Source organism: Hevea brasiliensis, chromosome 9 (genome assembly GCF_030052815.1).
Source record: "Hevea brasiliensis isolate MT/VB/25A 57/8 chromosome 9, ASM3005281v1, whole genome shotgun sequence".
Lineage (NCBI taxonomy): Eukaryota > Viridiplantae > Streptophyta > Magnoliopsida > Malpighiales > Euphorbiaceae > Hevea > Hevea brasiliensis.
In genome coordinates this window covers 93,420,500-93,471,676 of record NC_079501.1, presented here as the reverse complement: position 1 = coordinate 93,471,676, position 51,177 = coordinate 93,420,500, and the positions used below count along the sequence as shown (strand labels likewise).

At 33.1% G+C, this 51,177-nt stretch overlaps 1 protein-coding gene across 16 annotated transcripts; it reads right to left on the bottom strand.

Annotated features, from left to right (window-relative positions):
• Positions 1-20,331: 20,331 nt before the first annotated feature.
• On the bottom strand, positions 20,332-25,844 carry LOC110652148 (uncharacterized). 16 transcript variants are annotated; one of them, XR_009151434.1, is made up of 5 exons: positions 25,118-25,696; positions 24,845-24,969; positions 24,396-24,495; positions 21,237-21,374; positions 20,332-20,712 (listed from the first exon to the last, which is right to left on the bottom strand). XR_009151434.1 is itself a non-coding variant. In XM_058153999.1 (4 exons), exons 2-4 carry the CDS (start codon positions 25,151-25,153, stop codon positions 21,286-21,288), a joined length of 225 nt encoding a protein of 74 aa, XP_058009982.1. In that variant the 5' UTR covers positions 25,154-25,263; positions 25,775-25,844; the 3' UTR covers positions 20,721-21,285. The 16 variants fall into 16 exon arrangements, 5 of the variants coding, with proteins under 5 accessions (XP_058009982.1, XP_058009983.1, XP_021663366.1 ...); XR_009151435.1 differs by lacking the exon at positions 21,237-21,374 and having other exon boundaries at positions 25,118-25,263; positions 25,415-25,693; XR_009151433.1 differs by lacking the exon at positions 21,237-21,374 and having other exon boundaries at positions 24,827-24,969; positions 25,118-25,693.
• Between the last annotated feature and the right edge of the window lie 25,333 nt (positions 25,845-51,177).

Below are 51,177 nucleotides of genomic sequence, written 5' to 3'. Positions count from 1 at the left end.
ATTATAGTTTTATTAGGTCATGCATTATGTCATGCATGATGATGTCATCAATTGTTTTAACTTTCATTTTTTTTATGCATTTTTAATCTAACTTAATCCATAATTATCCAATGAAAATTTCAAATTTTTAGTTATTAAATTTATTGCATCATGCATGATGTCATGCATGATGTAATAAACCTTTTCACTTTTTTTCAACTTTTTCTTTTCCCCCTTTTTTTTTCTTTTTCATTTATTTTTCTTTGGTTCTTTTAATTTAATTCCCGAATTTGAAATTTTCTTTTCTCCAATTTTATTTGACAGTTAGGTCAGGAGTCAGCTCCAGGGGTCAATTGACCAAATTGCCCCTCGCCTGTTCGATCCGGTTTGCAATTAATTCAATATTTCTTTCGGATACCTAACCTAATTATTTGACCTGTTTAACAATTCTTTTTCGTGATTTTCTCTTTTCCACTATGTTCGTAATAGTCCTAAGGACCGTGGCGTCACATTTTACGGTTCAAAATTTAAGTTTAAATCGACCTCGCAGTCCTTCCCGAGAAGGTCATTCATCGCTGTGACTCTCGGCTCACTTAACTTTTTATGTTTTATTTTTCTTATTCATACTTAACTATTTGATAATTACTAATTATTTGTGTTCAAGGCTTCTTTAGGTGTCTTAAACATAGTTCTAATCCTCTTAATTGTCCGGACCGACACCGGCCTCCGGAATAGTTTAGTTTATCAGGCTATGCAAATAAGGGTGTTACAATTCTCCCCCCCTTAAAATAATTTCATCCTCGAAATTGTGTCCACTATCTGTCTTCAAATAGTCATACATGTTATTTTCTCATGTTTTTCTCACATTTCTACATAGTTTCATAATAGAAATTGTAACACCCCAAGATTTTAAATTTTATTATTTATGAGTATTTTTGGTATTTTAATTTTATTTAAATTTTAGGAATTTTTTTGAGATTTTTCGGATTTTAAAAATCGGGTTCGATTTTCCGAAAATATAAACTTTGAGGATTTTTAAAAATTAATTTAAAGACCACGTGGTAAAACTAAAAATATATTTGGAGTCTACGTATTTTTCTGAGTTTTATGGAATTTTTTCGGAATTTTTGGACCTCGTTTTCGGTCCCGAGGCAGAGTAAAAATTCAAAATTTTGTATCCTGAATCGAACCGGCCGAATCGAACCAGACCGGATCGGACCGGTCGAATCGGACCGGCCCTTTTCCTTCTTCCTTTTCTTCTCCCGCGCGCGATGGCTCTCTCCCTTCTCTCCCTCGTTTCTCTCTCCTCTCCGCCCCTAGCCGCCCAGCCACCAGCTGACCAGCACAGCGCCGCCGTAGACCAGTAATGCCGGCCCACGCTGGAACGCGCTGAAATGCCACTGTAGCGCGCCGCCGACTTCCCGGCCAAATCCGCCGATCCGCCACCAATTGGACCGGGTCTTATGTCCAAAATCATCTACTCGCGAGCTGGCCATAGACACCAAGAACGCCGAAATCCATCGAGCGGATTGTCCGATTTTTGCTCGGGAAGATTTTAGCCCATTTCGACTTTTGGGCTAGATTTCTCGAAAACCGTGAATCCCACGAGAAAACCGAGGCCACCAGCACGCTCCATTCATCGAGAGCTTCACAACGACATAAATTTTGAATTTTTCCGACACCGCTTTTTTGGTGGGTCCACTAACTTCGCAGTGTATTTTCGAGCATTTAATGAGCTTAGAAAATTCTGAAAAATTTTGTACTAACCCCGTGTTATGGGCTTCGTGTAGGTATCCTCGATTCGTGGAAATTCGGCGATTGACCAAGATCCGCAAATTTCGGGCCGCATGCACCATTCTGGAAAAGTCTTCGAATTGGATCGAGGTTTTGGCTAGCCCCCATTGTCGACGCCCCAGCGCGTTCAAGTCGGAATCGGCAAAGGTAAACTGAACCTTGCTTTTTCATAATTTTCTAGTGTTTAAATATGATTAAAAATCAATATCATATTCGTGGTAGCTTAGATAATTACGATTCGTTTTGCAATAGCTTAGTAATATTGGTAAGGACCAGGCAAAGTTTTATAATTTTTAGAGCTTGTTTGGGCGCTTTTTGCAAAAATGATCAATAATAAGGACTAAATTGAAATTTTGCATATTGTGATGGGTGATTGATTTGATGGGCCCAGAGGGCTGTGTGATATGATTGAACTGTTGATATATGGATTGTGAATATAGAAGTGCTTTTAGCCCTTTTGCAAGTTGGGTAGGTCCTAGGTATAGGGAGACTCACGGATTTTCTACACGACTTAGGACGTAATTGGTCTTTTCTTTATTTGTGTTGAGTCTGATTGTATTATATAAATTTAATATGATTGTCAGTGAGCCGATGACCTTCTTCCTCCGCCCAGCCGCCACAGTGATTGTCGTCAAGTCTGTGAGTAGAATATTAATTTTAATTGTAATTTCGATATTATTATATGTTCAGCATGCCCATGCATCACTTATATGCATATATTTATGTAGTTAAACTCTAGGCACGATTTTTGATGCATTGATAAATGTTAAAGTGCCATGTATGTTGTTGTGGTAATTTGGAGCAGTGTGCGTGCGTTGGCGTGCGTGTGATGTGGTGTGGACTATGGATAGGACGGGTAGACACGGCTTGAGTTCTTCGTTGGGACCCGGTCCTTCGGGGTAGACACGGCTTGAGTTCTTCGCTGGGACCCCGATTTGGTATTTAAGTGGAAGTCCGAGCTGAGTTCTTCGCTGGCACCAAGTTGGATTTAAGAGAGCTGTATAGGGGATCAGCTCCGATATATTATGATTGATGTTACAGGGTGTGTGAGTGCTCCAAATTACCTTTGTGATGTTTTGATGTGAAAATGATATGGATGTTGCATTTCACTCTACAGGGTGCATTAGATTTAGATAGTTATAGAGATTATGGTTAAAATTGATATTTTACTCTCTGAGTCGAACGCTCACTCCTGTTCAATATTTTTTCAGGTTACAGGAGGATTTTATTTTGGTTAACCTGCTTTTCTCCTTCGCAGGTTGTTTATCAATATTTGTGTAATTTTAATTACTCCTAGAATTTCCGCATGTGTTAGCAGTAATTATTTGAATTTGGTCTGTAATATTATATTCATGTTGGACCTGTAAACTTAATATTTTAAGTCTGTTTTGATGGATTGGATGAGGGAGCTGAGCTCCCATTTATTATTATGTTGATGAGTATGTGGAGGGTGAGCTGAGCTCCCCAATGGATTGTTTATTGTGTTTACAGGTCGGGTGAGTCGAAAACTCCCCGTTGGAAAGTCCATTTTATGGTCGGACTCTGTCCGTTTGTTTTCTTGATATTGGGCCCAAATGGGCCTTAGAGTTGGGTTAATGAACAGTTAGGCTTACTACGGGCCTCGGGGGCTTTAAGCTGGCCCAGGTCCTAGTGCCGGTCCGGCCCATAGGTTGGGTCGTGACAAATGTGGTATCAGAGCTTAGGCTCCAGATTCTTAGGGAATGTTGTCTAAAGTGTTGGGAAAAGTCCAATAGGAGTCACATGAGGAAATATAGAGTCCACATTCGTCTTGCATTGTCATCTTTGCTTCTAGTTTCTGCTCCATATGTTATGTATAAATATGAGTCTATAGAGCTGTGTAATGAGCAGTTTTGAATTTTTGTGGGCTAATGCTGCTGAATTTCAGGAAAATGCGTAGAAGCAGGAGAGCTGCCACTGCACCAGAACCAGATGTGCCCGACGAGGTGTCGGCACAGGATGAGGCGCCTGCCCCGAGGAGGCGGGGTAGGAGGCCTAGAGCTGCTCAAGTAGAGGAGCAGCCACCCCCAGTACAGGATCAGTCCTTTATGGCACAGGGTCCCATGGACCCCATGGCAGCTACTCTAGCTGGTCTGCAGAGAACCATCGACATGATGGCGCAGTATATGGTCCACCCTCCACAGCAGCAGTCCACCGCACCAAGAGAGGAATCTTACAAACAGATCATAAATTTCAAGAAGTTGGTGCCTGGAACTTATGATGTGTCAGACGATGCATATCGGTTTTTAGATTCCTGCAGACAGGCAGGAACAGAATTACAGTTGACTGATAGAAGATTGATAGAGTGTATGCAGCATGTCATGGGGCCTATGCCTAGACAATGGATGAATGACTACGTGTTACCCCGGATGGAGGGATTGACATGGGCTCAGTTTGTGGAACTTTTTATCAATCGGTTTGTGCCAGAAAGCTTCAGAGATCAGAAGCAGTGGGCCTTTGAGGCCTTAAGACAGAATGGCAGGTCTGTAGATGAATATGCTACAGAATTTCTGGAATTGAGCAGATATGCCCCTACAGCAGTATCTACAGAGACTATGAAGGTGAAAAGATTCCTAAAGGGGCTTGACAGGAGGTATGCGAACCTGGCCATGATGTCTGATCAGTCTTTTGATGTGGTGGTTGATCGAGCCAGACAGATTGAGATTAGCTATGCTGTGGATGACAGCGGTAGAGCAAAGAAAAACAGAGCGGAGGGTTCTTCAGGTGTTCCCCACATGGGTACTACGGATAGTGGTGGCCAAACTACTTACAGAGGAAGAAGCAGAAATAAGAGGAGTGGTTTTAGACACAAATCCCGAGGGTTCAGACCAGGGTACGGATCCAGCAGTGGTAACAGTTCAGGGTACGGCAGTTCTGGCTCTGGTTCAGGATCCTCCTTGGCACCTTGTGCACAGTGTGGAAGAGGACATTCAGGACCTTGTTTGATGGGTTCAGGAGTATGCTTCAGGTGTGGCCAACCAGGTCACTTTGCTAGGGAATGCCCTGTGTTCAGCGAGCCACAGATGGGGTCACAGGGTTCTGTTGCAAATGTTCCTCGCCAGTTGTATCCGGGTACTTCCAACATGGCAGGCAGTCAGTTCAGTGGCCAACAGGGCCGAGGACAAGGGGGACGTGGATTTGGAGGCAGATCAGGAGGTAGAAGTCAGTATCAGGGTTCTGCCACTCAGGGTAGGGGTCAAGCTCGGGTTTTCACCCTGACCCACCAGGATGCTCAGGCTTCCAATGCGCCATTGTGGCGGTATTCTTCCAGTCCTGCTCTTATGAGGCTCGTGTTTTGATAGATCCGGGTGCTACGCACTCATTTGTCTCCCCTGTGTTTGCCATGAGGTTGGGTAGAAACCACACAACTTTAGAGTGCCCTTTGTCAGTAGCTACCCCACTTAGTGACAACATAGATGTAGATATGGTTTTTCCGGTAGCAAAGTGGTAGTGGATGGAAAGATCCTCCCACAGACTTGGTTCCTCTACCAAGAATGGATTTCATGTAATCCGGGATGGATTGGTTGGCAACTCATTTTGCCACCTTAGACCGCAGAACAAAAGGTGTATTTCCACATACCGTGTGGAAGAGTTTAGCTTTGATGGTGACAGAGCGTGGCTCGTATAATTTGGTGTCGCAATTAGTGCTAGAAAAATGTTGAGGCGTGGATGCCAAGGGTATTTGGCATTGGTGAGAGATACATCCGTAGAAGATGTCGGCATGGAAAATGTTCCTGTTGTCGAGAATTCATGGATGTCTTCCCCAAGAGCTTCTGTGGTTGCCACGAGTAAAGGGGAATAGAGTTCGCATTGATGTTATTCCGGTACAAACCCCATATCGATGCCACCTTACAGGATGGCACCAGCAGAATTGAAAGAGCTGAAGGAGCAACTACAGGAGCTTTTGGACAAGGGTTTTATACGTCCGAGCACTTCACCCTGGGGTGCTCCTGTTCTATTTGTGAGAAAGAAGGATGGGTCATTGAGGTTATGTATCGACTACAGACAGCTGAACAAGGTCACTGTGAAGAACAAGTATCCACTTCCTCGGATCGATGATTTGTTTGATCAGCTCAAGGAGCTAGATTCTTTTCAAGATAGACTCGGTCGCTACCATCAATTGAGAATCAGGGATGAGGACGTGTCCAAAACGGCTTTCAGAACAAGATATGGTCATTATGAGTTCTTGGTGATGTCTTTTGGACTCACTAATGCACCAGCAGCCTTCATGGACTTGATGAACAGGGTGTTCAAGCCATTTTTGGACCGTTTTGTCATCGTATTCATAGATGACATTCTGGTATACTCTCGGACCGAGGAAGAACACGTGTGGCACTTGAGGATGGTGTTGCAAACGTTGAGGGAGCACCAGCTATATGCCAAATTTTCAAAATGTGAATTTTGGCTAGAAAGCATCTCATTCTTGGGACACGTGGTTTCTAGTGACGGCATTCAAGTGGATCCCAAGAAAATTGAAGTCAGAATCGATTGGCTTAGGCCTACAACATAACGAGGTGCTAAGTTTTCCGGGTTTAGCCGCTACTATAGGCGTTTTGTACAAGATTTCTCCAGATAGCGGCTCCCTAACTAAGTTGACCAGAAGAATGTTCCATTCATTTGGACAGATGATCGTGAGGAGAGTTTCCTAAAGCTTAAGGAGTGTCTAACCACTACCCCTGTGTTGACACTACCTGCGAGTGGTGAAGGATACACCGTGTATTGTGACGCCTCCAGAGTTGGCCTAGGGTGTGTTTTGATGCAAAATGGAAAGGTAGTGGCTTATGCTTCAAGGCAGCTGAAGAGGCATGAGCAGAACTACCCCACCCATGATTTGGAAATGGCGGCTGTAGTCTTTGCACTAAAAATCTGGAGACACTACCTGTATGGTGAAGTGTGCGAGATATACACCGACCATAAGAGTTTGAAGTACATCTTCCAGCAGAGGGACTTGAACTTGAGACAGAGGAGATGGATGGAGCTTCTGAAAGACTATGATTGCACCATCCAGTACCACCCTGGAAAGGCCAATGTTGTGGCAGATGCCTTGAGCAGAAAATCTTCTGGCAGTTTGGCGCACATTTCAGTAGAGAAGAGACCACTGATTCAGGAGATACATGAGTTGATGGATCAAGGTTTAATCCTGGATCTTTCAGATGAGGGGGTATTGTTGGCTCACTTTTCAGTGAGGCCAGACTTGAGGGACAGAGTTAGAGTTTCCCAGCACAGAGACCAACAACTGATGAAGATCATAGAAAGAGTACAGCAAGGTGAAGGTGGTGAGTTTGGATTTGCCAATGATGGCGCCCTAGTGCAAGGTTCTAGGATATGTGTGCCCGATGTGGACAACCTCAGGAATGAAATCATGCGAGAGGCACACTACACACTGTACAGTGTCCACCCAGGTTCCACCAAGATGTACCATGATGTGAAAGATAGCTACTGGTGGAATGGCATGAAGAGAGACATAGCAGACTTTGTGTCTAAGTGCTTGACTTGTCAGAATGTGAAGTTTGAACACCAGAGACCGTCAGGGAAGCTGCAAGAGCTCCCTATCCCAGAATGGAAGTGGGAAATGATCACTATGGATTTTGTGACTGGGTTGCCTCGTACCACGCGAGGATATGACTCGATATGGGTAATTGTAGACCGTCTGACCAAATCAGCTCACTTTTTGCCTGTAAAGACTACCTACTCTGTGGCACAATATGCCCGACTCTACATTCGAGAAATAGTCAGATTGCATGGAGTTCCGGCTTCCATAATATCTGACAGAGGGCCCCAGTTCACTTCTCGGTTTTGGAGAAAGTTGCAGGAGGCACTTGGCACACAGTTGAACTTCAGTACGGCTTTCCACCCTCAGACAGACGGACAGTCCGAAAGGACAATCCAAACACTGGAAGACATGCTTCGCATGAGTGTCTTGGATTTTGGAGGTCAATGGGATGAGCAGCTAGCTTTGGTGGAGTTTGCCTATAACAACAGTTATCACTCCAGCATAGGGATGGCACCCTATGAGGCACTATATGGAAGAAAGTGTAGGTCTCCTCTGTGTTGGACAGAAATGGGGGAAGCGAAGGTGCATGATGTAGACCTAGTGCAGTACACTTCAGAGGTAGTTCCTTTAATCGTGAACGATCGAGGACAAATTTTCAAGAGATGTAAGAGTTATGCAGACCCCAGACGGAGAGATGTGGAGTTTGCAGTGGGCGACTATGTATTCCTGAAGGTTTCTCCAATGAAGGGAGTCATGAGATTTGGAAAGAAGGGTAAGTTGGCACCTCGTTATATTGGACCTTTTGAGGTTACGGATAGAGTTGGAGCAGTTGCCTACAGGTTGGAGCTACCACCCAACCTTTCTCACGTTCATCCCGTGTTTCACATCTCCATGCTCAGGAAAAACATTCCCGATCCTTCTCATGTACTGCAGCTGAATGTGATAGAGCTAAAAGAGAACTTGACATTTGAGGAGCAGCCTGTAGCCATAGTGGACTACCAAGTGAGACAGCTGAGATCAAAACAGATCCCTATGGTTAAGGTTTTGTGGAGGAGTCAGTCAGTGGAAGAGTGCACCTGAGAGTCAGAACGGGACATGCGTAGCAAGTACCCTTGTCTGTTCAATGTATAATCATATGCTTTATTCTGCCTTGTGTAAAAATTCGAGGACGAATTTTCTGTAAGGGGGGAAGAATGTAACACCCCAAGATTTTAAATTTTATTATTTATGAGTATTTTTGGTATTTTAATTTTATTTAAATTTTAGGAATTTTTTTGAGATTTTTCGGATTTTAAAAATCGGGTTCGATTTTCCGAAAATATAAACTTTGAGGATTTTTAAAAATTAATTTAAAGACCACGTGGCAAAACTAAAAATATATTTGGAGTCTACGTATTTTTCTGAGTTTTATGGAATTTTTTCGGAATTTTTGGACCTCGTTTTCGGTCCCTAGGCAGAGTAAAAATTCAAAATTTTGTATCCTGAATCGAAGCGGCCGAATCGAACAGGACCGGATCGGACCGGTCGAATCGGACCGGCCCTTTTTCCTTCTTCCTTTTCTTCTCCCGCGCGTGATGGCTCTCTCCCTTCTCTCCCTCGTTTCTCTCTCCTCTCCACCCCTAGCCGCCGCGCCGCGGCCAGCCGGCCCGAAGAGCCGCGCTGACCACGGCCGGCGCCCGAACGGCCGAACGCTACAACGCCACTGCCACTGCTGCGCGCCCGCCATCCGCCGATCCGGCCACCAATTGGACCCGGTCTTGTGTTCAAAATCATCTACTCGGCGAGAGCTTTCCATAGACACCAAGAACGCCGAAATCCATCGAGCGGATTGTCCGATTTTTGCTCGGGAAGATTTTAGCCCATTTTGACTTTTGGGCTAGATTTCTCGAAAACCGTGAATCCCACGAGAAAACCGAGGCCACCAGCACGCTCCATTCGTCGAGAGCTTCACAACGACATAAATTTCGAATTTTTTCGACACCGTTTTTCGGTGGGTCCCACGGAACTTCGCAGTGTATTTTCGAGCATTTAATGAGCTTAGAAAATTCTGAAAAATTTTTGTACTAACCCCCGTGTTATGGGCTTCGTGTAGGTATCCTCGATTCGCGGAAATTCGACAGTTGACCGGGTCTGCAAATTTCGGGCCAGACAGACCCGTTACCGGAAAAGTCTTTGAATTGGATCGAGGTTTTGGCTAGCCCCCCATTGTCAGACGTCCCGAGCGCGTTCCTGAAGTCGGAATCGGCAAAGGTAAACCCGAACCTTGCTTTTTCGTAATTTTCTAGTGCTTAAATAGGATTAAAAATCCATAAAATATTCGTGGTAGCTTAGAAAATTACGATTCTTTTTGCAATAGCTTAGTAATATTGCTAAGGACCGCGGGGCATAGTTTTATAATTTTTATAGCTTGTTTGGCGCTTTTGCAAAAATGATCAATAATAAGGACTAAATTGAAATTTTGCGTATTGTGATGGGTGATTGATTTGATGGGCCTGGGAGGCTGTGTGATATGATTGAACTGTTGATATATGGATTGTGAATATAGAAGTGCGTTTTAGCCCTTTGCAGTTGGGTAGGTCCTAGGTATAGGGGAGACTCTGCCGGATTTTTGGCACGACTTAGGACGTAATTGGTCTTTTCTTTGTTTGTGTTGAGTCAGATTGTATTAAATAAATGTAATATGATTGTCGTGGTGAGCCGGACGCCTTCTTCCTCCGCCCGGCCGCCACGGTGATTGTCGTCAAGTCCGTGAGTAGAATATTAATTTTAATTGTAATTTCGATATTATTATATGTTCAGCATGCCCATGCATCACTTATATGCATATATTTATGTAGTTAAACTCTAGGCATGATTTTTGATGCATTGATAAATGTTAAAGTGCCATGTATGTTGTTGTGGTAATTTGGAGCAGTGTGCGTGCGTTGGCGATCGTGTGATGTGGTGTGGACTATGTATAGTACGGGTAGACACGGCTTGAGTTCTTGTGGGACCGGTCCTTCGGGTAGACACGGCTTGAGTTCTTATTTGGGACCCCGATTTGGTATTTAAGTGGAAGTCCGAAGTGAGTTCTTGGCACCGAGGTTGGATTTAAGAGAGCTGTATAGGGGATCAGCTCCCATATATTATGATTGATGTTACAGGGTGCGTGAGTGCTCCAAATTACCTTTGTGATGTTTTGATGTGAAAATGATGTGGATGTTGCATTTCACTCTACAGGGTGCATTAGATTTAGATAGTTATAGAGATTATGGTTAAAATTGATATTTTACTCTCGAGTCGACGCTCACTCTGTTCAATATTTTTCAAAGTTCTGGGAGGATTTTATTTTGGTTAACCTGCTTTTCTCCTTCGCAGGTTGTTTATCAATATTTGTGTAATTTTAATTACTCCTAGAATTTCCGCATGTGTTAGCAGTAATTATTTGAATTTGGTCTGTAATATTATATTCATGTTGGACCTGTAAACTTAATATTTTAAGTCTGTTTTGATGGATTGGATGAGAGAGCTGAGCTCCCATTTATTATTATGTTGATGAGTATGTGGAGGGTGAGCTGAGCTCCCCAATGGATTGTTTATTGTGTTTACAGGTCGGGTGAGTCGAAAACTCCCCGTTGGAAAGTCCATTTTATGGCCGACTCTGTCATATTCTTTTCTTGATATTGGGCCCAAATGGGCCTTAGAGTTGGGTTAATGAACAGTTAGGCTTACTACGGGCCTCGGGGGCTTTAAGCTGGCCCAGGTCCTAGTGCCGGTCCGGCCCATAGGTTGGGTCGTGACAGAAATAATGGTCCGTAGCACTTTAACCAATGTTATTTACTCATCAATTGCTTACCTAGTGTACCAAGTTTCTTATGAGCTTCTGTCATAAGTTAATTTTGAATTTATTTCAATTCTAGGGGTAAGCAAATCTGTGTGCTAACGGATCCACTCTTTCTAGGATCTCGTATGATCCTATGGGTGAGAACTCAATTTTACTCTTTTCTTATCAAATTTCTTAATCATTTGATGCAACCTTTAGTTTAGTTTAGAATATTTTAGTCTTTTCTTACTGGTGTTTTAGCAATTATTTTCCTTTGTAGTCTATTTTTTTTTTTAAATGACCCTGTTAGTCATATATGAACTGCTTATCTCTTTCTTGGCCATAGGTCCATAACCATTATCTTACCATCTCCATTTATGACCAAGGCCCATGTGCTATTTTGCACTATCTTGTTTGCTTTTGTTTAACTTATTTCCTTCTTAATAAAATAGTTCGGGATATCGTTACGCGTCTTAAGTAGGTTGTTTGCCTTGGTGTCAATTCCTCATCTAGTGTTTTTCTCATTTCTTATTGTTCTATTTATTTCTCCTTTTTTCTTTTCATAACTTAACTTTAATTATTTTATTCTTCAATCTTATCATCTTCCTTAACTTGACTATCGAGTCCTAATTTAGCACTTCTTATCATCCCTAATAACTCCGCTATACTTCAATATTACTTTGATTTGGTCCTCAGACCATTCTAGTCAACACTTTAACTACTATTCATAATATTTTTTTATTACATTTGCACCAACTATTCTAATTTTTACTTCCATAATTTTTTTTTATCTATCGATATTCTATAGCTTATTTTGCACTGATTTGTAGTCATTACTTTATTTTGTACTGAACTATAATCTTTCAATATTCTAACTTTAGAGTTTAAAATCCCAGGTTAGGATTTTCAAACTCCTTTCCAATAAGAAAACTTTATCTTATCATAACTATACCAAAACAGATGCCGTTTGCAACTATTCTTATCCTTGTGTACTATTGGGTAGTACGTAGCTCTACACAATAAATCCCAAGTCAGCACTGTAATCTGTAGCTTACAGTACAAATATCAAGAATATTGCATAGTTACTACGATACATCCCAATAGATCAAACTTTCCTATATCTTGTTTCTTTCAAATCCACTAATATCTTAAACTTATTTTGACTATGGTACCCACTGATATCTATCAGCAGTAATACCTTTACCAGCATTTAAGGTAGCTATATTACTATAACTTACTTTTAGGTTCTTTTGCCTTACCTAATTAGGCTTACTAATTAACTTTACAAATTCTTGTGTGCTAGCAAATACTTTTCACTGATAAACTCTTCCAAAATTAATTTTAAAAAGACTAGTCACTAACATATCAAAATTGTTCTTTTTTTTTTCACATTTACATATCTTAGTTAAGAATCAAGAAAATACCAGCAACCATGTCAGAAGTCTCATCCTCGTCCCTCTGTTGCATGGTGTATACTCTCATTGGAGCATCACCTTATCCTGGTTGATTCACAGTACTCTGATTTCCAGGTATACTACCCCTATCTCTGCCTCTGCCTCTGCCTCTACCAACTGCTGGTGAACTCTTCGGGGTAGAAACTTGGGCTGATCCTTCTGACGTGGTAAATGATCCATAACGACGTGAACTTACACAATCCTTAGCAAAATGACCAGTCCCTCCACAATTAAAACATGCTCCTATAGCTCTATAACATACTCTACTATGTGGTTTACCACAAGTCTCACAAAGTCGATCCGACAGCGTATTTCTGCGTGTCTGTTGAGTTTGCTGATCGGATCGGGGTGGTTTTTGTCCAGAAGATCTACCTCTACCCGATTCGCGTGAGCTAGATCCTCCAAAATGTTTTCTCTTCCTCTAACTACTTTCTGTAGTTTGACCAGTAGCTTTTTCTATTTTCTCTTTCTCTTCTATACTCTTTTTCCCTGCTCCTTCTGATTTTATCCTTTCCAGTTTCATGGCTTGTGAAATCAATTCAGAAAAATTCTGGTGTTGGAACCCCACCACTTGCATTCTCAAGCTAGGCCTCCTCTTACACCGATCTCTGGGGGTGGTGACCAAACTTCCGGCATAGTGGCTTAGTCGAGAGAAATCCCGCTCATACTCTGCTACAGTTCTGCCCCCTTGCTTTAGACTTAAAAACTCTTGCAACTTCATGTCTACATAAGTATCGGAGACCCACTTTTGCCGAAATTCCCTTGAAAAGTCTGCCCATGTAAGGACTGGTGGCTCTACCAGGCTGTAGGGGATGGTCTTCCACCACTCATATGCATCCCCTTGCAGAAGTGATACTGAATATTCAAACTTCAACTCTTCAGCACACTGTAGTTTTCTGAAAGCCCGTTCTATCCTCTCTAACCATTGTTCTGCCTCCAGTGAATCCACAGTACTCTTAAACTCGGTGGCCCCAAATTTCATTAATTTTTCATATTGCCGAGCCGAGGGCTGTGGTTGTGCTGCAGGTGCTTGCATCTGAGCTTGAGGTGGCACATTTCCCGCCATTTGTTGGAAAAACGTAGCCATCTGCTGTGCAAACTGAGCAGGAAACTGCGGTGCTGGAGTAGGAATTAGAGTGGCTAACCCACTCACGTTATGGAGTGCTGGGGTTTCCCTTTGGACCTCAGCCTCGACAGATTACTCCACGGAATGATCTCCCTCTTCCATTCCGTTTTTCAGAAATTTTCTACTATCTGATAACAAACACAAGGAGGTTGACCTCCGTTAGTGTATATTGTCATATGTATCAAACATTTGAGCAGTTGTATTTACCGACCAAATATTTCAAATTCACAGTTCAAAATTTATTTTAAAACCTTTGCTCTGATACCACTAAACATGTCACATCCTACCCCTTAGTAAGATGTAACATGATCCCGTAGTACATCTAATAATTTACCGTACTTCGCCTACCAGTAACCCATTAAATATACTACAAGGGATTTTAAAACCATTTTCTTACATTTTGGAACTGGTGAGCATTTTGGTAGGAAATAAAAACATTTAATTGAAGTTTGAAAACTAGTTAAGATTTTTGTCCCATTTTATTTTTCTACAAATTTTATAAAAATTTCGGCAGAGTGCCGTCTGTATTTGAGAAAAACAGTTCTTCAAAACCTGTGAAAAACACTTCCAAATAATTAATTTCAACCCCATTTGCAACCACCAAACTTCAAATCAACAGCAATAGCAATACTTCAATTCAAAATCCAAATTTCAAATCAAGAATTGATATCTTAATACATTTCATAAACTCATGCACATTGCATTTTAAATATTTAATTTACATTCATAAGTTAATTTACAGACGCAAAATCTCAAAAATAATATTATTATACATTGACTGTACAACTGCTCAATCTACCTTAATACATATGACACTAAACCATTTACATCAAAATAATTACAAAGGTATTAACAAATACCCGTACAAAAATTCTTCAACTGTGCTCCTCTCTGACTGTAGTAGGTCACTTTGCTGCTATGTCCTTTTCTCTATCTGCGACAGCAAAGAAAGCTATCGCTGAGTATAAAAAATACTCAGTGGTACACAATAAATATAAAATGCAAAATATAAAACATTTGTCATTAATTCATAGTTCAAATATTTCACAATCACATTTCACAAATTTTTTTCAAATCACATTTATAACAATCACAATTTAAACATTTCACAAATTTTAAAACTTAATATAACACCAATTTGATCAAACAATTTAATAATCATAGTGTTGCCAATCAATAACACAACTTAGGCCATGACACAAAATTTCCAAACATGCCGTGTTGTACATCACGACAAGGCAAACTCACCCCACTAATCGAAATCAATGAGGGAGGTGGCTAGCTAGCTAATGAGTACTCATCCAAACTTACCTCTCAGACTTGGAAGCCAGAGAGGGAGGAAAGTAATCAAATATCAAACTCAACCCCACAAGTGGAGAAGGAACATATTAATATTGCCATGCCAAGTATGAATTAAAAACAATTTAAATCAAGTTATTCAAACATTTCCATTCTCAAAGTGGCAACACAGTAGTTCTCAAAACCCATAATTAACACAATAATTTCACAATGTATAACTAAATAAATTTTTTATGAGAAAATGATAAATTAAGGTTTATTGTGCACAAACCTGATGTGAGTCGCCTCTAGGCCTTGACTCAGTTTGCCCTATCCTTTTCCAGGTCTTTTTCAGCTGAAACACGCAATTTATAGTGTTTCAGTATCTTATCTCACAATAAATCCAATAATTAATTCATAAATACTTAATTCTAGCCCAAATATGCTTAAACTAACGTTTTTGAAAATTTTCATTTCGGAGTTACTATTCACGATACTATTCAAGTTAAAATATTGACTTTCTTATGCTTAATAGGTATGGGAAATCCAATTATACCCACATACCACATTTTGGTCACCTAACTTGTTGGTTTTAATCATTTTCTCAAAACTTAAGTCTTTTAGGCAAAATTATAAATTTTCAGTTTTGGTGTCTTATTTTGTACTGTTCCATTGGTCATGTTGCTGTTAGAATTTGGCTAAGTTTTCTTCAAGAAATTGTTCCTTATTGTCTTAACTTTATTTCTCTTTTTGAATCACTCCATTTGGAGTTTTGTAGCTAAAGTTATAGCCATTTGAATCATGGCTGCCGGATTGGCCTAACCCAGATTTTCTGGGCAAATTCTAGGTTCTGGCAGTTTTAGGTTACCAAATTTGAGTGGCTAAATGACTTGGTTAAGGTCATAATTTGAGTTTGTGTTCTTCATAAAAGTTTTAGGTCTATATCTCAGCTTTTCACTGGTAAAATTTCAAGTCATTTGGACCTGCCTAACCCAAGATATGGCCTACTGTTCATTTGGTCATTTTTGTATAGGTCAGAACACCCATTTTCGGATTTGGTCAATTTGTTCACTATACTATGGTCACTTTTTGGGCATGATTCCTAAATAAAAAATGTGTCATTTTGTGTCTAGTTTCATTCCCAATTGGCCTCACACCAATTGGGTTAGTAAATTTTTAGTTTTGGTCCCTGAAAGGACCTTGGTCCTGCTGCCTGTAGAATGCCTATAACCAATCTGAATTTAAACTCAATTCCAACACTTCCTACACACCACAATTGGTCACATATGACCATTTTTCAGCTCAAACAAGGTCAAACACACCATTTGACCATTTCTTCAAATTTTGTCTCTCAAATCCTAGGTCCAAAACCTTAACTCACTAATTTTGTTACATTTTATTCATTCAAAGTATATAAACATAATCACTCAACTCATTCAAGCTCCCATCCACCTTTAATTTTACTAAAACACCATAAACTCCACTATTCCCGTGGCTGCCAAATTTCCCATAAGTCCATACATGAATAAATTTCCAAGTTTCTTTACATAATTTCATCAATTTCAATTTATTTCATGCATCTAACTCATAAAAATAGAAAGAATTTGAAGGAAAATCACTAACCTTTACTTTGAATTCCAAATCTTCAAATCTCTCCACTTTCCTTCCCAATTCCTTCTTCAATCTTCTTTTCTAGGTCTACTTAAGAGTTTATGGTGGAGAAATTAAAACAATTTTGGATTAGTTTTAGGGTTTCAAAAGCTCAAAGAGAGCTTTAATGGAAGAAAGGAAAAGAAAAATGAGAGAGAGGAGTGAGGATGAAGAAGGGACGGCAAAATGAAATGGAAGATGACAAAAATTTCTCTTTTTAATTTTAATTGGTTACTTTACAAGTAATTATCCAAATTTTTCAAATTTAAAATTATAGTTTTATTAGGTCATGCATTATGTCATGCATGATGATGTCATCAATTGTTTTAACTTTCATTTTTTTTATGCATTTTTAATCTAACTTAATCCACAATTATCCAATGAAAATTTCAAATTTTTAGTTATTAAATTTATTGCATCATGCATGAATCATGATGTAATAAACCTTTTCACTTTTTTTCAACTTTTTCTTTCCCCCTTTTTTTTTTCTTTTTCATTTATTTTTCTTTGGTTCTTTTAATTTAATTTCCGACTCAGAAATTTTCTTTTCTTCGATTTTATTTGACAGTTAGGTTAGGAGTAATTTCGATTATGAAGCTACGTAGAAAAATGTCCCTTAGGCAAATCCCACATCGGCAAAGTACGGAAATGGTCTTGGGTTCAAAAAGTAATGATATATAAGATAGGAGAACTAATTACTAGAGGCGCCTTTTGGTGGAATGGCCTCGAGAGTTTGAAGAACTTCAAGGTTAAGCGTGCTCGCTTGAGAGAAATCCTAGAATGGGTGACCTCCTGGGAAGTTCTCCATTCCACCTATGGAACAAAACCGTGAGGCTTATGGCCAAAGCGGACAATTAATCTAGTGGTGGGAGCCCGATCGTTACATGGTTGATTTTTTCAAATTCACAGAAAAATTTTAAAAATACAAATATTTTTCAAAAAATTAGTAATAAAAATTAAAAACCATTATGTTATAGTAGTCAAATTTTAATGGTTTCTACAAAAAATAATAACAAAAAAAAGTTTACAATAAATCAATAGCAGGAAGTCTATAGAGTAGCCATGTTGGTCTGATCATGTAAAACTTTTAATTAATTTTCATCAATTTTTAATTATATGTCTAGGATCTAAAAAATTAAATATATATTTATAAAATTTTAGTAATTAATCAACAATTCATTACCCTCTATTAATTTATATTATTTGTTGTTTTCTTTAATGAAATATTAAAATTTCATTAATCATAATGCTATTAAGATTTTAAATTTTATATAGAAAAAGATTTTAACATATGCATCAAATAATTAAAATGAAAAGAAATTAATGATATTTTAATAAGAATCCTCCTTTAATTTTTTTTTAATTATTAGCAGAATCTTAGAAAACTTCATTAATTAAACAATTTATTTAATTAAAAATATGATTATATTAATTTTTATAAGGATCTCTATCTAATTTAAATCTCTTACATAAAAGTTGGATGCATTTGATTTGCATATTGAAATTGCAAACAGTATTAGAATTAGAATCAAGCAAAATTGAAAATAAAATAATAAATTTTTATTTATATTTGATTCATAGTGAAATTAGAGTCATATTACTTTTTAAGGCATTTGATTTATATATATAAATTATAGAATCCAAATTAAATTTATTTTGTACTCAATGAAAATTAATTTAAAATTATATTTTTATATTTTTACTTTTTAATTTTAATTATTACAAAAGAATATAAAAATAACATTTTTTTATATTTTTAGTTTGAATTAATTATAATTATAATTTTTTAATTTTATTTAATTATAAGCAAAAATAAAAATAATATATTTTATCCTTTTAATTTAAACAATTAAAGTTAGTTATATTCAAAACTTTATTTTAATCGATCATATGAAAATATAAAAATTATATTTTTACTGTTTTCATTCTAATTGTATATAATTAATGATAATTATAAATTTTAATTTTAATTATTTATATGAAAATATAAAAATAATATTTTATATTTTAATTATTGTTACAATTATATTTATAATTTTTAATTAATTATCTGAAATATAAAAATATTTTAATTATTGTAATTGTAATTGTAATTCTAATTTTTTATTTTTATTTTTAATTAATTATTTAAAATATAAAAATACTGTTTTTATATTTTTATTTTAATTAAAATACAAAAATATAAAAATTAAAATAGAGTAAGATTGAATATTTAGCGTTTAATAAGATAACTATTCTCATTTTTATGTTTTGATTCTAAATTGATAAGAAAAATGATGATTCTCTTAATTATAAAAATCGAATGCCTAATTTGTGGGAAAAAAAAAATAATAATAATTCTTAAATACCCACAAAAGAAATCATTCCTATTTATTTTCATTCCTAGATGATATTTTGATCAACTAAACGAGGTCTTTCTATCCCTAGCACCCCTCCAAGCAATCTGATAAAAAGCGCTAATATCTAGCTGGAAACAACCTCGCATGATCTTGTTCTAATCCCATCCATCTTCATTCCAATACTGAGCCATGACGGTGAAGTGACATGCTTTGGAAGGGTAAATTTTAATAACTATCAATCAATTTAGATGATTATAATATTATAATTTTTAAACTTTAAAATATTAAAACCCCTTAAATTTTTAAATTTTACACAGTAAAATTCCTCTAACTTTCAATTACTGAATTTTCAGTTGAAAACTGATGTGAACAGTTTCCACATGGCTCTTAGTCAATATTTCTCTCTCATCTCTTATTCAAATTGTAAAATTATTCTCTCTGTACCTGAAAAATTATTCTATTTACAGTGAGAAAAATAATTCAATATACACATAACTTGAGAGAGAAAAGAGAAATATTGATTAAGCTCCACGTTAGAACTGTTCAGGTCAGCGTCTAATTGAAAAATCAACAATTAGAGGTTATAGGGATTTTACTGTGCAAAATTTGAAAATTGAAAGGATTTTATATTACATTTGTAAGTTGAAGGATGAGATTCTAACACATAAAGCTTTTTTTTTTTACAAAAATTTAAATATTTTCTCAATTATAATGTCTTCTCATAAAGCCAAAATCAATTATTATATACTTAGATCCAAACAATGTAAACGAAATTGATTTTTTTTTCTTTATTTTTCTATTTAATTTTTCTTTATTTTCCTTACGGATCTGAGCAAAGGGTTGATTCGAGGTTCTATCACCAACCCACTGGTGACTAATTGACATAATTTAAATTTTTACATTAACAGGGATGTCATAATTCAAGGGCAAAAATGTCATTTCATATTCATTTAATAGCTAAAATAATAGCTCTCTTAATAAAAAGACTAGACAGGAGACCAAATCAAATTAAAAAATGTTATAATTTGTGAATTATTACTCAATTTCGAGACTTCTCTTAACTCCTTATCCTTTAAAGATAATAAACATCAATCAAATTATCTATATCCCTTGATATAGTACATCCCGAAAATCCAAATAAGTGGTTAAGAGGATCAAATCCCCTAGATTTGGAGAAATTATTAGGTGCACATACACCTTCTCTCACAATCATATGGGACCCACTTTCTATATAATAGGAAGAACCCACTTTCTGTGAGAGAGGGTGCACTAATTTTTAGTGCACCAGATGCACCTAATAATTAGCCATAGATTTGACCCAAGCATAAGATGTTCAGATTCATCATTCGATTAGTCCGAAGACAACGGTGTCAAGGTAGAAGAACTAAAACCGAATATAAGAAGGTTGAAAGAGATATTTTGAGAATCTAGTTCAATAATTTAGTTGAGTTCGGAACCTTAGAGATCGAACAAAAGCTATTAAAAAAAGGCTAGATTACCACCGAGAATATCACTGATACGGTATATTGCGTTTCTGTAATATACAGTTGGCACCCCATAAAAGGACTCCTAATGCCTACTAAGATACGCAATTCATTCTATTTTTCCTATTAAGCTATTATTCATCATTCTCGAACACTGGCTGACTTGAGCGTCGAATTTGCTGCCTTTAAGTCACCAACCTCATATCTCTCTTTGTATACAGGCTATTCGAGATCCATTCCGTCAATTTGCCAACCCAAGATTCATAGGTAGCATCATCCCTAGAAACTGTAGACCTGTGAAATTGGAAATTGAATTCATTCTCATTTGATCCAACCTCACCTTTTTCCCAATACATGCAGATGTGTGCTTATAGTAAAGAAGTAATCCAGAATATGAGCACAGGTAAAACTGGAAACACAAGATATTAAAACCATCTTCAAGTATTGGAAACAAAGAAACTAAATATTAACAACAAGATAATGGTTTCATTTGGTATTGTTGTTTGAACTGTTTTCTACTCTTTCTCCCTCTACATATATAATAATAATAATAACAATAAAGTTTTTAAGTTGAATTTAGCATCTATTAATTATAAGAACTCCAAACCAACTAAATAGTTTTTTTTTTTAAATGCATTTTCAACATTTAAAATGGTGTTTTCCTAAAAAGCAGGTCGAAAAAACAATTCCAAACAAGATAACTGCTGCATCACAACTCTCCTCCACTACACACTACATGTAGAGAAAATTCATCAAAATGCAATTCTCTGCCTAGACCTCATTGATGACCCAGATAATTAACTGAATTCCCCACCTACCTGCATAAAACTAGTTCAGAACTCATCCTTCAATCAGCATTGGCCTGAACTATAATATGCTCAACCAAGAACAGTGTGCCCTTGACCCCTTGTCTTCCACATCTGCATCTGCTCCATGTCTTATAAGGTGAGAGCAACCTATCGATTAAACACAAGCCAATATGGTCATGTGGTTCACTATTTTCATAGCAACAGTGTACATGCATTTTTATATGTAGTTTATTGGCCTGTTCAAGAAAAACAATGATTATAAACGTTTAGCAAAATCTCCTCTTACAAGTCAAGCTACTCTCGATCATTTCCATAATCTACCCCCTTTATATTTCTACCCGTTAGGAAAATGCAAGAATTTCAGACACGTGAACTGTAATTAAAACTATCCCTTAGTGTAATAAGAAATTTTAGAATACAACCGTTGTATGTATAAAGATTTCGTTATAGCTATTAATCATAGTGGATCCCATCATAATCAACTATCAAAATTTCTCCATTGTACATACAATGATTGTATATAATAATTTTTTCAGTGTAACAAGCTCGCATCAATATTTGTTTTTTTTTTTTTTTTTTTTTTTTTTGGAGGGGGGAAGAGGAGGTCCACACTCTGTTATTTTCTTATGTGGTGGGTCCAGGTGCAAGGCAATATGGATTGGACAGGTTTTTATGTAATCGCCATTTAATGCTAAAGAATTGTTAAGTGGGTACCCATGGTAGGGGGGGCAAAATTGTCATCATATATCCCAACTCTTCTCTACAACAATCTAACCATAAAATATATAAAATTATGTATGTGAGGGGAAAAAAAATTAAATATTGTAGAATAGACAAAAAGACTTAATATTTTATTTTGCTAATTGACCTTAAGACCTAATGAAATCCATTTCGCATATAAATTCCTAAACCTATTAATCCGAATAAAATTATGTTCAGTCCAATTACCTATATTTATCATATCCAAGACTAGAATGGTAAAACCAAACTCCATATGCTGTCTAAAAAGAAAAACCCAATAAATCTCCTCTCCTTAGCAACTATACAATTTCTCTCTCAGTTCCTATTCACAGCAATGTTATTAAGGCGAAAGGCGACACTAAAGCAACAAAGTACCATATAGCTTTAGGTGAGAGGTGAGAGGCGAGGTGCCATAGCCTAAATTGCCTAAATTTCATACACACACACACACACTCACACACCTCAATCTAACATATCACAATACCCATTTAATAAAAAGCATATCACAATTGACAGTTACCAATTACCCATGCTACAAGTCTCCAATTAATAGGACCTAAACCATTTCAAAATTAACTATAAGGATCTAAATAATTTAGCCTAAACCGAGACTCCAAGAGTACTTGATATTTTCATTTAGCCTAAACAATTAGGGGGAATTAAAAAAAAAATTGTCATGATATTAGCCTAAATAAAAATCATATTACAAATTCACAATACTCATATAATAAAATGCATATCACAATACCCATATTCCAAAAAATATACAACAAACATATCTAACAAAACAATTAAAATAAAAAAAAAAAAATTGTTGTGCTGCCTGGTTTAAAAATAGCGTGCAGAATATAAGGAAGCACAACAAAATAGAAAAAGAGAGGAGAGAATAGAAAAAAAAAGTAAAAAGATGAAAAAAGGGAAAACACAGTGTGAGAGAGAGGTGTTGTGTTGACTGTTGAGGGAAGAATAGAATGGAAAAAGAGGAGAAGAGAGGAAAGAAGAAGAAGATGAGAGAGAGAGGAAGTATGAGACATAGCTTAGGATTGAGAGAGGAGGGAGTTGCTGTGAAAGAGAGGAAGCAGCGTATTCTCTTTTGGGCGTGACAAAAGAAGAGCCTCCTTAGGGTTTTTTTTTTAAAAAATTTTTATTCCATAAAAAACAATTAAAATAAAAAAGTAGACGTTAATTGCAAGAGGCGTCGCCTCCCTCGCCTCACGCACATCACCTCTTCCTCCTAGGCACTCGCCTCTTGAAAGCAAGGCAAGGCAGTGCGAAGTGAGGCGCTAGAGGGTCGCCTTGCCTTGCCTTGCCTCGCCTCGCCTCGCTTCGCCTTGCTTTGCCCCTTTTCTCACTTTTAACAACACTGATTCACAGCATTGTTGGGACAAGTGTGCCTAATGTTGCTCCCAACCTCAGTTTCCCATTTTCAATCATATTAATCATATTCTTATAGATGAAGATTTTGCTACCTATCTCTTTATTTAAAAAAAAAAAAAATACTTGAATGACCTAAGTGCACCTGGATTTGGCATGATTTGCAGTGGTTACTTCTTTAAAAAAATGGAATTCAAAATGATATCACCAATAATTGGATAGGGAAGGGTTTTGGATGAAATTGAATTTATTTTTCACTAGGCGTTAACATTTTCCTTTTTGTATAGATTCTTATTTAATGCATTTTTTATTGATACATTCAATCTAATCTCCTGACATAGCCAGTTACACAATCACGCTCAAAACACATGACAAATGACTAGTAATTTAAAATGGAGGCAGAACCATTCTTATCTCTAGGAAGGATAATGTTAAGTGGAGGCTCAGAAAGGCTAAAACTAATATCAAATATGGATTAACTGAAGTTTATTCTACCTAAGTTAATTTCCTTCACCATCACTTCTTAATTACAAAGTTTACAATTTACTACAATCTAATGAGAAACAAATCAGTAATACAATGAAGACACAGCAGACACAAAATATACCCAACAAAGCCTAATCTAAATTATGGAAGCCAAAAGGATATACACAAATCACATAATGGTGAGAGGTAAAATTCACTCAAGGGCCATGGGTGGTTGCCCAACCAAAAAATGAATCCCAAGTAATTTTTAGCAAATTTAACTCTTTGTTTTCAGCAAATGACAGCAATCATTAGAGAAGTCTGACAAGTTCTATCAATAGCATCAATCTCAGCTCCTTTCTCAATTAAAAATTCACACAACTCTGACTTCCCTGTACTAACTGCAGGATGCAATGGGGTATAACCAACCTGAACGTAAGTTTCATAATGAATGTAATTTAACTGTATATTTAAAAAAGAGAAAACAAGTTTCTGAGCTGACTTGTCAGCAATATAACAAATGCAAATACGATTCAGATTGAAAACAAAGCTACTAATATAAGATAAAGCAAAGTTGTGAGAAGTTACAAGCTTTGTCCTTCAGATTAATCTTCTTGAACCATCCCTCGCTGGAAGCATAGTGAAGGGTAGTGCGACCACCATCATTTTCTTGAATTAAAATCAGCTCCTATAAGAACATTTCAAAGATTAGATTAAAGGAAAAAATCAGGGAACATAAACCCATCTTGCATTATCCTAAATTTCAACAACAAAAGAATGGCAAAATGTATAGACATTAATTGCAAAAAGCATTTACGCCCCAAATGCAAAGAAACACATGATCTTGTCTATCAAATCAGAGTGTGATCTTTACAGCAGTTTGCATAATTTAAATTACAGAAGAAGCATTCTTATATAATGGAACAATCAGAGATGGCTCCTCTTTTAAACAATCACTCAAAATAGCTATATATTTAACTAGAAAATCCAGATTAAAATGTTTAACGGCCACCATTTACCAGCAATAAATTCTTTACCTCCACTTAACAGAATCTCTACAATTTTTAGATTCCCAAAACTGGCTGCAGAATGAAGTGGTGCCCAACCTGCCTCATCCTTGTTGTTTATTGAACTTTTCAATTCATCCACATCTGATAGTATTCTAATTCCATTAAAACAAGCACATTCAAACTCAAATTCACGAAAACCAAATTTAAAAAAAAATTAAAAAAAAATTGCAAAATTTTCGCCCAAATAAATAAAGGGGAGATTTGAACAATCAGATTCAGGGTTAAACGAGTGATAAATACCCAAAGAGGCAGCGACGCGAAGGAGGGAGCGGCCATCGTCGTTTTGGAGAGAGAGAGCTTTTGAGAGGTGTTCCGATGAAAGGGCTTTGCCGGCTGAATGCATATTATTCATACAGATTCAGATTTGATTCCCATTCTATAATCTTCTGCTAAAAAAAAAAATCTCCAACACAATTAATTCTCACTGTAATAATATTTGAAAATTTCAAAATCACATAAAAATAATAATTTAAATATATTAAATTTAATTTAAAATAACATTTAATATATTTTAATTTTAAACTAGTTTAATATTACATCATACTCCATTTTCCTAGCGAGGAATATATATATATATATATAAAAAGAAATGTTGACTATGCAAATCGGACTCTGATGAGGATCATAGGTGAATTTCTGATATTTGACGTGATGTCACGCAACGGGTGCTCCAAAGGGGTGACCTGAGAACACAAGTGCATTGCTAATTAGGTAGCCAAAACACCTGTGTTCTCAGTGCCATCCCTCTGGAGTATACCATCTGTTGTATGAAATGGTTGTCTCCTCAACGATGAAGTTAGCTAACAAGGATAGCTCTTTTATAGGAATAATAATAATAATAATAATAATTAATAAAAAAAAAAACACCATGTAATCATGTGGACATCATAGTGATACCCCTTGAATGTTGTCATCTTTACCACATTCAGAGCGAAGCCGTTGAAGGACCTAGGAGGGCCATGGCCCCACAATTCTGAAAAAAAAATATTAGCATGTTAAAGGCTATAAGAATAGCATGTTTGGCATTTAGATTGCTTTTTTATTATTTTTTCTTTTTTCTGAATGAGTCCTCGTTAAAATTAAGAGTGTCATGTTTGGTTCTAGATGATCGAATAAAATAGACTTATTAATATATTTAACTTTGTATTTCTATTATTTTAATATAAAATAGACTTATTAATATATTTAACTTTGTATCTCTATTATTTTAATATAATTTTTAACTTATAAGATAAAACATAATCAAAAGTAAAGTCTTCAGTAAACATAGTATGTAAATTGCCCAGCCTTAAACCTTCTTATCAATGGAATAATTATATAGTATCACAATTATGCAAGGAAGTCAAGAGGCTACCACAACCATTTTTTTTTTTCCTCTTTAGATTCTGAGGTTTTTGCCGTTTAATCTGTTGTCCTGCATGGCTCGCTCTTGCCCCTATGGGTAGGGGAGAGTCGCATTCTTTATCGTTTGTGGGTTCTTCCTCACCACTTCCAATAGGGTGTACATAATTGTTTTTTTATTATTGGATGTGTCGACCCATTTTCTGGACCGGATCGGCACTAAAATGTCACACGTTACCCCTTTGTAAGGCATAACATGATCCCGTAGTATACTTAATGAATTACCGAACTTTACCTACCAATAACCTATTAAATACACTACAAAGTATTTTAAAATAATTTTCTTACTTTTTGAAGGTGGCGAGCACTTTTGTTAGGAATTAAAAACTTTTATTTGAAATTAAACCACATATCAAATTTTCAATCAATTTAAAGTTTTCGCAAATTTTATAAAAATTTTGGCAGAGTGCAGTCTATAATTGGAAAAAACTAATTCTTCAAAACCTGTGAAAATACTCCTAATAATTTCATTTCTCAAACCCAACCGCTAATATATTCTCAAATCAATACAATTCAACCAAATTTCAATTCAAAATTCATAACTCACAAATTTTTCAATATAATTTGAAAAACTCATAAATATTGCATTAAATTAAATTTATATACACAAATCTTAATTTACAAAGGAAAATAAAAAATAATATTATTACAAACTTTAATGTACAACTGCTCATCTAACTACTTAGATACATATAAACAAAAGATTATTTACATGAAGTCAAATTTACAAGGGTATAGATAAATACCCGTACAAAATTTTCAAACTATGCTCTCCTATTTCTGTAGCAGCTCACTCTGCTGCTATGTCTTTTTCCCTATCTTCGACAGTAAAATAAAGCTATCGCTTAGTATGTCACGACCCAAAATTCTGAACCGTGACCGGCGCATAATTTAAGTATTCTTAAATCATGCAAGCCTTATCAGAATATCTTGAATAAATATATTGTTACTTACTAATCCCAAAAATAGACAAAATCCAAATAAACAAAATACTGAATAAACATCATAAATATCCTATAGGTAAACTGCGGAGTCTCTACAGATTTCAATAAAAACTTAAACTGTTCAATAAACTAAACTAATTATTAGCCCGAGAAAACATGAATTCGGGTATACCATGAAAACAAATCAAAGTTGTCCCTCTCCAGAGAATGGACTGAATATTTGGATCAGCTACAAAATTCCACTAATCTGAAACAGATAACAGACAGAGAAAACGTGGTTTGAGCTAGATGCTCAGTGAATGATAATTATAGCACACAACGAAATAAAAACAGGCAGACGCTTGATTAATTTTACAATAAATTTTCTATTCAATAAAATCATGCTCATGCTGTCAAAATCATTAATAAAATAACTTCATAAAACATATATATAAAAGAAAATTCATTCAATAAAAATTTTAAAGTACAGTGCACCAGGGTGATGATACCCCACATCACCAAAGGCCAGATGGTAAGCGCTACGGATATCGATACCTTCCTCCTCCTTCACGGATATCAATGCATATGATACTAATGCAAACCAAAAGCGCAATGATGCATGACTTGACAATGCAACCTAATACCGTGATAGTCCACACGCGGCGGGGCGGATAACGAGCGAATCGGGCACGGTACCAATTCAAAATAGAAAATCAATTTGTACAAATCAATCAAAATCAATAAAAAAATTTCAGAATAACTAATAGTGCAATTCTAATAGTGTATTTCAATAGTTTCAGAGAGTCAATAAAATCAAATCAATCTCAAATTAATTCAGTAACACATCGGTAAATTTTATACTCAAATATCAATCACTATAAATACATTAAAGGCCTATTCCCGGAATCCTAATGGGTCTAATGCAGAGATAGTTGACAAAAATCAATTATTTAATCAAAATCGAAATAAAATTCAATAATAAAATAAAACTCTAGAAAATCATATATAAAATCATTGTTAAAATATTGATTTGAAATTTCATTTAATAACAAACTTAATGCTAAGAAATTTTAAAAGGGACAAAAACGGTGTCATGTACTATAATTACCACTCACCTAGAACCTCCAAAATAATAGCTAGATTCAATAAAAGAGAAACAATTTCAGCTGACAGAATGAATATTTGAATCCCCTACATATCCAAAATATAAAAGAAATATTAAATAATAATAAAATAAAATAATATATATATATATATATAAACCTTGGACGGACGTGGACGAACATACAAAGGTTTATATATGTATATAATCTAAATTGAAGGTTACTTATCTCACAGTAATCATGATCAACCCAATTCAATACCAATGGTCAAAGAAAAAAAATAAATTTCTAGAGTAGTTGTAACAAATCGAGGAAAGAAAATAAAATTAAATTCACCCATTATTGAATAAAGAATGAGAATTTTTATTTTAAAAACATAATCAAAGGTGATGAATTGAGAAATAAAAATTTAAGAATTATCTGCGCACATCAGATTATTTTATATATATATGTATAACAATAAATAAAAGATTATGAAAATACCTGTTGAGAGTATTTGGTAGAAAAATGAGGTAACGACCATGTTTTGAGAGCCAAGTTTAGCAGAAGAGACGATTAGGGTATATATATATATTTCAAGAGTTCTATTAGGTGTAGAATGGGATAAGAGTTATTATTGAACTGTGTTGTTCAGATTGCAGATATATATTTAATTTCAAAAATAATATATATATCTAAAAATAAATAAGCAGACCATCCAATAAAAAATATATATTTTTTTATAAATATATTAAATTATTGTTAGCTAATTAAAATAAAATAATAATAAATAATAATTGTATATGGGTTTTCACATACTTCCCCCCTTAAAAAAAAATTCGGTCCCCGAATTTGAATAGACAAAATTCTAACCTGAAGAATCAAATAAGTGAGGATATTTGGCTCGCATTTCAGATTCTGCCTCCCATGTGGCCTCACTACTTGAGTGATTATGCCACAAGACTTTGATCAAAGCCACTTCCTTAGACCGAAGTTCCCTAATTTGTCGATCTAAAATCTTTACTGGCTCCTCATATGACATATCATCCCTAAATTGCATGGTTTGAGGTTGTAAAACATGAGATGGATCTGGTACATACTTCTTAAGCATAGAAATATGGAAAACTGGATGTACATGTGCAAAACCAGGTGGAAGGGCTAAACGGTAAGCAACTGCTCTAATTCTCTCCAAAATTTCAAATGGACCAACAAAATGAGGGCTAAGCTTCCCTTTCTTCCCAAACCTCATGATTCCTTTCATAGGGGAAACTCTCAGAAATACATGATCACCAATCATAAATTCCACATCTTTACGCTTAGGGTCAACATAACTTCTTTGTCGACTTTGAGCAGTCAAAAGTCGATCACGAATTAGTTGAACCTTCTCTGAAGTTAATTATATCAACTCTGGTCTAGTAAGCCTTTTTTTTCTCCAACTTCATCCCAACAAACCAGTGACCTACACTTTCGACCATATAATGCCTCATATGGAGCCATCTCTATACTTGTCTGATAATTGTTATTATAAGCAAACTCCACTAAAGGCAAATAATGATCCCAACAGCCACCAAAATCCATAACGCATGCACGAAGCATGTCCTCTAATGTCTGTATGGTCCTTTCATTTGTCCATCCGTGCGAGGGTGAAAGCGATACTAAAGTATACTCGTGTTCCTAAAGCTTCTTGGAATTTCTTCCAAAATCGAGAAGTAAACTGAGTACCACGATCAGAGACAATGGAAACTGGAACTCCATGAAGACTAACAATCTTGTTTATATACAACTGTGCAAGTTTAGCAAAGTCATATGTAGTCTTCACAGGAAGGAAATGAGCAGATTTTGTCAATCTGTCCACTATCACCCAGATTGCATTGTAACCATCTCGTGTACTAGGTAAACCCACAACAAAGTCCATGGCAATATGCTCCCACTTCCACTCGGGAATAGGCAATGGCTGAAGTAACCCAGATGGTCTTTGATGTTCTGCCTTAACCTGCTAACAAGTCAAACATTTAGCAATAAAGTCTGCAACATCCCTCTTCATGCCACCCCACCAATAATGCTCCCTTAAATCACGATACATCTTAGTTGAACCTGTTGTACTGTGTAAGCAGAATGGTGTGCCTCCTCCATGATTTCTCTTCTCAACTCATCAACATTGGGGACACAAAGTCTAGTGCCATAACGAAGAACTCCATCATCATTCAACATGAATCCTTGAGCTTGGTCTTGATGAATATTATCTATAATCTCACACAGCTGAGAATCCCTCTTTTGAGCAGCCTTAATTTGATCAATCAAGATAGGCCTAACTTGAAAATGTGCTCAGAGTGATCCAGCTATGATTTCAAACTCTACTCCCTGATCTAGCAACTCATGTAATTCACCAATCAAAGGCCTCATCTTGGTAGATATATGGGCTAAACTACCAGAAGACTTCCTGCTTAGAGCATTAGCCACCACATTAGCCTTTCTAGGGTGATACTGTATGGTGCAATCATAATCCTTCAGCAATTCTATCCATCTTCTTTGCCTAAGATTAAGATCACGTTGGTCAAAGATGTATTTGAGACTTTTGTGGTCAGTGAAGATTTCACAAGTCTCACCATACAGATAGTGCCTCCAGATTTTCAAAGCAAAAATTACTGCAGCCATTTCCAAATCATGAGTTGGATAATTCTGCTCGTGCCTTTTCGACTGACGAGAAGCATATGCAATAACCCGTCCACGTTGCATCAAAACACATCCAAAACCAATCCTAGAAGCATCACAATATACTATATAACCCCCTGATCCGGATGGAAGGGCTAGCACTGGTGCTGTAGTTAAACGAGTCTTAAGCTCCTGAAAACTTTTTTCACAAGCCTCAGACCACTGAAATTTCACATTCTTCTGTCTCAACTTAGTTAAAGGTGCTGCAATACGAGAGAAGTCTTGAACAAACCGTCTATTATACCCTGCTAAACCCAAAAAACTACGAATCTCTGACACAGTTGTGGGTCTAAGCCAATGAAGCACTGCCTCAACTTTCTTCTTATCAACGCACACCCCATCCTTAGATACTGTATGGCCTAGGAAAGCCACACTATCTAACAAAAACTCACATTTTGAGAACTTGGCATATAGCTTATGTTCTCGTAAGGTCTGAAGGACAATTCTCAAATGCTGTTCATGCTCCTCCTTACTCTTTGAGTACACTAGAATGTCATCGATGAACACTATAACAAATTGATCTAAGAAAGGCTTGAAAACTCTATTCATGAGATCTATAAAAACGGCCGGAGCATTGGTAAGACCAAAAGACATTACAAAAAATTCATAGTGTCCATACCTAGTCCTAAAGGCCGTCTTGAGTATGTCTTCTTTCTTGACCCTCAATTAATGATACCCAGATCGAAGATCAATCTTGGAAAAATATTTTGCACCTTGAAGTTGGTCAAACAGGTAATCTATGCGTGAAAGAGGATACTTATTACGCACAGTTACCTTATTCAATTGCCTATAATCAATGCACACTCTCAAAAACCCATCCTTCTTCCGTACAAATAACATAGGAGCACCCCATGGAGAAACACTAAGGCGAATAAACTCGTTATCTAGTAGGTCCTGTAGCTGCTCCTTCAACTCCTTAAGTTCTGTGGGTGCCATACGATAAGGTAGCATAGATATGGGCTCAGTTCCAGGAACTAAGTCTATACCAAACTCTACCTCTCACTCCGGGGGTAAACCTGATAAATCTTCTGGAAACACATTAGGAAACTCCTTAACCACTGTAACATTCTCCAAACCTGCACCTTCTACCTGAACATCTCTAACATAAGCTAGATACCCTTTACACCTCTTTCGCAATAATCGTCTAGCACTCACTACAGAGATAAGATTACTAGAGGCTATACTGCGATCTCCCTGAAATTGAAATTCTGCCTCCCTAGGAATTTAAAGAGTACAACTTTATTATGATAATCCAATGAAACGTGATAAGTGGCTAAGCAATCCATGCCTAAAATCACATCAAACTCAAACATATCCAAAGAAACAAGATCTGCAACTAATTCCCTATCTCCAATGTGAACTATACATCCCCTACACACTATATTAGTGTCTATTGCGTTCCTCATAGGTGTTGATACAGATGAAGGATACTCTAACAAAGTAGGTGGTGTACTAAATATCATGGAAAAGTATGGAGAAACAAAAGAATGGTTGTGCCCCAGTCTTAGCCATAGGCATCTGTTCAGATGTCTGATTAATAGTTTTAGGGGGTACCTCCCTTGTTGGATCAAGGTTTGCACCATTAAGACCCTTGACCCAAGCTCTCCTCTTACGTTTAACAGACTCAGGCACTTATTCATTTTAATAAACAAGTATTAAATTTGAAAATGTGAGCCAAATTAAGACAGGTGAAAAAGTACGAAGGACGCAGATATCTGAAGCAATGATAAAGCGAAAGACGTTAAGGATCCTATGCTCATAAGTTTACTATACCTTAGCAGAGCTCGATACCAACTTTGTCACAACCCAAAATTACGAGCAGTGGTGGCGCATAATTTAAGTATTCTTAAATCATGCAAGCCTTATCAGAATATCTTGAATAAATATATTGTTACTTACTAATCCCAAAAATAGACAAAATCCAAATAAACAAAATGCTGAATAAACATCATAAATATCCCATAGGTAAATCATGAGTCTCTCTGATTTCAATAAAAACTTAAACTGTTCAATAAACTAAACTAATTATTAGCCCGAGAAAACATGAATTCGGGCATACCATGAAAACAAATCAAAGTTGTCCCTCTCCAGGGAATGGACTGAATATTTGGATCAGCTGCAAAATTCCACTAATATGAAACAGATAACAGACAGAGAAAATGTGGTTTGAGCTAGATGCTCAGTGAATGATAATTATAGCACACAACGGAATAGGAACAGGCAGACGCTTGATTAATTTTACAATAAATTTTCTATTCAATAAAATCATGCTCATGCTGTCAAAATCATTAATAAAATAACTTCATAAAACATATATATAAAAGAAAATTCATTCAATAAAAATTTTAAGGTACAGTGCACCAGGGTGATGATACCCCACATCACCAAAGGCCAGATGGTAAGCGCGCTACCAGATATCAGATACCTTTCTCCTCCTTCACAGATATCAATGCATATGATACTAATGCAAACCAAAAACTGCAATGATGCATGACTCGACAATGCAACCTAATACCGTGATAGTCCACGGCGGGGCGGATAAGCGAATCTGAGCACGGTACCAATTCAAAATAGAAAATCAATTTGTACAAATCAATCAAAATCAATAAAAAAAATTTCAGAATAACTGATAGTGCAATTCTAATAGTGTATTTCAATAGTTTCAGAGAGTCAATAAAATCAAATCAATCTCAAATTAATTCAGTAACACATCGGTAAATTTTATAATCAAATATCAATCACTATAAATACATTAAAGGCCTGTTCTCGGAATCCTAATGGGTCTAATGCAGAGATAGTTGACAAAAATCAATTATTTAATCAAAATCGAAATAAAATTCAATAATAAAATAAAACTCTAGAAAATCATATATAAAATCATTGTTAAAATATTGATTTGAAATTTCATTTAATAACAAACTTAATGCTAAGAAATTTTAAAAGGGACAAAAACGGTGTCATGTACTATAATTACCACTCACCTGGAACCTCCAAAATAATAGCTAGATTCAATAAAAGAGAAACAATTTCAGCTGACAGAATGAATATTTGAATCCCCTACATATCCAAAATATAAAAGAAATATTAAATAATAATAAAATAAAATAATATATATATATATATATATATATATATAAACCTTGGACGGACGTGGACGAACATACAAAGGTTTATATATGTATATAATCTAAATTGAAGGTTACTTATCTCACAGTAATCATGATCAACCCAATTCAATACCAATGGTCAAAGAAAAAAAAATAAATTTCTAGAGTAGTTGTAACAAATCGAGGAAAGAAAATAAAATTAAATTCACCCATTATTGAATAAAGAATGGGAATTTTTATTTTAAAAACATAATCAAAGGTGATGAATTGAGAAATAAAAATTTAAGAATTATCTGCGCACATCAGATTATTTTATATATATACGTATAACAATAAATAAAAGATTATGAAAATACCTGTTGAGAGTATTTAGTAGGAAAATGTGGTAACGACCAGGTTTTGAGAGCAAAGTTTAGCAGAAGAGATGATTAGGGTATATATATATATTTCAAGAGTTCTATTAGGTGTAGGATAAGAGTTATTATTGAACTGGGTTGTTCAGATTGCAGATATATATTTAATTTCAAAAATAATATATATATCTAAAAATAAATAAGCAGACCATCCAATAAAATATATATATTTTTTATAAATATATTAAATTATTGTTAGCTAATTAAAATAAAATAATAATAAATAATAAATGTATATGGGTTTTCACATAGTAAATTTTATTCAGTGGTGCACAATAAAATTTAAAAAGCTAAACATAAACCATTCATTGCCAAATCATAATTTAAATATTTCACAATTTTCAAAGTATCAATATAACACAAATTTGATCAAACAATTTAATAAATATGATGTTGCCAATCAATAACACAACTTAGGCCATGACACAAAATTTCCAAACATGCCGTGTTGTATACTACGACAAGGCAAACTCACCCCTCTAATCGAAATCAATGAGGGAGGTGGCTAGCTAGCTAATGAGTACTCATTCAAATTTACCTCCGACTGGCAAGCCAGAGAGGGAGGAAAATGATCAAATATCAAACTCAACTCCAAAAGTGGAGAAGGAACATAGTAAGGGACTGCTATGCCAAGTGTGAATCAAAAACAATTTCAAAATCATATTATTCAACATTTCATGCAAAAAATTAATCAATTTTCATTTCAAATTTTCATTTACAAAATAGGTAACACAACATTTCTCAAAGCATTGTTTAGCATAAATTGCTCCAAAATGTATTCACATAAATTTTCTAATAGCAAATCGAAAGTGAAAAGTTATTATGCACAAACCTAATGTAAGTCACCTATAGGCATTGACTCAGTTTGCCTTATCCTTTTCCAGGTCTTTTTCAACTGAAATATGTAATTTATAATGTTTCAGTATCTTATCTCATAATAAATCCAATAATTTATTTCATACTTATTTAATTGTATCTCTACATAGGCATAAATTGGCATTTTCTAAACTTTACATTTCGGGATTACTATTCATGGTACTATTTCGGTCAAATTATTGACTTTCTTATGCTTAATAGGTATGTGAATTCCAATTACACCCATATACCACATTTAAGGTGCCTAATTTATTGGTTTAGGTTGCCATTTCAATTTCTAGATCTCCTAAGTTAAAACTCAATTTTTTAGTTTTGGTGTCTTATTTTGCATTGTTTCATTGGTTTAGTTATTGTGGAAATTTAGCTAAGTATTCTTCATCAAAATTGTTTTTTATTTTCTTATCTTTAATTTCCTTTTTGAATCACTCCATATGGAGTTTTGTAGCCCAAGATATGGCTATTTAACTAAGGCTGGCCGGATTGGTGTTACCCAGAATTTCTGGGCATTTTACTGGTTTTGGCAGTTTTGGGCAACTAAATTTGGGTGACAAAATGACTTGGTTATGGGTAGAATTTGGTTTGGTGTTCTTCATGAAAATTGTAGTGCTATGTCATAAATTTCCAATGCCATAAAAATCAGGTCATTTGGACCTGTCTAGCCCAAGTTATAGCCAAATGAACAAACACTGTTTATTTGGTCATTTTGGTACAGTGGCAGTGCACTACACCCGAGTTTAACCTAATTATTCACCATGTTATGGTCATTTTCTGGGCATGATTCCTAAATAACAAATATGACATTATGTGTCTATTTTCATCCTCAATTGGCCTCACACCAATTGGATTGGTAAATTTTCAGTTTTGATCCTTGAAAAGGACCTAGGTCAAGTTGTCAGAATATGAACCCTAACTAATCCGAATTGCAGTTTGGTTTTATCAATTCACACACACAACTAATGGTCCCATTTGACCATTTCTAACCTTCACTAAGATCATTTGCATCCATTGACCATTTTCTACAATTTTTCTCTCAAACCCTAAATGCCAAGAACCCTAACTTACAGAATTCATTCAATTAATGAATTTAAAGTACATAATCAACATCTATGCACTTAGTTACACTTCTAGACCCCTTTAATTTCACCAAACTCAACCAATTTCAACTCCCCCAAAGGCTGGCCAAATTTCATAATTAGTCCTCCATATTTGATTTGTTTTAATTTTTACCAATTCTAATTCAAAATATATGCTCAAAAGTAAATTTAAAGAGGGAATTAAGAACATCTTTACTAACCTTATGTGGAACCTTCCAATCTTCTTAAGCTCTCCAATTTCTTCCTTTTTTCCTCCATAAATCTTCTTATCAAAGCTTAAATACAAGTTTTAGTTAAGAATTCTTCAAATTCTATGGCTGAATTTTGGATTTTAAGAAGCTTCAAATGAGCTTTAATGGTGGAAAAAAATGGAAAATGAGAGAGAGAGGAGTGAGAGGCTTGGACGACACTTGATGGAGGAAGAAGACCCATTTTTTTTCTTTTAATTTTTAGTATTTATCTTGCTTTTGACTTAGTTAAATTTTGGTTAATTAAAATTGTTTTTATTGCATCATGCACGAGGTAAAATGATAATGTAATAATCCACTTTTTTATTTTCTTTTTATATTCTTCTTTAATTTTCCATAGTTCTTTAATTTAATCTGCTATTTTGAGATTTTTATTTCTCCGATTTTATTGGACAGTTAGGTCAGGAATCACCTCTAGGGGTGAATTGACCAAATTGCCCCTTGCCTGTCTAATCCGGTTTGCAAGTTATTCGATATTTCTTCTGGATCCCTGATTTAATTATTTGACCTGCTTAAAAATTCTTTTATGTGATTTTCTCTTTTTCACTGTGTTCGCAATAGTCCTTAGGACCGTGGTGTCACATTTTCTGGTTTAAAATTCGGGTTAGGACTGACTTCGCAGTCACTTTCCGGTAAGGTCACCCATCGCCGTGACCCTCGGCTCATTTAACTTTTTATGTATTGTTTTTCTTATTTTTACTTTTTTATCTGGTAATCACTATTTATTTTCGATCAGAGTTTCTCTATATGTCTTAAACATAGTTCTAGTCCTCTTAATTGTCCGGACCGACACCAATCACTAGAATAGTATAATTTACCAGGCTATGCAAATAGGGGTGTTACATAAAACTTGGGTCAGCATAAGACTCCTAAAGTTCATAGTAAGCCTAACTATTTCTAGCCCAATCATAAAACCCATAAATATAGTTCAATTTTAAGAAACCAAACGTTTAGAGTTTGATCATAAATTGGACTATTCAACAGGGAGTCTTAACTTACCCGATCTGTAAACCAATAAAACAACAATATGAGGAGCTTAGCTCACCCTCATAATCCTCAAAGTATATAAATAATCAAATGGGAGCTCAACTCCCTCATCTAAAAGAATGAATATCTCATACATCTAAATATTTCCACATAAATAAGGTTACAACTCCTAAAGTTTAGTTAATATAACTCCAGATAAGGATAATACACTACTGGTACATGCGAAGTTCTAGAATTTAACAAAAGATAATAAAAGTAAACTAAACTTTTCTGGTTTTACCTGCGAGAAAAGAAAACAGATTATTTTCAACAAGTCTACCTGCCACCTAAGAACAAATAGTTGAATTAGAGTGAGCGTTTAACTCATAGAGTAAGATATTGATTTTAAATACAATTTTTATAACTATCTAAACCTAATACATTCCTATGTAGGAAATGCAACATACACACATAATTTCAAACAATTCAAATAATATTTGCATAAAATATATTTTAAAGCACTCACACACCCATTTGTCACATCAACATATATACATATGAGAGCTGATCCCTTATAGAGCTCTCTTAATTTCAATACTTATCAGCGAGGTCAACTCAAGCCAGATTTTCTCTTAATAATCTAAGTGTGGGAGTCAGCGAGATCAACTCAAAGCCGTACTTACCCCGACTTATTCACATATAAGGATCGAGTCCCAGAGAGTCAAGCTCCAGTCACGACTACCTGTCTTACCCATATTCATATCCACATCACACGCACGCTAATACACACACACAGCTCCAAATTACCTTAAGGAGATATCTACAATAATTTCATCAATAAAATATGCAACATAAGGGTGTGCCTAGTATTTAACTGCATATATATATATATATATATATATATATATATATATATATATATATATATATATTTATAAGTGAATGCATGAGCATGCCTTGAATGTATAATAATAATATTGAAATTATAAATAAAATTAATATCTACTTACAGATTATCCAAATGTCACTGGAGCGGCTGAGAAGATGAGGAAGGTTAACTCAGATCACCTAAACAATCATATTCAAGAAATTTATCAATATTAACTCAAAACAAAGAACTAAAGAGCCTAAGACACTATAGGTTTATGTCGAAAATCCAGTGGAATTTTCCCTGTACCTAGGACCTACCCAATCTGCAAAATAATTCAACTAATACTTCTCAATCCAAAAGACATTAGGCCCACAACACAACAACTACACAATGCCCCTCATGGGCTTATTAGCAAATCAGTTAATTCCCATATAAAATAATTTTTTAAAAATTCAGGACGTTACAGGATGATAACAGGCTATGTTCATCAGTAAAGAGGGTTTAGCGTTGGCCTGCTTTTAGTCTTTATATTCTCTATTTTGTAGTTGATATAAGTGGGTTGAAGGTAGATTTAGTGGTTGTAGTGTGTTTTTCATTGGATCTACCGACCTTTTGTGGTTATATGCAGGGGAATTGCCATGGTTGTGGTCTCCATTTTGGGTCAACTACTTTGTTAAGACCTCTGTTTTAAGCACACCAGTGTGAGGTTTTGTGGGTTGGTTTTAGCTTTTAAGGTGCCTAGTGAAGGTTTCCTGCCCTAAAGGCATGAATGAGATGTCCAAGAGTAATGTCTCCTTCTCCCTCCTCACTGTACATGCTGCATGCACTACTTCTGGAGTTTCTTGGCCCCCATGGTTCTATGTTTTCTTCTTCTCTTAGCTTAACACCAATTTTTGCTCAATTCTTGGGTGTTTCTAACTAGGGCCTCTATTGTCAGGCACTTTGCTATGTGTGGTCTTAGCTTGTGTGTTAGTTTGCTCAAATCTCCTACTAGTGACAGTCAAAAGATGCGGCGTTCCTCGTTTCTTCAATTGGTTCCTTCCCCTTTCCTTCAAATGCGGCACTATGTGGAGCTTTGCTGGGTTTTTGAGATTTGTCGGGTTACCCGCCCCAACTAGGTCTAACAGTGGGTCTTGGGCCTTGCTAAGTGGGCTGAGTTTTTAGTTGTTAGGTTCTTTTTTTTTTTAAGTATTGGACTCTATTTTTGGCTTCAAGCCTAGTTTATGAATGAATATTCTTTTATCTTCGATAAAAAAAAATCACAAATTTTTGTTGTTTATCTCAAATTTTTTTCTGCAAATTTGTAATGGTATGAAATTTTATACTTCAAATTTATACTTTGTCTCCATTTAATGAAAATTTTATCTTTTATTTTCTAAAAAAAAAAACCACAAAATTTTGTACTTTTCTTTTCTATGTAACAGTTTAATGAGTTAATTAAAATTTTAATGATAACAAAAATTACAAAATGGAAAAGAATATTAAAAAGTTACTTACTTGTGTTAATTAATGACAGTAAATTAGCTTTTATAATATTCATCCTTTTATTGTAGTATAGTAATATTCTATGAAGAAATTTTACATTAATTGGTTAATTATATTTACTTTTTTAATTCCTTTAGCTTGATATAAAAGAGTTATATATATATATATATATATATATGAAATTTTTAATTAAAAACGTTTTATTTCTTTTAATTTTTAAGTACATATTAGCTTATTTGGGCTCTAATGAATTATGTTATGAAAATATGTATAATAAGCACTATGGGATAGTGGTATAGTAGCACTCTAAAATATAAATATTATCCATTGTAGATTAGCATCACTAGTTAATAATTAGTTTCTAATTCTACTTTAATTATACTACTTTTCATTCAAATAAGAGTCCATTTGATGCCTATATAAGGAGTTCAAGCCTCTATAATTAGGTATATTATTTTCTCTGGTCAATTATCCTCAATTTCAATTTCAATTATTAACTTAAGCATTGGAGAGGTTGTCCAAACTAACCACCCAATGTTTTTTTATTATTTTGCAGATCAATGCATACCTCAGACAGCATCAAATATAATTATAACTACTCTTGATGTAATAATTTTATTAAAATTGGTTAGAAATAATTTAATTATTTATATAAACTTTTGGCAGTGAGTGTCTAACCATCACATGTGTAATGCATAATTTTTTATAGTGTACACTACTTACAAAATTATTATTTAAAATTAATTCTATTTATTTTTATTTTAGAGTGAGAAATATTACAATTATAATTACTAATCTTTTATCACTTGGCAAAAATAGCTTCTAATTCCAATGCGTTTATGATTTAATTAATAAAAATTGATGAAATTGTAGTTGTATTATGAAAATTGATCCGTAGACTATTTAGTGTAAATTTTACCCAACCAAGTAAAAAAAAAAAATCTTTTGTCTTTTTTTTTGATAAAATATTTTTAATAAATTTTCTAGCATACTATATAATTTTTATTTCTAATTAAAGCCATAAATTCCTAATGATATTTAAATTTTAAGACAAAATATTAATGTCTACCTACTTGATATATAATTACCAATTATGCATAAATATTCAAAATTACCTATTGAAATTAATATATAAGAAATATTTTTTATCTCAAAATTTTATGATGCCATCTATCTAATATTTGCTGAATTTAAAAATAATTGTAAAGCTATTAAATTAATTAAAATTTATTGGTAAAAAAATTAATTATTTGCTATTGCATTAGGTTTACAATCATGTAGTTAATTGTCACGTATTTATTTGTACTGATAAACTTAAGTTTGCTTAATTAGGGTAATTTGATTAATTTTTTTTTATTTTTTTATTTTTAAATATACATGGAATGAAAAGCCATGAATTCAAATCTTTTTATTTTTGCATTGATTGTGGATAATATGCGTGTATGGCTTATATGAGAATAAGAACCTTGTTAAAATTGTCATGGTTTTAACAAGCGTCCATTCCCGTCACTGAGCCGCGTGTGTGTATATCTATCTAGTGACAAAAAAAAAAGGCGCCCTTAAGTGAAAATAAAATTTGAGGCTACGTGTCTCGGTGTAGCTCTAGTTGAGGTTCGCAAGTGAGTTGGGTGTGCCCAGAGACTGGTCCTCTATGATCCCACATCAGTTATTGACAACATGCGCATGAGGCTTATATGGGAATAAGAACCTTGTTAAAATTGCCATGATTTTTACAAATGTCCATTCCCGTTACTGAGCTATATATGTGTGTGTCTATTTAGTGACAAAAAAAAATTCTTTTTATTTGAGATTTATCGTATTAATAATGAAAAGAGGGAAAATATTACCTCTCCCCTCATTGTACGGATAAATTTTAACAATTATCGCTGAACTTATATAGTTATAATACTATAGTCCTTTAACTTTAAAATGTAACATAAAATCTTCTAAACTTTCAATAGTCAATATTTCTCTCTCTTCTCTTATGCAAAGTGTAAAATTATTCTCTTTATACATGAAAAATTATTTTGTCTATAGAAAGAGAAGTATTCAATTTATACATGGCATGAGAAAAAAAGATTTTACTATACAAATTTTATGTTATATTTTCGATAAGGATAATTATCAAAATTTATCCCTCATTGTACAGTTTATCAATTATCACTTGACTCGTTGAGTTTTCATTGAATAAAAATACTTAAATTCGATAATGTTAGAATCATTTTTAAAAGTATGAAGTTATAGATATAAATTTAATTGGAACTAGTAAAGAGAGACCTCTATATAGAATGTGTGTCTTCTCCATTGTTTCCTTCTCTCTCTAGTTGTTATCTAGAGAGAGAACCTCTCCTTTTTTTTCTTTGGTTTTCTAGTTTAGAAGCACTCGGCTCGTTTCTTCTACCAACACCTATAGCTTCACTTGCCCCTTCCATACAGGGGGAGCTCCTTCCTGACTGGTAATGTGGGTTTTTCACTTTCCCCTCACCGTGATAGGGTTGTAAACATTGTTTTGTCCACATATTTGGTTCATAGATCTGGGTTTCTTTGAGAGAGGATGCTTGCATGAGATCTGTGTTTATGGTTTCTTGTTTTATGGTGTATTCTCTGAAGGAATCGACTATGACTTGGAAAGGGTTGAAGCTCTGGGTTCCTTTGCTGTAGCACGCAGGAAGGTGCTGTGATGTCGTGAGGTTCTGCACCTTAGGGGTCCTATAGCCATGCCATCTGAAGGCCACCTAACCCTCAAAGTTGATGTTGAGCGAGCTCTGCTGGTCCACTTTCCCGTAGATCATTGAGTTTTTGTGCTGAGTTAATCTTCTGTGGTCTTGGTTCGGTGCTAGAAAGGCAGATCTTTGGGTGAAGACTATTTTGTGCCTTTTTCTGAAGAGTTTGCTACTCCTTCCAACAGGCGGTGTTGTGCATGGCACTGCTTCCTCCATTTTCCAGATAGCTCTAGCATTTATGTGGATCTTAGGCCAAATTTATATTTATAATAAAGTATGAATGTATTCCCATTGTGATGTCATGTGATATTAAGTATGAATGTATTCTCATTGTGCTGCCATATGACATTGTCTATACAAAACAAGAAGATATTCTCATTGTGCTGCCACGTGCCATTTTACTTCATGCTATTGCCATGTGGTGGCATTATCTATTATATTATAGCGTAGTTTTTTTATTAAATTTTCTCTATTTTTAATTAATCATTTATTTATTTTAAATTATAATTAAATTATTAATTTTTCAATTATATATGTAGCTTATAAATTATTTAATAATAACCCTCTTAATATTATAATAAGTAATCATTATTATAAGATAAATTATAATATATTAACATTTATTAATTATATATGTATTTATATATTTATACTTATTACATATATTTATATAGATAGATTTTATTTATTTCTATTATGAAATTTCTATTAAAAAGTTTGAAGGATAAAAATAATAAAAATAAAATATATAATAATTAATAAAAATTTAAGATATTATATTATTTTTGTATTTATATATTAAATTAAATATATATATATATATAAATTAAAATTATCGATAGATATGTGCATTAGCACGCGCAATTCCCTAGTGTATGTATAAAGTTAGGGTTATGATTTTTAGGCCTCTCTTGTGATTAGGAGTGAGTATTTGGTTAACCGAACCGAATTTTTAATTAACTGAATTATTAGCCAACTCTAAAAATATAACTAAACCGAACTAAAATTGAGAGAAAACTGAAATTAACCGAAACTGAAAATATTCAGTTGGTTATCGGTTATAACCGAACTAACAGAAAAAAAGAATATATATATATATATATTTATTTATTTATCTTCTTTTTTAGTTATAAAAATAATAAATATAATTTAATATTAATAAGATAATAATTATAAGTTAAATATTATTATAAAATCATAAAAATAATAATTATAAATAATATAATATTAATAAAATTATAATTAATATATTAATTAATTAAAATTCGGTTACTTTGGTTAGTTCGATTACCAAATTAAAGGTAATCGAACTGATAATCGAAAATCAAAAATTTTTATTATTGCTAACCGAGAATTGAATTGAACCAAACTAAATTTACTTTTACCGAAATAACAAAATTTAATTAGTTTGATTTGATTATTTGATTATAACCGAATAATGCACACCCCTACTTGTGACTTTGTGATCCTGAGCTTGTGAGTTTGGGTTATGTCCCCAGGTCCAGTGTGTATTAATCCTTCATTCAACGAATCTCTATCTACTGGTTAAAAAAATAAATAAATAAAAAATAATTAGAACCAACAATGATAAAACTATTTCTATGTGCAAAAGGATTTTTTATTTATTTTGAGAATATTCATTGAGTAAAAATTTAAATAATAAATATACATTATTAAATAAATTTATATAGTTTCATAATAAATTTTGATAACTAATATTTTGTAAATTAATTATTAAATTTACTGATTTAATTATGCTGACCATATATATGTGACTACTACTAATATAGGTGTTCTTTACCATATGTTTTATATATACTAAATTTGCACATAAGTGTGTATGAAAGGAATGCAAAACATAACATATACATAATAAAAATCTAATTATAAGATATACTTATTTTGAATTTAATCTCTCACTGATCCATGAGAGCGGAGGATTTTTAGCACAAGAAAATAAGATAGTAACGAGTAGGGTCCCGTAACATAGAGTTAGTTCTGATACCGATTGATATGAACTGCTGGGTATCACGAATCGTTGAGGTTGATTCATGTGAGAAATAAGCCATTTAAGTAGAACTTACCCATGAAAGCCGGCTTGCAAAGGGAAGGTTTCTTAGCAATGTGGAATCGAAACAAGACCTTTTGCACATAGAAAATTTCTTCACCTGTACACTGTGGATAATCGAGCATATCCTTGGATTTATTTATTTATTTTACAGTTTACTACACTTTAGCTAAATTAACTAACGTAAGAGGAGTTAAAATTATTATATTTTTTTAATACTTTTGATTTTTTTTTAAGAGAACGGATATTAAATATATATTTTAATACATAAATAAATATTTATCATGCTATATTAATAAACAAACTTAATAAATAATTTTAGTAATAAAATTATTAATAATTTTAATTTATTAATAAATAAAATTATTTATTAATTTTATTATTTTTATTATTAATAATTCAAATTATTCATGCATTTTAATGGCTGATGGGATTTTTGTTTTAAGCAACTTTAAGGATAGAATGATATGGTTGTACCATTATTCTAAATCTAATTCAATGCTATCACAGCAATGTTATGTATTTTTAAATTACTTTGTTTTATAGAAAATAATTTATATATAAAAAATATTTTTATGAAAAATATTTTTTATGAAAATATTTTTTATTATTTAGTTGCAATATTAACTTAATGATATATGATTATTTCATATATGCATAAATATTTTCACATTTTAATAAGTTTATCAAAGTTTAAAAAATGAAAAATGATTTAATTTTCTGTTTAATTAGGAAAATATTTTCACCATAAATACTAGAAAATATATAAAATGTTTTCTAGGAATTTTTTTTTTTGAAACAAATGGAGTTTAAATTATAACTTGTAATGAAATTTCTTGTATAAAAAGAATTTGTTTCGGAATATGAATTAAAATATATTTTTTTATAAATAATATAAATATATAAAGATATTTTTGTCAACCAAAATTCATCCCTTTATTTATATTCTTCTATATAATAATTAAATATACATTCGATTACAATAAAAATATAAAAAATAAATTAATTCAAATTCTATTAAAATTATCAATATTTAAATTCCTTATCTTTTATATTATTATATAAATTATTAACTTTCCAAAAATAAGATTATAAATTTGTTACTTGAAAATATTTTTTTTAAATTTCAAAAGTACCTAAAAATTTAAAATAAATAGATAAAAAAACGTACAACCCAGTCGAAGCCAAATACATAAAAAAAAAAACAAAAACATAATATAAATATTTATTTGTTAATATGGCATGATAAATATTTATTTATTAATTTGGACAAACTGCGTTTTCTTTGTGTACCAAATATTAATTTTAAATTAAATATTTATTTCATGGCTCATAAAATGAATAGCACGATAAATATTAATTTATTAAAATAAATATTTAATATCCATTCTCTTAAAAAAAATCCTAAGCATTGACAAAAAAAATATAATAATTTTAGGTCATCTTATATTAGTTAGTGTAATAACTAATAAGTATTGAATGCAGTGATAAGATTCATCATTAAAACAAAAAATTAAATTAGCAACCAACTAAATATGTTGCTAATCTATTAAAATCGGGCTAATCGATTTAGCAACCAATTCTTGTAAGGAGGTTGGTTACAAATAGCAATCTACAATCAAATTGATTGTTAAATTAATTAAATTTAAAAAAATAAAATTTTTGATAAAAAGATTTTCAGTTGCTACTAGCAATCGAATCATAATTAGTTACAAAAGAATTTAGTGTCTTTAATTTTATACTTTTACAATTATTTTCATAAATCTATTACTATTTACGACTAATTTTTACAATAAAAAATTCAGTTGTTAATTTAAAAAAATTATAAAAAAAATTAAATTTTCAATAACAAATAAAAAATTCAAATAAATGAATTTTTCAAAAAATTATAAATTATTAATGAAAAATTAGTACTAAAAAATAATAAAAAATTATTATAAAAAATTGCTAATAACAACTATGAACAAAAATACTAACAAAAAATTAAATATAAAAAGATATTTATAAGACAAATTACTAAAAAAATTTACCATATAAATATATTATAATAAAAAATTACTAAAAAATAATAATATAAATAATTTACTAACAAAAAATATATTTGTACAAAATTTTTTATTTTATGTTAAAGAAAAAATAAATTAAATTAAAAAGATGAGAAAAAAAAAGATGATGAATAAAACAAATTAGAAAGAAAAAGATGATTAAGAAAATGAGATAACAGAGAATAAATAAAGAAAAGGAAATGAGTAACAGAGAAAGAAAATGAATAATGATTTATATAAGTGAATTAACAACTGATTTTCAGTTTCTAATTTCTTTTAAAAATTGGCAGGAATTTTTTGGGAGATAATTTTGCAACCGATTTGAAATCGGTTGCAAAAATTAGTTACAATTAGCAATCGATTTACAAATCGATTACAAATAAAAAAAAATGAGTAGGAATTTTTTGGAGGTAAAAATCAGTTGTTGTTAGTAACCGATTTACAAATCGATTGCAAAAAACAAAAACAAAAATTGAGTGAGAATTTTTTAGAGAAGAAATTTAACAACTGATTTGCAAATGATTTCAAAAATCAGTTGCCATTAGCAACGGATAAGAAATCAGTTTTGGAGTTTTCAAAAAAAGAAAAAGCTCTAAATTTAATAACTGATTCACAAATCAATTACTATTCACAACGAATTTATTAATCGGTAACTAATAGCAATCAATTTTAAAATCAATTGCTAATTATATATTTAATGTTTTTCTAATTTCGATTAGGAACTAATTATAAATCAGTTACAGTAGACCAATATTTTTTGTGACTATGTGGGCATGTGCATTGAAACTGTAAAGAACCAGATCATAAAAAATTTAGAGACATATTTACAGGCATTAAAAATAGATAATCATATGTATGACATGTTTCTTAGGAAAAATAATTTTGAAGAGCAAAAAATATTTAGTTAAATTTAAATCAATTTTATTTTTATTTAAATTTAATTTTAGGAATTTATTTTATTAAAAAACTTAATTGGACTTAATTGGGCTCTCTAAGGCCAATAAGGTCCACTAAAGTATTTTGATTAAATAAATAAAAACCTATAATTTTTGTTATTTGTAAAAGAAAATAAAAATTAAATAGGAAGTTTTCCTCTTCTAGAGTTTTTAAATCTTCTTATTTAGATATTATATAAACTTTTTATATAATTTTTTTACCTAAACCCTATAAATACTTGATAGAAAATAAGAGAGAGAGAGAGAGAGAGAGAGAGAGAGAGAGAGAGAGAGAGAGAGAGAAGAAAACAACACAACATAAGAAAAAACTCTCACTCTCTTTCTTTCTTCTTCTTATTTTCTTCATTTTTTCTTTAAGAAACCTTTGAGATTTCTTTGAAGTATATATTTTAAATTATAAATATTTAAGAAATATTTCATACATCTATTTTTTCATATTTATGTTCCTCTAGATGGTCTCATATGTTCATAACACTCATGTATATTTGATATATTTGATGGTGATAATAACTCTACACATGTTCTTGTTTCTATACTTTGTTTTTAATTAATTTTCGTGTACTTATATTTTTATAAAAATTGTATAAAAATTAAATTTATAACATGAAATTATGATAATTTTAGCCTTAAAAATCGTAAATAAAGCTATCAAATTGAGTATAGTTGTCCACAGTTAAGGTGTCTATAGATTGCGATTTGCAATATAATCAATTTTCAAGGCTTGTATCTCTCTCAATTCTTTATCTTTTTTTGCGATTATTGGGTCTAAAATTAAATTCAAGATCTTGTCTAACTTCTTCCATTGGTTTCACAAAAAAAAAATTTATAGTTTGAGAGATATTATAGTTTGAAAAAAGAAGTGCAAATCTATTATTGTTAAAAGTTTCAATTTTTGTGAATTATTTGAAAATGATTTTGACGTGGTTATTAATTTTGTAATTTAATATGATGTTTGATCTTGCTCTTGTAATTTTTTTGAAATTTTTATAGTTGTTTAGATATTTTTAGAAATTCAAATACAAAAACATAATGAATCTATCAGATCTGAAATTTTCATCTTTTTTTTTTTTGTGTTCAAGTTTTAAATTGTATCTTGATCTAATTTTAATGATATATATGATGTGATATAGTATTTTAAAGTGTTAGAATTAGGTTATATGGACCCATAGCCATTGTATAGTTTTATCCTATTGAAAGCTCATATTGTAAGTAATTAAAATTGTAATTGTAATATTTTTTTATTTTAAAAAATAAATTGGCAAGTAGCCCTAAGGTAAATACCAAAAAGGGTAATAATTGCGTGGAGCTTAGTAAAGCGTACAAGAGTAAGACAATGATTAACTTGCCATACTATAAGAGAAAAGCTTGCCTCAATGACAACTATAATAATTAAAGGTAAATTCCTCTTAAGCTTTCTTAAAATAATAATTTTGTATGTAATATGTCGTAATAATAGGATTTACTTTGTAAATAACAAAATAAATTTTATTTGTATTTTTAACCCACTTGTGCATGAAATTTAATTAAATAAATATTAAGTAAATTAAAATTAAATTTTATTTGTATAAAAACCAACTTTGGTATGTAAATTAATGTAATTAAATACATGGTAAATTATAAAATAAATTAGCATATTAGAAACATTTTTTTTAAGTTGTAATTGTTTAGGACATTTATATGTTTATTAGAATAAATTACACACACACACACACACACACACACACACACACACACATATATATATATATAATTTATTTAGTTTAATTATCTTTAGAGTAACTTGATAAATAAATAAAATAAGTAAATTAGAAACTTAGGGTTGTTTATAAATTGAATTTGTTTATAAATTATATTGTCAATAATAAATTAATTTTAGTCATTCAGTAAAATTCACTTAATTTAATTTAGCAAACCCAAAGATAGGGAGTAATTGCGCATGAAAGTCATTTGTAAACAACAGCCCCTATTTGAATTATTTGAGTGCATAGGTTTAAATTTGCATTTTTAGGTAAGAAGTTTGATAAAAGAATAATAAATAAGACTTTTAGAAACATTAATAGAGGACTGATACTTAAATTAATAAGGTTAAACCAGGTATAAAGGATACCTAACACCTCCCCCTTACATATTCACTATCCCAAACCTAGACATTAGGCTATGGTGATGATAGTTGTGGAACTTCTGTAAGGAGTAAGTTGCTCTTCACAACCCTATCGAAAAATTGAGTACATCAATTAAGTCCCTCAATTGTCCTTTTAGAATTTAATGCCTCAATCAGATGTTTCTAGTAAGAAATAATGAATATGTTTTGGTTATTGCTCAAATGGCGATTCCTGTCTGTTTTGGCTTTTGTGGCATAAATCTTTAGCACCGTAATAATGTTATAGGAACACAGTATTTACCGGTGAACTCAATTCTATTAAAATTTTATGAATAGCATGTTTAGGAAATATTGTCTAAGTAGTCTTTAAGTGAGACCGATGTGACTCTACCGTCTTTTCTGGATATTACCTAGTGCACTTTATGCAATCTTAGTAGATGATCTTTCACCTTACGTCACATGACCCCTCTTCATAGTTACAAATAACAATCGATTTTTGAATCAGTTGCTAAATTTTTAAAAATTAATTATATTACTAAAAAAATAAAAAATTACAAATCAGTTACTAATAATAACCGATTTCAATCAATTATAAAAATCGATTTGATTATTTTTTATAGTAATTACGCTTTGAAGGGGAGAATTTGAATTCGATTCTTAGAGAAGATATTGTTAAAAGGGGTAATCATGAACCTTAAAGTAATTAATTTTCTATAAATCATAAAATGAACATAAAAGAATATCCTCATAAATTTAAAAGAAAAATATTAATTAAACAATAAAAATAAAAAAAAGGTGACATCAAAGCATTTGCCTGTACGCATAAGTAAGGAAATTTCTTATAAAAAAAAAAAAGCCTTTAAGTGTAGAAATTTTCTATGCATACAAAAAAAAAAAAAAATCATTTTGACTAGTGGCCTCATGGGCTGCATTTGATTGATAAAACTAGAAATCATCATATGATTGGTGTTTTCTTATGTTAAAACTCCTGCATCCTCGTGGATATGTAAGTATGAAAAATGCCAATTAAACTAATATTTTCTTGACCTAATTTTTTTTTCTTGTTATACAAATGCTAATTCAATTAACTTTTTCTTATACACCACATTATTTTTATTAATAATTTTAATTTCACATTAGAATGGTAATTTTTTAAAACATTATTCTATTAATTAAACCCCCTTTCTCTCATGCATATCTAATCTCTCCCTTTTTTTCTCTCTCCCCCT

Bases quoted from the DNA above. Each gene is read 5' to 3' on its own strand.
- LOC110652148 (XM_021807671.2), bottom strand. From the start codon at position 25,229: ATGAATAATATGCATTCAGCCGGCAAAGCCCTTTCATCGGAACACCTC. The intron at 24,959-25,117 runs GTATTTATCACT...GAATACTATCAG, and splicing joins TCGCGTCGCTGCCTCTTTGG to ATGTGGATGAATTGAAAAGT. The intron at 24,496-24,826 runs GTAAATGGTGGC...ATGTTCTTATAG, and splicing joins AGGTAAAGAATTTATTGCTG to GAGCTGATTTTAATTCAAGA.